General features: G+C 44.3%; 2 protein-coding genes across 2 annotated transcripts; both read right to left on the bottom strand.

Annotated features, from left to right (window-relative positions):
* Positions 1–25,183: 25,183 nt before the first annotated feature.
* Positions 25,184–35,792, bottom strand: LOC147016361 (sarcolipin-like). Its single transcript, XM_085844975.1, has 3 exons — positions 35,639–35,792; positions 34,383–34,489; positions 25,184–27,149 (listed from the first exon to the last, which is right to left on the bottom strand). Exon 3 carries the CDS (start codon positions 27,129–27,131, stop codon positions 27,036–27,038), a length of 96 nt encoding a protein of 31 aa, XP_085701101.1. The 5' UTR covers positions 27,132–27,149; positions 34,383–34,489; positions 35,639–35,792; the 3' UTR covers positions 25,184–27,035.
* Positions 35,793–39,986: 4,194 nt separating this feature from the next.
* Positions 39,987–55,561, bottom strand: PPIH (peptidylprolyl isomerase H). Its single transcript, XM_085844974.1, has 8 exons — positions 55,424–55,561; positions 51,496–51,560; positions 51,302–51,325; positions 43,370–43,414; positions 43,218–43,260; positions 42,894–42,986; positions 40,635–40,722; positions 39,987–40,302 (listed from the first exon to the last, which is right to left on the bottom strand). The coding sequence occupies exons 1-8, from the start codon at positions 55,484–55,486 to the stop codon at positions 40,193–40,195; spliced, it is 531 nt and encodes a 176-aa protein (XP_085701100.1). The 5' UTR covers positions 55,487–55,561; the 3' UTR covers positions 39,987–40,192.
* Positions 55,562–72,089: the final 16,528 nt, after the last annotated feature.

Raw genomic sequence — 72,089 nt, 5'->3', positions numbered from 1 at the left:
GAGCACTCCGGTCGACCCTGCAGTCTGGATCATCCTCCAGCGACCGTCAATGAGGACATGGTCAATCTCCTTTCCCGCACCGCCAGCGTTGGAATACCAAGTCCAGCGATGAGCTTGTGGGCGCTGAAACCATGAACCAGCCACCCTAAGTCCATGACTTCTTGCAAAGTCAAGGAACTTAGTGCTATTCCTGTTCATAGTTCCTGAGCCATGGGGACCAACACACATCTCATAACCATCCCTATCAATTCCAGACGATGCATTGAAATCCCCCAAGACTAGAAGTGTATCTCGTCTGGGGCACTGATCAACCACAGACTCGAGTGTGGCGTAGAATGCATCCTTCACGGTGAGATCACTCGCCTCAGTCGGAGCATAAACAGAGACCAGGGAAATGACACCTAAGGAGTGACAAATCCTTAATCTCATAATACGCTCGTTGACCGGTGTTACCTCAATTATCATTGGGGTCAGCTTATTGGACACAGCTACAGCAACTCCTTGGGTATGGTAACCATCAGAGCGACCAGACCAATAGTAGGTGTAACCACCCACCATTATCTCGCCGCAATCCGGTCTCCGAACCTCAGAGAGAGCTGCAATCCCGATGTCCAAACGCTTGAGCTCAGATGATAACAGAGACAGGTGATCATCCTCTCTTAGGGATAGGACATTCCAAGCACCCATTATATCACAACTTATCCATTATAATAATCAGGACAAAAGGGGAAAACGTGAAAATCAAATGAAACTTTGCTGGAATATTACGAAAACCCCCTTCTCCCAATTCAAATATCCCATGCCTTGCAGCTGTCATTGTCCTGACTGGAGGCACTGTGAGTGTGAAATCGTCCAATCTGAAGAGACTTGTCCACAACTGATAACATTAACTGCGACGGATTATGCTGCTTGACATACAAGGCTGGAATTCATATCATTCCTCAATCGATGGGACATTTGAAAAAACTATATTCATGATTAAATTGGTTTAAAGCGGAAAAAAGTGTTTGTGCATGACCTGCTGCAACAGAGATGACAATGCAGTGGATTTCTCAGCATGAAGAAGCAGGCTGAGATGTGTCCAGTTCTTTGTGAAGCTGGCTGGTTTACACTTCAAGGGGACTTGGATTTGGAGAAAAGTGACGATAATAGGGGGAATAAGAAAAGGAGCGACAGAAGTTTAGATAAATAACGTGACTTTGAAAAGTGATTCAAATGAAAATAATAAAATAAAAATAAAGATCATAATATTAATACAAAAACAAAATCGTATATAAATATATATATATATATATATATATATATATATATATATATATATATATATATATATATATATATTGTTGCGAATTTGCGCCCGCCGGCGTGCGGACGGCCACGTAACTCGGATCGTGGCACGTCGCCCACCGGACGGACAATTCAGTCGTGACCCTCCGGGAACTATCGCCCAGAGCCAGTCACGGGTGGGCCTTTCATCCTCACCAGAATCATGCCAATCGGCCACCCGCGTCGGATACGGTTGTTCGCCAAACTCGACCTACCTAAGTACCCACGCGGATGGTAAACCGGGCGATCGTACCTCGCCACAGGTCGACTCCGGACACGAGCCGCTTGGGCGGCCCGTTTCCGTACTATCGGGATAACCGAGCAGTGTTATCGTCGACCTCGACGGTTCAGATTATTTCCCGGGCGTTTTGCACCCACTAGGAACCCTTTACGTGAAGCAGGATGGAGAGTCAATTAAAAGGAAGGAGACGAAGCGAAACGGGAAAACAGTTCACACAATGCACATTTATTTCCCGGCACACGGACAGCACGTATATACAGCCATACAGTCAAAATGCACAAAAAGCAACCAAAACAATAAAAGCAACAACGCCACAGAGTTAATACCGACTACGCGTACACATGGCAACACTTATACAGTTTTACTTTACAGACGGCGCCAACACACATTTACACAAAAGCAAAGGAAAGAAGCCACCCTCATAGACAAGGAGGCAGACAGGCCTGTGGGCGAAATGTGTGCGGGACCTCGAGGAGTGGCCAGGTCCGCGAGACCGGGGGGCTCCTACCCGCGTCATCGTGACGCGTTGGCGGGTGAGCCGCAAATGTGGCCCCGCAGATGTGCCCCAACTCCGTTCTCCTTGGCGGGTTTCGTTGGCACGACGTTTTTGGGGTGGGGTGGGAACAGTGCCCCCTTTTGCACTCTCAGTGCGGGGGAAAGGGAGAATTGTTGATGCCCTGGGGGAGGAGAATGGCTGGCTGGCTGGCTTGGGTCCTGCGACGAGACGAGCGATCCCCCACACCGTAACCTCGTCGCCGACCGCCGTCCTTCTCACATCGGACCCGAGCTCGCTTGCCTGCAGTTCCACCGCGCGCACTCGCCTCAACTTCACCAATGCAACGCAACGCGTCCCCAACAGCCACTTCTCGACGACCCTCTTCAGGCAACTCCAGAACTCAACTCTTCCTGCAACTCTTCTCAGTTCCACACTTTCCTCACCCGACCGACCCGACTCTGCCCCTCTTTTTGCCTTGCCCTCGCCTTTTTATAGGCGGGCAGGAGAAGCCAGTATGCAAATATTCGGATCAGAATGACCTCGGGGGCGGAGCTACGCTCGCCCATTGGTCGGAGGAAATGAGGGCGTGAACCTCCCCTGATCCTAGAATTTGCAGAAATCGACTTCACACACACGCGCCTGGAGGCGGGGCCAAGCCGCCCCACGCTCGCTAATTGGACGGAGGGAAAGTGGGCGTGTTGCGTTTTTGATCCGAATTTGCGCTCGCGGCTCGGTGCGCTCGGCATCAAACGCCGAACGGGCCTGAGACAGCCCGACGTGCAGTGTTCACAGGTGGTGCGGGAATGGCTGTAGAAGGAGAGAGGTGAAGGGGGTGGAGGGTTTTCGGTGGTGGTTTGATGGCGATGGTGCGATGATGTGGGAGCGTAGATGGTGGCGAAGGTGTGGTTGTTGTGTGATGGCGGTTGAGACGTGGTTGGTTCAAAATAAAAATAGAACAGAAAAAATGGCTAACTCAAAGCGTCGCAGCCCAGATGAATCACATAAATTCCCTGTATACAACGGGTTTGGGCTAACTACACATATACTTCGAGATATCTCACCTCTGGGCCCTTTATGGTGGTTTGCAAATTTCCACAGCCGCAACACTATATATATATATATATATATATATATATATATATATATATATATATATATATATATATATATATATATATATATATATATATATATACAATATAGTTGCGAAGACCAGGAGGGTGAACTACCTCGGGTTCCCACCAGACTTTTCAGATAGTCTGAGTGTTGGCCAGAAAAGCGTGCATCAGGCTCCGCACAATGTTTTTCTGCATTTTTGTGATCACCAGACCATCTGAATAAATATTTCAATCGATGCCACTCTGGCACCCTTGAGCATTTTTGCAGAAACCCAAAAAATGCAAATAAGCGGTGGCCATTGTCGAAATTACTATTTTTCTTCATATCTCCAAAAGTAAACATCCAAATAGCCTGGTTGTGGTCTCTTCACCCATGTCTTTCGGGTCACTGGTCATGACAAACCTACTTAAAATTTGATAACATTTAAATTTAGCTCATTAATATGCAAATTAGCAGTCACCATTATCAAAATAACAATTTTTCTTCATATCTCCAGAAGTAAGCATCCAAACAGCCTGGATGAGGTGTCCAAACCCATGTTTTTAGGGTCACTGTAATGATAAACCCACTTACAATTTGATAACATTGAAATTTCGCAAATTCATATGCAAATTATCATAACCCTACTCCCTGAAGTTGTTCGCGCCGATCGGCGTTTTTGCAGTACAGTTATACAACAACAACAAAACTGTTTGAAAATAACTTTCGCAGAGCCGTTTATCCCCAGTGCAGTTGTGAAGAAATGACTGACCACAGAAGATCAACAGCATGAACTGTTTCTGACCAAGTATGTTGAGGCTTGTAATGTAATGAAAGAAACATGGAGAACTGAGTTTTATGTAAGAGTAATGTCTTCTGATACAGTAGAATGATCGATATTATTTGCAAGCAAGTTTTTTTTTTTTTATATTATTATTATTATTTAACATGATCTGTCTGAAAGTAACTGTGTATTTTATTGATTTTTAAAGGTACACAGGGTGGAACCTGTTTCCTGAGAATTTTAAAAAATATGAACAAAGAAATTAAATGTTTACTGATGTTTATAATTCCATCTATTGTTTCCAGGTTGAGGCTCCATCACCATGGGAGACTGTTTCTTCAGTCCCTGCGATGCAACTAAAGCTGGAAAACCTCTGGTAACTCTTGGTCCAGACAGAGTGTGAAGTATCATCCGGTCAAGTAAAGCAAGACAAGATGGTATACATGAAGAGCTTGAACAGAGATTACAGGCAGACGAATCTATCGAGCTCAAATGACAGAGAGACTGTGTCAACGTACACATCACGCTCACACATAGAACGACACTTGAAACGAATGAGTAATGTCTGTTTGGAAGATGCTTCAACAAGCAAAAGAAGCCGCTGTTCAAAGACGACAGTATTTGACGTCAAAGAACATTCCATTTTTTTGCGGAGAAAAGTGCATCATGGACTTTGATAAGAAGAATCCTAATCGTTGGCGGCGAGTTCTCCTTTGTAGGACTGCAGATCGTGTTGATCGGACAACTTTCAAACAAACGATTCCAGATGTTATCGATTCCCGCCAGGATGAAGAAAGACGCCAGGTCAAGATACCATTAATGGGCACAATCAGCGATCTTCACGCTGCTGATGCGAGATATCACGATGACTGCAGAAAGTCCTTCATGGGACCCCATTCTGTTGCAGCAGCAGCACACAGTGGCAGAGAAACTCAGGACATTGAGCCAGTTGTCAGTTCTCCCATCCTATCGATGAAAAACGACGTGTTGCGTGTCTGGAATTCAGTCGAAGTCGACAAAATGTACAAGGATGATGGAGGAAAGCTATACTCTCAACAAACATTGTTATCCAAATTGTTGGATATACTTGGCTCTGAGCTTCTGGCATGTCCTGTTAACCCACATGAAGGGAGGACTAACTACATGAATACTAATGAAATAACTGCCTGGGGATCACTGTATGTTGGGTGCCATTGCCTTGGAGGCATCTGGTTTTGTCTAACCGCAACAATATTATATATGTATATATATATTTATATGTTTCTGCATACATATATATGTATTATATCGAACCATAATTGGGGTTGTGTACTTTTGTTTGTAAATAAAATGTACACATCGTGTTTTTTTTGTTTTTGTTTTTAATTAATCATCTATCTCTAATTCCAGCTGTGTGTGTGTGTGTGTGTGTGTGTGTGTGTGTGTGTGTGTGTGTGTGTGTGTGTGTGTGTGTGTGTGTGTGTGTGTGTGTGTGTGTGTGTGTGTGTGTGTGTGTGTGTGTGTGTGTGTGTGTGTGTGTGTGTGTGACCGCTGTTTCTCGACAACCTCTGGTCTGATCTAAGTGAAACTTGCCAGGTATATTGCTGGGGACCTGAGGATGTGCCTTTTCAAGGTTTGATATTAATCGGACAAGTGCTTCCCAAGTTATGGCCATTTATTTACCAAACCAATGACAAGACACGTTGTTGCGTGGGCGTGGCCGATGGGGAAGGGAAGCACAGCCGCGTTCCCCATTACGGGTTACAACGTACGGGCTTCCGGAGAGTGATGACTTCGTGTATTCTAATAATTTCTCGATTTGTTATGCGCATTTATAGATAAACACAATGGCCCAAGTTATGATCGTTTTCATATTAGACGGTGTATAAATTTCGGTAACATCAGAGTGCTGGTATGCTCCGAACCAGGAAGTAAATTTTTTCTCTCTCTTCTCTTCTCTTTTTGTTTTTCCTTGCCACGACATTGCGAAAAGTAAAGGTAAAATATGTTGGCGCTAATTGAATAATTGGGTATTAAAAATAAATTGCGAATAATCGACACTGCGAATAATATCGAACTTCCGGGTCACGCACGTCCGGGCACGTGAGAGCGAAGAAACGGCCTGCGTGGTTTATTTATTTGTTATTATGATATATATATATATTTTTTTTTAACGGGCACGTATGAGTGAATATAATTTAAGAAGTGTTTGTATTTGACTTCTGTGCACTCCTGAACCACTGGATCAAATGAGTTGAAAATTGTTGGTTGTACTCGTGGGATGCTTGGTAAGGTTATGGCGGGAGGGGGAGGGGGGTGGTGGGTAAAAAAAAAGGTAATCGCCCCTCAGGATTTGGGAAAGGGGGTGGGGGAGGTATGGGTATGCAATTTTTCGATGTAAATGTGTGTGGTGATTATTCCTTTTCGTGTGCTGGTTATGAAGATGGCTTTGAAACCAGAACAAGAGAAATTTCAACTCCCATTCAAAATATATTGACTTGTTAATGAAGCCTGGTTGATAATTAATCCTCCGTTCTCTCTCCAGCGGTTGGTGACGTTCTCCAACCTCCCTGGACGTGGCTGCAAGAGAAAACTTGATCGAAGATTGCAGCGAAGGATTGTTCGTGTGGTGGAGAAAGCACCTCGTTCAACTGCCAAACATATTCAAGCTGACCTTCAGACACAAGGTACGACAGCTTCGACTCGCACCATCCGTCACCAACTCAATGAAAGGGGATTCTGTGGTAGGATACCCAAGAGGACCCCACAGACACAGAGAGAGAGCGAGAGAGCGAGAGAGAGAGAGAGAGAGAGAGAGCGAGAGAGCGAGCGAGAGAGCGAGAGAGCGAGAGAGAGAGAGAGAGAGAGAGAGCGAGAGAGCGAGAGAGCGAGAGAGCGAGAGAGCGAGAGAGAGCGAGAGAGAGCGAGAGAGAGCGAGAGAGCGAGAGAGCGAGAGAGCGAGAGAGCGAGAGAGCGAGAGAGCGAGAGAGCGAGAGACGCAGACACGCAGACACACAGGGACATAAGAAAGTTCAACTGGAGTTTACCAAAATGCACCTCAACAAACCAAAATCATTACGGGAGAATGTTCTGTGGACAGATGAGACCAATTTAGAGCTTTTTGGAAAAGCACATCATCTCCATGTTTACAGATAACAAATTGAAGCCTTCAAAGAAAAGAACACCTTCCCTACAGTCAAACATGGAGGAGGTTCAGTGATGTTTTAGGGTTGCTGTGCTGCCTCTGGCACTGAGTTCCTTGAGTGTGTGCACGGCATCATGAAATCAGTAGATTACAAAGGAGTTTTGGAGCGCATTGTTCAACCCAGTGTCAGAAAGCTGGGTCTCCGTCAAAGGTCATGGGTCTTTCAGCAGGACAATGACCCCAAACCCACTTCAAAAAGCACCCATGAATGGTTCAAGATAAAATGCTGGACTGTTCTGAAGTGGCCAGCAATGAGTCCAGATCTCAATCCCATTGAACACCTGTGGGGAGATTTGAAAACAGCAGTTGGGAGAAGGCACCCTTCAAATCTGGGAGAACTGGAGCAGTTTGTACAAGAAGAGTGGGACAAACTACCATTAGAGAGGTGGAGGAAGCTCATTCATGGATATAGGAAATGCTTGAATGCAGTTATTTTGTCCAAAGGCTGTGATTCCAAATATTAAGTTGAGGGTGTCAATAATTTTGTCAATGCCATTTCTCTTTATTTTCTAATTTAAAAGGATATATTCAGTTCTGAATCAAAAACAAAGGTTCTGTAATATTAACCGTGAAATAAAGAATTGTGGAGACAAAATACTTTTGTTAATTTCAACTTACTTTTCGAGAAAATTGCAAAAATGCAAAGAAATACAAGTCTGAAGACGACAATGGTTCACGAGCGGTATTTGATGATGTAGATTGTTTCAGAAGTCAAGGATGAGACAATGTGATCATTTTTGACCAAGTTATAAAAATGATCAACATGATGTGGTGCGTGTGACAGGTGATTTGCTGCAAAATGTCGAAAACCCGGTTTCGTTCAACAACTTTCAAAATTTGACCTTTGCATAACCTTTAAAGGTCACAAAACAAGGTTGTGGACATTAAAATAAGGAAACAGGATATGTGCTCTAGCTTATTGGAGTTAGTTAATTGAAGAAGGTCGAAAACCCGGTTCGATTCCCACAACTTTGAAAATTTGACCTTTGTGGCCTTTAAAGGTCAAAGGTCAAGGATTATGACCTTTGGTGCAAAACTTCCTCTGGAACAATGCAGGAACAAAATAACGTCATTTCAGCTAGATGGCATTTCACACTCCTCGGATTATCCATATTTTGATGAAATCAGCATAAAAACAAACTTGAAGGGGGCGCCACGGGCAAGGTGTTCGAGATGGAGCAAAATGGTTTCAAGACTTTAGGTGGGGAAATGACCTCAAGATTATGCATAAAAAATATTGTCATCCGAGCTCTCAAAGTTTGGGCAGTCGTATGATTTTTATGTCAGAATTCGCAATTTTCGAAGTTTTTGACCTTGTGACCTTGACCTTGGGACGAAAATGAAAAATCGGATAATGACAAGTTTTAGATAATTCATTTTGCTATTCAAATACCGAAGAACCCATTCCATTCAGTCAATTCCCTTGGAGAAGATAGATTTTTAAATCCGACTACCCCCTAAAAATGGCTTTTTTGGGCGTGGCTCCGCCCACATTGGGCGGAGCACGCCCTCATCCAGGAAACCACAACTAGACATTGATATCGAACACAAAACCAAGTTTCATCAAGATCGGATCAAAGTCCACGGAGTTATGCTCTGGACAGACACACAGACATATCAAATATGGTGGTCACTATGTCTGGCGCTCATGAACCAATTAATGAATCATGACATGAGCTCCCGCCTCGATTGATGTTCAAAGAGAGATGATCGATAAATAATGATGGAAATGTGAGATCTAATTTCATTCCGCACAAATCTCTTGGGAAAATGGACATGTCTGCCGGAACTAGTTTTCCGCTCGTCTGATGTAGTTGGCAGTGGCAAAGAGGTTGATAGAGAAGTCGATGGGGCTGAACTCGGTGCTTGTGTGTGTGGGCTTACAGGAACAGTAGGAGTCGACGTAGCTGGATTTTTTTTTTCTGCCACAACAGTAGGATGAGTTGTTTCAGACTCTTTTTATTCCATCTGGACAGTCTGGAGTCTGTCTAAACTGACCGTTTCAGACTTCCCATTAAAATTAAAGATGTCCTTCCTCGTAATGACTTGGAAGGAACCCTGGTAGGGAGGTTGCAGAGAAACTCTGACGGTGTCTTTGTGCACAAAAACGTAGGAACAAGCCAAAATACGAGCGGATGTGTGGAACTCTGGTGGGGATGTGATGTAATTCGCTCATTTTCCTTTTTCGTCTGTCCACATAATTGCTCAGGTCCAAGCTGGTGTGAATGTTAATCAGAGCAACAAATTCCCCAGGAAGGCGAAGTGTTGATCCAAACACTAATTCGCCTGCACTGCAACCCAGATCAGCTTTTCCTGTGGCACGAATTCCCAAAAGCACGACTGGTAGGTTTTCGATCCAGTGATGTGGTTGTCCTTGTGCTCTGAGTGAAGACTTGAGCTGTCGATGGAACTGTTCGACAAGCCCGTTTTCCGCATTATGGGAAGAAGTAGTTCTGTAACTTTTACTTTCAAGTAACTCGGTCAGCGTTTTGAAAAGTGTGGACTCAAACTGTCTTCTGTCAGTGGTGATAATAGATGGGACACCAAACACTGCAACTCATCTGGCAACAAAAACTTTGGCTGCCGTCTCGGTCGTAATGTCTGGCATTAGAATAGCTTCCGGCCACCTCGTAAAAGGGTCAACACTCGTCAGCAGATGTGCTACCGCCAAATGGTGGTAGAGGACCGATTAAATCAATGTGCACGTAACCAAAACGGACATCAGGAGATGCAAAGGTACCTCATGGTGTTAACATGTGATGATGATGATATAGATATATATATGAGGCCCCGCAAGGAGGAGTGATGTAAGCGACATTTTTTTAATGATATGATGATGATAGGGGAAGGGCTAAAATAGTGCGATATGGCATTAACTCCAAAATGGCTGATGTGTCCCTTCCATCACTTCTCCTCGTGGTGCGTCATATATATATATATATATATATATATATATATATATATATATATATATATATATATATATATATATATATATATATATATATATATATATATATATATATACTCATTGAAACCGTAAACAGGCTCTGGACCAGTTTCATAACTATGTACTGTCACGAACACCCCACAATGAAAGTAAAAGACTCGCGAAAACTATATCGTGTGAAATCAAACGAAATCACGTGATAACAATTCATGCAGCACAATATTGAAAGAGCAACTGTGAGGTGAGACAAAGATGTGGGTTATGTATTCCTCCGTGCCAGGCCGCCCGCGATCGGCACATTTTACCACAACAATTCAACTGCGACCGAGTGAAACCTGCGTTTGGGGAGGACCTGCTGCATCTCAATCTCATGATGTAAAATATCTCTATCGAATGATGGAAAAATCATTTACAATAACCTTTCTCCAGATTAATACAACTCAAAGTATTCTCAAACAAATCATTTCAAATAATATTCTCCGATACAAATATTGTGAATATTACTCCTTGTGATGTCTGTAATCATGACTACAAATACTCCAATACACACCTCTCTTCTCGCGAAAACACAATCCATGTCGGAGAAACACAAACCCTCTAAAAAACTTGTACACCGAGATATTTTCCAAACTTTAACAAACACCGAAGAACTCGCAAACATAAAATAAGCAAAGGAGATTTCCAATGTACCCACAAAACAACATACTGTCAGACCATGACATTCGTGGAGGTGGCATTCACTCTGAGAGCAGGGGCGTCCAAGCAGGGGGACATGTGGTGAAGTTTTAATTTCCTCCGTTGAATGGTTTTTTATGTACACTCTAAAAACAAGAACTGCCACTTTATAACTGCTGGCAGTGATGGCCGGGTACCAAGAAACCCGCTTTGATGGAACCTGCTTTGATCAGACGCCTGACTCATTTTGTCCTCTTTATTTAACGGAATTCAGAATGGGATTTAAAATAATTCTATTTAAATCAAATGGAAGACCAAATAAAATAGGTTCTGCATTGGAGTCATCAGAAGGAACGCGAACAAGCAAAAATCAAAGATGAAGCAAAGTAATCGATAAACCGCTGATGTCCGACTTGCCAAAAAAATTATTACATCAATAAGTTTTAATGTGAATAAAAATAACATGAAGAATACTTGGCGTGAAGTTAATAAAATTCTTGGCAAAGGTAATAAAGCGGATATTCTGGAAAATTGCTCCGATTGGCAGGAGGTTTACTCCATTCATCGAGATATTGATAATTCTTTCATCATCTTTATCATCATTCATTCTATAATTCACCGATTTTTGTCTGCTATAGACTCCGAAACGGCTGAACGGATTGTCACCACTTTCGGCGTGCGGTTGCTCTGTGGTCTAATGTACATCATAGGCTATGTGAGATCGCGCCAGACGGACATGTTTGGGAATTTTTGGCGATTTTCTAATTTTTACATTCGTTTGCAAGGCGACGTGTGACGTCACCGCTGAGGCGTAATGACGTCATGACATCGGTCATTCGCTAACGTCATTACGTCTGTCGTCGACAGACCGTCACCGCTGAGAGGTGTAATGCCACTCCGAGAAAACATCGTCTGCAATGTATAACCCTCTTCTGCACATGCTGAACGACCTCAGAAGGTACATTTGACACAAAAAATGTAACAAGAAACATTGTATCATCATCGTCATCGTCATCGTCATCATCCCTGTGAAAGACTCTGAAACGGCTGAACGGGTCAACACGGTGTTGATGTACAGCTATTCTTACACCACCTGTGCATATTCTAGGCCTATTATGAAACCTCATTGTGGCTGTCGTCTTCTTCTTATATCCCATTTATACGTGTTTTATTATTGACCAAAAATAAATAAATCCGCCATTTAATTTTTTATTATTGAACCAATCACAGCTCTCGCTTTATATTATTATATATTATGCCGGAAGTTGTTGAAACTTTACTTCCGTTTCTATTCGGGGAGAGGTCAAAGAAAAAGGTGACATTTTCGTGTAAAATCGCCCGTGTATCAACTTCAAATGAAATACAAATTGTCTTTGGCTGAGAATGGTGGAAGGACACGAGCTCAGGAAGGGATTTAACAATGTGTAATCTTTGTGAGAATTGAACAATGCCGCCCAAGAAAATATGTCTTCCAACTGCCACTCCAGACAGCAAGCGAAAAAGAACGTCACGACCAGCTGGATGTAACGTCAAAACAAAAAACAATCAACCCAAGAAAAGAAGGTGCAGCAACAGACACCCAATTGTTGAACGAGTCATTGTCTGTGAAGAAACAACACATTCTTCCAGAGCGAGAGTTTTTCACCTGAAACTGAAGGACTTGATTAACGACCTGAAAAGTGGAATACGAGGAAGAATTCAGGTTATTTCGGTATGAAGGAGGATCAGAATCGTGGTCTCCCCACTGCCATATCCTGGCGATACTCGCGGATGAAGACGAACCACGTGAACCAGATGACATTGATAAGATTGTTTGTGCAGAAATTCTGGATCCTCAAACCAACCCAATACTAGATGATATAATCACCCGTAATAATATCCACGGTCCATGCGGGGAACTAAACCAATCTTCTCCGTGCATGGTGGGTCAAGGAGACCATCGACATTGCAAAAAAGACTTCCCAAAGCGGTTTGTGGACCGTACTGCATTGTCAGAATCTCCCTTACCCCACGTATCAACGGCGATCGCCTGATGACGGTGGTCGGACGCGTACGAAGAAAATAAGAGGTCAAGACATCATCGTTGACAAAAGCTGGGTAGTCCCTTTCAACCCGTTTCTGTCTCTCTAATACTCTGCTCCCATAAATGTAGAAATCGTCAATTCCGTCTCCAGTGTAAAGTACATCTACAAATATGTAACAAAAAGAAATTATCACGTGACTATCAGATTGGCCAATGGACAGGAGAAGGACATAACCAATGATGAAATTGAACGTTTTGTGGATGCTCGGTACATCAGTGCATCTGAATCCTACTGGAGACTGTACGAGTTTCCCATTCAACAAATGCCACCATCTCTACAAAAACTACCGATACATCTGGAGAAAGGAACAGACCGTACTATTCTAGCCTGGTGAAGAAAACACTTCTATCCAATGGCCCACCAAAGACCAAGTTGATAGAGTTTTTCAAACTAAATCTAAATAGTGAACTGAACATTACATATCCAAACGTTTTCAAGTACTTTCCATGGTCTGGAAATACCTAGAAGAGGCGGGCTCATGTGACGAGACTGATCCGTGATGAAGAGTCTGAGATGAATGATCATCAAAAGGTTTACTCGGACACGATTGGTCGCATTCCGGTTATCAACCTCTCTTCCGAACAGAGCGAGTTGTTCTATTTGTGGATGTTATTACACATAGTTGCTCGACCCACATCTTATGAAAACCTTCGTACTCACAACGGTGTAGTTTATCCGACCGAGCAACTTACCTGCCTTGCCTTGGGGTAATTAGGTGATGACTCAGAAGTGGACAAGGCAATGGAGGAAGCTGCCTCTGTACGGTTCGGTTCAACTGTTCACGAGGTGTTCGCTAATATACTCATCTTTGTCCGACCATCAAATCCAAATGAATTTTGGAATAAACACAAGATTCTTCTCATGGAAGACCTTCCTCATAAATATGGTGTAAATGAACCAACAGAGCCGATGATCCACACAACACTGTTGATGATACAGATGATTTCAGTTCGGCATGGATTAGATATTGAAAAAGACTTCCACTTACACATTCAACAGCCTGATCCAGTAATAGTGGAGCAATTGGAACCGGTCCAAGTTGTGAGTGAGGAAACGAACTATGATGTTCACGAACAAAACGACTCTGTCTCTGCGAACATGCCGCTACTGAATAACGAACAACGAATCGTCTTCAGCGCTGTTATGGACTCTGTGGATTATAACCAGGGTCGGCTATTCAGTGTTGATGCCCCAGGTGGTACTGGGAAAACCTTCTCGCGGACGTTACTCTTAGCTCGAGTCAGATCTGAAGGTAAGGTTGCTCTCGCCACGGCGATGAGCGGAATAGCGGCGACACTGCTCTCTCATGGCCGTATTCTTCATTCGCGGTGTAAGGTGCCATTATCAATCAAGGAAAATTCCGTATGTAGCATCACTAAAAGGGACAGTACTGGTATACTCATTCGGAAATGTCATGTCTTACTTATTGATGAGGTTTCTATGTGTGATAGACGTATCATCGAAGCAGCTGACAGAACATTCCGAGATGTGCGAGGGGTCGATAAGCCATTCGGCGGTTTAACCATTATCTTCTCTGGAGACCGGCGGCAGATACTTCCAGTGATCAGACGCGGCGGACGGGCACACACTATTCGAGCCACGATGAAGCGATCTGTACTTTGGAAACGCGTCCATGTTTATCGTTTTACGGTCAATATGCGAGTTCTAAACGCCGGCTTCGACAATGAATTCGCGAATACTCTCCTTCAGATTGGCGAGCGTCGACTCTCTATCCTCTCACATGTCGGCGAATTCAAAGTGCAAATCGAGGAAAAGTACTTCCTGCAAAATATAAAATCTCACATCAATTTAATTTTCGATGACCTCGCTCATCGCTATCGAGATCCTGCATGGCTGTGTAGCAGGACTATACTGTGCCCAACCAATGATGCCGTCACAGAAATAAATACAATCATACTTCGTGAATTTTCAGGCGAGGAAAAAATTTATTTGAGTCGTGACAAAATCATTGATGTTGAGAACGCGCATCAATATCCATGTGAGTTTCTGAACTCTATCTCTGCATCTGGAATGCCGCCTCATAAATTACGGTTGAAAATTGGGGCACAATTATGTTACTGCGGAACTTTGCCCCAAAAAACGGACATTGTCATGGAAGCCGATATATCGTACAGAACCTACTTCCAAGCATCATAGATGCACGACTATCTTCCAGACCCCATACTGGGAAGAGACTTCATCCCTCGGACACCAAAAGTTCCATCTGAGAACCAATTTCCATTCCAAATGCAAAGAAAACAATTTCCTGTCCGTCTGTGTTTTAGGATGACCGCGAATTAGGCCCAGGGACAAACATTGAAAAAAGTTGGACTATATTTGAAAAGTGACTTTTTCAGCCATGGCCAGCTCTATGTCGTCATGAGTAGAGTGGGAAATAGTGGCGATATCAAAATTCATGCAAATCCGAGGGCGTCAGGAAATACTCTTATTAACAATGTAGTATACCCTGAAGTCTTGTGAATGATCAATCCTAAGAATAAGTGAAACAACAATAGGAGACAACACGAAATTGTTTGCATTGTGCATTTTTTGTGCTTTTCATTTCATGTGTCATCATGACTGCCTGGAGGGTGGGTACTCTGCTCGTTATGTTAATTTCACAACATCCTGTGTTCAACTTAATTTAAATTATCAACCACAAAACATCGTTCCCTTACCTAAAGTAAGAACATTTACCTGTTCCCAATTGAATAGTTTCCCGACCGCACGGATCATCAGCTGGGAACCGTTCTTCCTCAAGATTTCGACCCTTTCAGCCCAGGACCTCTCCAAACAGCAGATCCACAACCTTGAGCACGGATCCACATCGGTAGATTACCCACATCAGTTGATTAACTACATCAGAAGATCCACAACCTCAGTTGCGTCCATGCAGTCAGTCGACCCATCAATACAACATCACGAATCAGATTTTACTCTTGAGAAGATTTAATGTATTATCACGTATTTACAACTCCTATCACACATTATATTATATGATTCTATATTAAATCGTACACATCTTACCCTAAATACAACATGCCCACCAACCAGCATGACCACCTCACTCATCTCTGCATCAAACTGTTGTTCAAATATTCAAACGGTTATTTATGAACGGTTTTTCACTTGTTTCCTTGTCTCCTAGCAACCACTGAAATCGGTTGAAAATCTTGTGTCCTAGCAACCATTCAAATTGGTGTGTGTGTGTATTTCTTCAATTTATTAATATATTTATATAAATATCTCGTTAATAATAATTTTAGGATTTGTTGTTTTATGATTTTAAAGAAAACTTATTTTAATCTGCGAACTGTAGCTCCCTGTGTTCGGAAATGTCTCGGTTAACATAATTATTTTAATCTATTGATACGTTTAGTGCTCTCTTAGTAAAAGTCTGATTAGTTGTTTTAATCTATTGACAAGTTCAGTGCTGTGTGCTCGCTCTCACCGTCCAAATTATTACCTTCGCCACTGAAGGAGGAAGGAGGTTATGTTTTCACACCTGTCTGTCTGTCAATCGCCTACAGGTCACAATTTTAAACCAATCTTCACGAGACGTAGTTTATCACAAGGAAGAAACCAATTGTTTTTAAGGTCAAAAGGTAAAACATCAGCCAAAGGTCAACAACTGAGGTGGTATTTCTAAAATCCTCAATTTTCATCCGATTAACTTGAAATTTGAAGAGTATTTATACTTCAGGTCACTGAATTCAACCACCAAATATTTTTGAGGTCAAATTTGTTTTATGGACTTTGCAAGTTTCGTTCGTGCTCTGAAAGACGTCTTTTTACCTGGAATTTTTTTTTGCGAAATATGGTGATCTGTAGTGTTTTTTTTAATAATAGCCACACAAGTTTGGGCGCGTGAGGGGCCTTGGGTTCGGACGAGGAGGGGCCGTGGGTTCGGACGAGGAGGGGCCGTGGGTTCGGATGAGGAAGGGCCGTGGGTTCGGGCGAGGAAGGGTTGTGGGTTCAGACAAGGAGGGGCCGTGGGTTCGGATGAGGAGGGGCCATGGGTCCGGGTGAGGAGGGGCCGTAGGTTCAGACGAGGAGGGGCCATGGGTTCGGGCGAGGAGGGGCCATGGGTCCGGGTGAGGAGGGGCCGTGGGTTCAGACGAGGAGGGGCCATGTGTTCGGGCGAGGAGGGGCCGTGGGTTCGGACCAGGAGGGGCCGTGGGTTCGGACCAGGAGGGGCCGTGGGTTCGGACCAGGAGGGGCCGTGGGTTCGGACCAGGAGGGGCCGTAGGTTCAGACGAGGAGGGGCCATGGGTTCGGACCAGGAGGGCCGTGGGTTCGGACCAGGAGGGGCCGTAGGTTCAGACGAGGAGGGGCCATGGGTTCGGACCAGGAGGGGCCGTGGGTTCGGACCAGGAGGGGCCGTGGGTTCAGACCAGGAGGGGCCGTGGGTTCAGACGAGGGGCCGTGGGTTCGGACCAGGAGGGGCCGTGGGTTCGGACCAGGAGGGCCGTGGGTTCGGACCAGGAGGGGCCGTGGGTTCGGACCAGGAGGGGCCGTGTGTTCGGACGAGGAGGGGCCGTGTGTTCGGACGAGGAGGGGCCATGGGTTCGGACGAGGAGGGGCCATGGGTTCGGGCGAGGAGCGTTCTCACAGTTTTTAAATGGTGTTGGATGGGTTGTGGTCTGGTCTGGTCATGCTGAGTCTCCAGCGAGTTTGAGTCCAGTATGTAGTGGGATTGAGTGTGGTGTGGTGTGGTGTGGTGTGGTCATGGTTTAACCCAAGAAAGCTTGTGGAATGAGTTTATTGATGATATGTTTTCGGGTGCAGAGTTTCATAGATTATTCCGCAGAATGTACATTGATATGTGAGGTTGCTATTAAAATATAAATTATTAACTTAACAAAACAAATAGCTTATTAAACCGGATGTATGAACTGTAGTTGCAGGAGATAATTTGGAGATAGTCGTCTGTGGAATGCCATAACAAAATGGCATTGTTTGAATTACCACAAGTGTTTCCTTGTATAATGAAAGTTTGCTGGCATCGTCTGATGAGCGCTGGACAATCGTGATATAAAATATCCATTTTCGTGGCATTTTTGCTGTTACCAGATATTCCTCGCTGGAATTCCATGCCAAAGTCCTCAACTTAAAAAATAGCAACTGAATTAGAATAACCAGATATTAGTTACTAATGATAAGAAACATTTTATTTGAATGATTAATTTACAATTTTGTCACAGTTTTTGGCTGTTATATATAATTTTCTATGATTTTTCATATTTTGGCGGCCATTTTGGACGCCATCTTGGATTTTTTTTAAAGTGGCAACAAAATCCAATCATCGGAAATTAGTTACTAATGACCAGGAACCAAATCCCAATGATTGTTTTTCCAATTTGTCACATTTTTGAAATGTTATATACCATATTCTATGATTTTACCAATTTTTGATGCCATCTTGAATATCGCCAGAGTGCTGGGAATTTTTATTTGATAACATCTCAAATGTGTAATTGGACCATAAAATGAAGCTTTGGTTCCAAAAAATTGGTTTGGAGTCCTGGGGGGGGGGAGGTGCACGGATACCCTCCGTAGATACTTAACTAAGGACCGTTGTGCTATATTTCAGCCAGGTCGGACCAACGGTTTGGCTGGAGAAGTCAAAATAGGAGACTGACAGACAGACGGACGCATGCTGCGTGATGACAATACGTCATGTGGAATTTCAATACCAGATAAGCTAAAAACCTAAAGGTGGAACTCCATCAGCTGCATAACCGCATTCTCACCCAATAATGTTACCCCACAGTCTTGTGCTTCATGTGAAAGGAGAAGAAGAAAAATATATGTCGAGGCCACACATCTGGCCCCTCTCCCCCTCCCCACTCATCCCCACCTGTAAACCCTCAGTCAGCATTCTCATGGGATATGTTTCCCTGAAGCGGTTTCGAGACTATTCTAAAGCCCATGTCTGTCTGTCTATCTTTGATTGTGTTTGTACCATATCCTGAAGCTGTGTGGACTGTGCTTCCCCGTTGATGGTCCTCTGGTAGCTTGTACATGTTGCTGTGTTTGATCCTGGGGAGTAACTGATGAAATCTATCTTTCTGGGTTCTTCCCGGCATCGTTGTTCCTTTCACACTTCTTTCTATTTTTTTACATTTGTCCTTGTTCATTCTAAATTCTTGCTTTTTAAAATGTATTTCTCTTTCTTTGTCTGTCTGAAGAGAAGTGAATTATTGTGTAAAGTTTTCTGTAGGGCTGGCTTGGCTGCACCTGGATGGGTTTAAGGGTTGTGGGTCCAGGTTCCTCCTGATGACTCCATCTCTGCTCTTTACTTCTTCCAGACGAGTCCAATTTTCAGAAAATCAGACACCTCCATGCAGGAATTTTTGAGAAAAAGCTGTGACATATGTTATCCTCAAAGTTTTGGGTGTGTTGAATCCATATCTGCTGTGTGTGCCAAGCTGTATCTGTTGAGCTCACACTCCCAGCAGGCCCAATCCAAGATGGCCACCACAGATTTTAAAAATACATGTTTTCATAGTTTCAACCAGAAGGTACTGTGATGGTTTTAGTTTGGTATGTAAGGGATATAATCACGATTCAAATTTTAAAAAAACATGTATATAATGTTTTTCTGCTTTCGGTGTGACTAACACATTGTAAAGGTAAAAATCCAAGATGGCCACCGTCAATTAATTATCTGTTATCCACATCTTTGCTTCCAGGGACCATAGAATTGACAATCACTGTGTCTGGAGGCTTATTACACATTGCTGGCAGCGTGTTAAAAACAAAATCAGACTCTCATTGTTATTTTGAATCGCTAACTGAAGGTTAAAATCAAGTATGTAATTCCTTAACGCGTTGCTGCAGGTGTTATTGGAGGCTGTGCATTTGGACGCTGCTGTACAAAGCAGTCGAGATTTCTTGCACTTGTAACGTGGACTCGTGCACTTTATAGTGCAATTTTAAATGGTCATTTCAAGGCTATATTCTGGGATTCGTGGTCGGGACATTAGAATGGGCACCGGTGATGTGCCGTCTATTCTCCATCCCATGGTCTCAGGAGGAGGACGTTTGGGGGTACTGCTTGTGTGATCGTCACCGCACTGCTGCTTGTTAATATTCCCGTTTGGTGTGTAAAGACACGGCATCGCTTGTCATCGGGAGGTTTTCCGGTGCATGTGACCCAATAGAGTGTGTCTTGTTCACAGTGTTGATTTTTGGAACATTATAGACTTCACTTTGATTCTGCATTCTGGGCTGTGGTGTCATCGAGTTCATTTTGGCCTCGATGTTCGAGCAGGTGATAGAAGACGTTCCTGGAAGACTTTCCAACATAACTTTTTACCATGTCTGGATATGCATGAAGTGGTGTCACTACCAGTGACAACATGGAAGGCAGGCAATATTTCCAACACGTTTTCATCAAAATGATTTTGCTCCACAATAGTATGTGTCAGGACGTACTTCCTCTTCTTAGCTGTCCCTGCTTTAAGCCAAACTTTGGAACTGGCAATCTTGTGGAAATGTGCCAGGAGCAGTTCTCAGACATCGGTATCCCATGCAGTTATTACGATACATGTTGCTTGATTCTACACAGTGGAGGATGATTCTCGTGTCAGCCTCCTCATGGTGGGCTTCTTGTTTCTATGTGTCAACCTCTGGATCAGATGTGTCCACTTCCTCTTCATCAACAAAACCTCCAGCAGCTTCGACTATCTTGTTGATTGGAGATTGCAGCATCATTTTCTGTGAGAGGAATCTTCATAAATCTGCCTTGTTTTCTGCGTGTACCATGAAATTATCCCACTTGGAGGGCAATGGAACATCTCTACTCCTGATCAACCGCTGGATCACTGCTGATCCCTGACCACATCTCTTCCTTGTTCCACATTTGACCTCTCATCGTACCTGTCGAATATGACATCAATTTGTCTGAACACTGAACCTCCTTGAAGAACTGCTCCAACGAACATGTCAGCGAAGTCTCCAAACGTCGATGCTTTCTGGGGTTTACCAATAGTGAACATCAGTGCCTGACCATCGATGATCAGTAAGGCTTCTTCACCGAGATCTGTGCCATCAAGGCTTAATATTCCTGCAGTAAGTACTTGAGACAAGTCTGCTTTCGATCCGGAGCGAAGGCTTCCATTGGTCTATGTTAGAAATTGTGGGACTGGCAAGAGTTCATGTGACAATATATCTGACCGATCAATGTTATGTCCAGCTTCGTAGGCAGTAATGAGGCATTGAATACTTTTTTCTGTCTGCTTTGATCGACCTCATGACACCACTATGGAAATCCTTCTGTTTGACCTCAAACAAGGAAGAAAGTGTCATTGGCTTGTTTTGGGGCAGAGGATCTCTGAACTTCACCTTTCCCTCTCTCCAAAAGGCATGGCTCTCTCCTCAATGAATGTGTTTAGCTGCTCCTGGCTTTTTGCCTGTGCACCCAACAGATGATCTTCAATTTCCTTTGTTGCAAGATCTTTAGTTGCAATGTTCAGCAAGTCTTCAGGCACCTCCTCTGAGGACAGGTTGAAGGACTTCAATGCTGTTCGAAAGCCATCTTCGCCTTCATTGTCTTGTTTTTGCCTTTCTTTCAGAAATTAATTCTCATCACCGAATTCGAGACCATAGAAATCTTTTGTTTCAGGAGCGAGATGTGTCCGCAGGTTGTATCAGAGTGCCCATCTGCTTAGAGCAGAGGATGTCTTCGTTATGCCAATCATGCCACCTCTCTTCTTTCCACCTGAAAATGCCCATTCTGCCATTCTTGACTCTGGTCAGGGTCGACTTGACTGAATGTTTTGACACCACGCTTCACAACAAAATTGTCCTTGTCAAATTCTTCTCTAACTTCTGGAGGAAGGAAATGCATCTCATTCACGTAGATCGTTACCCAGCAGGCATAGTTTGTGTGATCATACCGAGCATGAAGAAAGGAACCATGCACTGGACTACGTGCAGATCGAGTTCCCGATTGCCATGTCTCTCGGCAAAAGTGAAGAGGAGAAGTATCTCAACCATTTGCACGTACCCCCACCAGAATTCGAAGTTGACATTTTCATTTGATGGCACGGAGGTTTCCATGAGATCTCGGAATTCGGTGGCAGCAAGCAAGGAAAGAAGTTCTTCCAAGTCATCACCGTGTGATTTGTCTTCAATCTCCTCCTTCAAGTTTTGCTTCTCGGTCTCCATGTGGTTGATGATTTCAGGAACTGTGGTCTAATATATCCAACATGTCCAGGAAACGTTTTTCTCCTTCCTAAATTGTTTTTCTGAACTCAGGAAAGGATTTGTTGACCTCAAAAACCCATGAAGACACCAAGAACAGCTTTCTCGGGTTCCGAGAAGCAGACGAGATAACAGAAAATGTTTGTTTGTCTGTCTGTCTGTCTGTGTTTGTTTGTCTGTCTTTGTCCACACAGAACTTTTATGTTTTTCTCTGCAATCGCTTGTCGGATTGAGACGACATTTTCACCATCGGTGCAACGACTCATGCAGAATGGTTTAATGATAATTATGATGTCATAGGTGGTGTGGCAGCCATGTTGGAAAAATGGAAAAACTTTGGACCTACATCTCTGAAACCGCACCAAGGAAAAATTGAAATTTGGCAATTAGCAAGTACTCCTCATGGGGAACGAGTGAGTTTTTTCATGATGTCAGAGGTGCCTTTGTTGTGACGTCATAATTGCAGATGAAGAATGCTACATATGATCAGTATGAAAATTTGAGGGTCATCAAGGGATAAAATGGTCCACAGAAAAAAAATTGATGACATCATCAGTCACGTGATTCACCAGCCATATTGTTTTTTGAAAAAAAATCCTGCAAAAATCTTCTTCTCTGAAGTGGCTGAACAGACCGAGGTGAAACTTCACAAGCATCACCGCCGATCCATGAGGAACAAAAGTTTCACAAATAAGATGTCATAGGTCATATGGTTTGGGAGCTATAATGGATTTACCCTAAAACCTGCAACAAATTGTCTTCTCCAGAACGTGTGGACAGATCGAGGGGAAACTTCACAGAAATGTTCCCCAAGCCTTGGGTGTACAAGTTTGTTTAGGAATAATTGATAGGTCACATGGTTTGGCAGCCATATTGGATTGAAGAAAAATATTAAATAATGTTTTCTCTGGAACTGCTTAATCAATCGATGTAAAACTGCATAATTATGACCTAGTCCTGATGGGGAATATGTTTTAAATTTCAAATCTCTTTGACATACTCAAAGGAGGCCACCACAGATTAAAACAAGAAAAAGAGCAATCAGAGATGGCAGACCCAAAGTTAGCCTCCATGTGCATATCCTCTGTCTTCACCCCCACCCACACAACTCTTTCCCATTCCTCTGACCCTGTATTAAATTAATTGGTCTGGTATTGATGTGGAGCAGGCACGATGGACCGAATGGCCTCCTCCTGCGTCTAGATTCCTTGTGATCTTGGATTTGGTCCACTGGCAACGACAGCTTAAGAGATTCAGCTTGGGAAACAGCAGGAATTGATTTGATACACCCAAACCTTCAGAATAACATATTTGCCAACTTTTACTCAAAAATGCCTGAAGCTTTTTAATTTTATACAACCATAATTCCAGGTTAATACTGTTACGGATCTGGAAACCAGATGCATACAACATACAGGTGTCCCAAAAGTCAGTTATCCAGTTAAGTACATGTGAGACAGGTCCCTTCCTTTTGTCTCGTAGGAGAATCAAAGGTGTGCGTTGCGACGATTTAGGTAGGTTATATCTTCAAACCACAAATCTTCCAACGCCACATCCAGCGGACCATCCAGCCTGCTACTGAGCGAGCGCTTGGCTCGTCCAACCCGAAACCCTGCCCAGGAAGGGCGTGCTGTGGACCCCTGTCCAATCGAGGCGGACTGTGACGTGTGCTTCACCGAAACCCCGCCCAGGAAGGGCATGCCATGGAACCCTGTCTAATCAAGGCGGACAGTGGCGTGTGCTTCACGGAGCTCCGCCCCGTACGAAGGCTCTTTTGTTGCCTTTGGTTGGCATTTAAGAGAGGGGCACGTCTGAAAAATGAGGAGAAGTGCGAGAGCTGTGTGGATCCAACGAGAGTGAGAGGCGACTTCGTCACCCGTCCGACATCACTGCCACCGCCAGGAATACAAGTCAGTTGCACGCCGTCTCCCTGGCAATCCACGGGGAGAAGTGGGTCCCGTCCGCGACCCTGATCTCTGCCCGGGGACTCAGTCTGCTCCACGCGGGTTCCTCCACGGGCACGAGCCCCTGAGCCGGACCACCATTGACAGGTGCCGCACCGTGGCGCACCCCCTACCTCCAGCGTGTGGGTACCCCGCCAAACTGCGACCCCCAGCTCGTCTCCCCTTCTCCGGCTGCGGGGGTCTTCAATAAGGCATCTGAGTGTGTTGGGCCTGTCTTTAAGTAGAATTGTATGTGTTTTTATTTGATCATCATCTATATATTAATGCTTAAGGATCAATTTTGTGCTCCTCCTAGCGGTCGCGTCACGTTTTTCTCGGTACTGTGACCTGAGAAGTTTTGACACGGTGTTTGTACGTCAAAGTAGACACGTGCACAAATCAGGGGACTTCTTCACAAGGAGTAGTGTACATCAAAAATGTTGTGTACAAGGACGTTTTGTGGGCCTCATTAGGTATGGCCATGGAGTACATCGACTGGGATATGGCTCTTACAAGAGCCGCCACTGGTTGTCATATTGGGCTCATGAAACGGAATCCGTCTGTGACGGGGTTTCGGCGAGTTGTAAATATTTCTTGTATATTCGCGATAAATCTTTCCTGTGTCTTTCTGTTTACTGTAAATAAATCATGTTAGAAATGTTCCCAGTCCGTTTCCGTCCCTTCTTGCATTGGTCCAGCATGGTTCGGATCTGAGTTTAGGCGGGGTTTTATACCCGATAATCCGTTCATTCCAGCCGGCACGGCTTTGGTAGTTTCTGCTCGGCTGCACCCGAACCGGAGTTGGTGGTCGGTAGTTGGAACGTAGGGTGACCCGGTTCGAGCAAGACGTGCCGAGGGCGTGGTTTCTCCGGTAGTCGAAATCGCGTAGTTAATTAGGTAAATTGGTTCTAGACAAATAGACCCTTCGGTACGTGGTTGAGTTATTGGCGTCCACGGTCGGTTAAGCGACCTGCCACGTCTCGGAATTATCCAGAGCAACGGCCTACAATTCCGGGGAGTCTGGTGGGAGACGACGAACCCTCCCCCACTTAGTGGTCGTTCTTGCCACCGACCCCTGGCCCTCAACAATACTAATCTATTCAGGTTCCTTCTGATGAAGGAATTTAAATTTTCGTCTTTAAAGATGTTATTCTCTGCAACCACTTGTCCAATCAATGCAAAACTTTAAACATTGGAGGGACTCCCCATGGAGAATATTTTATTGATAACTCTGATGTCATTGGTCACATGCTCTGGCAGCCATATTCGATTAAAAGAAGAAAAAAAAAATTGAAACTTGGCATATGTCATCAACTCCCCATGGAGGATATCGGGTGATAATGATGACGTCATCAGTGAAGTGGGGTTCCAGCCATAATTGGTTGAATCAAAATCCTTTTCCGAAAAATCTGAAACTTCAAATATCTGATCTGTGACCCGATGTGATTGAAGAATTAATCTGATGATGTCATCGGTCATCTGGATTGGCAGCCATATTGGGTTGAAAACTAAAACGTAAAAAAAAAACTTCTCCTCCAGAACCGCCTGACAGATTGATGCAAAACTTCGTTACATACGATTGACTATCCATGAGGAATATAGTTTCAATTTTTTTTTTCCACGTTCATCTTCATTAACAAATTTAGCCTCCATGTACACACAAGTGATTTTTTTTAATATCCTAATAATCAATAAAGCTGCAGATAATGACAATGTATGTGACATAATAGGGTGCATGGATGATTATGAGTACATGGGCCATAAGAGTAGGGTGTTCGGTTAACGATGGAATTTTTGTTCAAAATGAGCACGAGGCGAGACTATGCGCTCAAGATTGCTGGTCTCGGTTCACCACGAGTTATTACCTCCGCCACCGAAGGCGGACAGAGGTTATGTTTTCACCCTTCTCTATCTGTCTGTTTGTTATTTGTGAAATGGGATATTGGCTGATCTGGTCTGTTATGGTGTCTGTCTGTCTGTATGTCAATCGTCTACAAGTCATTTCCTCCACGAGTTATCCCACCATGATTAATTTCACTATTCCACAACACTCAAAAGGAAGCACATCAGAACCCCAGCCAATATCCCACCTTCTTATGGGGTTGGCCGTACGAGGTTCCCCCCCCCCTTTGCACCCTTCTATGCCAAGCATCCTCTCTCTTTTCCCCCACCCCCACAACTCTTTCCCGTCCCTCTCCACCACCATATACATGTTACAGAATTGCATGGGGATCGGAAGGTGAGTGGAAGAAAAGGCTGATTTTGAAATCAGAATTACTACATCTGATCCTGAATGAATTTTAAACTTCAAATGATAATAAATTCATTATTAAACCAACAAACGCCGCCTCGGTGTTTCCGGGTAGTTTGTGGAAAGGCACCCAGAGTTCTCGATTGGTTGTGAAACGAAGACATAAGTCGCGTGTTTGTGGGTCCACCCGTCCCGGCCCATGAAGTTCTATTTATCAAAACAATAATGAACAGTTGAGATATTTTTGATCACGATCAAGTCTCGTAAATCTGGTGTGCTTTTTTTTCATTCGACTGTTGTCTAATTTCTGACGACTCTCAAACGAATGAAGTACGAATTTTGTTCTACATTTCATTCACCGATTTAGGCACAGTGCTTTCTCCGTAGTTTATTGGCCGTTAATCCATCACATGGTTGACTTTCACATTCCGGTGAGATGTGGTGATGAGTTTGCTTTGGTGACATTCGCGTCTACATACATGTACGTGATGCTGTTTGTGTGTCTACCGCCACATATTTGCTCAATGTTTTGTATGTGTTGTATGTCTGTTTTGAAGAAGAAGAAGAAAAAACAACAACAAAGCATCCTCTGAGAAAAATGAGAAAGTATCGTTGGGTAGGGTCCAGCATTAGGTGTTTGGGGGTTGAGGGGGTTGGGGGGGGAGGGGAGAGCCTCTGTGGGATCAAGAGGAGACAGCAGGAAATGTGTAGAAATTATTTCTTCCTTGGTCACTCTCTTCATCCTAACAGGTGACCCACTCCCTCCCCCAACTGCAAGGTCTCCAGTCTTCCTTCATTCTTGGTAGGACTTGACGAGTAGCCACAGAATCATGATTGTAATCATCACAATCATGAAATTCAGGAAGAGTTCTTGCGTGCCTCTTTCCATGTCTGATTCCTGGGGAGGCTGAGCAGGGAATACAATGTTTGAGAGTCACAATACAGGGGAGTAATGGGTGGAAGAAAGAAGGACGTTCAAGGACTCAGGATACGAACATTCCATTTTCATTTCACGCAACACAAACAAAAATACAAGTCTGTGACGCGTAGCATCAAATTTGTTACATTTTAGAAAACCTGCAAACATTTATAGAAACCTGACGACATGGCATGTATGATGCAACGGCTTATGTTGTAAATATTTCCAAGTGTTTGGGTGTGCGTTATTCTTTCACAGCCAAACCCTAGTACCTCGAGGCCCCAAATTTGGGTTGTATGTAAGGTACTTCATAATCTGAGCAAGGTTTTAAACTTCCACCCGTCGTTAGACTTGACATACATTTTGAGGCCACCAAAAGCCACTATAAATTGTGTATTGGGATGTGGGGTCAGGTCGTGCTGCTGTTGGCCCGCAGGCAAAAGGTAACCACCATCAGGCCGATAACTCCAACATGTCCCGAAATTACCGCCAGGAAAGGCCAGGTAGCTCCGAATAGCCCCTGCTGGTGAAGGATAAATCAAGATCCTTCGGACAAGACGTATTGTGTGATCGGCTGGAGGGTTTACAAACGAAAGGTTTGTTAAATTGTGTCTTCAAAGACAATACTGTCAAAGTAAGATGGCCATTGTACTGCATTTGAAAATGGAGACAGATATTGCATTATAATTCGAGGTGACAAAGTTATGAATGATCAATGTTGAAACAACACCGGGACAGGTGACGCGGTGTCAGACATACGGCAACGCAGGGTGGCCAACAAGACGAAACGTTTACGATTACAAGGAAAATGGTTCCACGTGAAGAAACAGATAAGTCTATTCATAAAATGTGTGACTCGTAAATTTCTTGTCGCAAACAAAATATTCAATACATGACTGTAAAAATGTCGTTTTGAAGCATGGAAAGATACTGATCCGGCTGAAATAACCGTCCCTTCTATAAATATAGATACCTGGTGTTGGCTTAATGGTTAGGGTGGTGTGCTTGGGATCCTAGGATCCTGAGTTCAAATCCCTCTCAGTACCAGGTGGGGTTGAATTAATACCAGGTGGGGTTGACTGCCTGTCATCCTTCTGAGGTCAGCAAAATGAGTACCAGCATGCTGGTATCCTGTGTCGGAGTGGCGACCCGTCCAGGATTGTGCCCGATAGTCAAGGAAACTGTCTAGGCAGCAACAACGATCTGCACAAAGTATGGTCCCAATGGATGGATGGATGGATGGATAAATATGGGACCAGTAAGAACACGCACCAAGGGATTTTTTTTTTTCCCCACAAGGTTCCCTCGATTATAATGCGATGTTGGTGCTAAATGTTATCGCTTACAGATGTGCAAAGACAAGAAAAACTATCATCATTTGGTGGACCACCCTGTAGAACTGCAAGATGAGGAGTGTCAGTGAAAGTCGTGGTACCATTGTATAGAAATCTGATCAGGAAGCATCTGCATTATTGTGTACAGTGTCACTCAGGAAAATACAGAAAGGATGTAGCTGCATTAGATTAAGGGTTCAGTGAAGAGGAACAGGAACCAGTGCTGATAGGTGTAAGTGACAAGGAAAGGTAAGAAAGAAAAGCAAGGCCACATACAAGATGTTCAACAAAAGTATGTTGAATAGGAGTGTGTGTGTGTGTGTGTGTGTGTGTGTGTGTGTGTGTGTGTGTGTGTGTGTGTGTGTGTGTGTGTGTGTGTGTGTGTGTGTGTGTGTGTGTGTGTGTGTGTGTGTGTGTGTGTGTGTGTGTGTCCTCTGGTTCATGCTAAGCGACAATGTATTCACAAGTAATAAAAACTTTTTTTTAAATGCAAAAGGATGTATCGGGGGATGTTCCTCCAAAAAGTATGCAAACAAGGTCGGGATGGTCACAAGAAATGATCATGTGAAACCATCCCTACATCTTTCTTTGAATGATTGTCCTGAGAAAAGACAAAATGATGTAAAAAAAACAAAGTTTTGTGACCGGTCATAGTACTCGGACACAAAAAAGGAAAGTAAGACTGTTTATTGAGGTTTCAGTACCCAGTGATTTTAGTCGAAATAACACAGAAATCAGGAAAATAACCAAATATCAAAACCTCAAAAATGAAATACAACCAAAAAAACTCCTCATTGGGAATAAGGGTGATTTTTTTTTTATGACGTTATAGGTGCCCTCGTTATGACGTCACCATTGCATACATAAAGCACTACATCTGATCAGTATGAAAAATTTTGAATATCATCTCGGGATAAATTGGTCCATCGAAAAAAAAAAAAATTGATGACGTCGTCGTTCAGGTGGTTTGACAGCCATATATTTTTTTGAAAAAAATAATAATAATAAATCCTTAAAAAAAAAAAATTCCTCTCCGATACGGCTGAACATATCGAGATGAAACTTGAAACGTATGACCGCCTATCCATGAGGAACAAAAGGTTCACACATATGATGTCATAGGTCACCTGATTTGGCAGCCATATTGGATTTACCAGAAAACCTCTCCCTTCCACAGATCTCCTAATGTCTGTTCCCCACTGTTTTGTCCTTTCCTCTCCCGCCCCTCTTGTCTCATGCCCTCCTTGCTGTGCATTGTGTGTTAGCTCTCATACGAGCCTCGACAAGGTATACAAAAATAATAATAATAATTTCTCCAGAATGGCTGGACAGGTCGAGGGGAACTTCACACAAATGTTCCCCAAGCCTTGGGGATACCAGGGTATTCACGAATAATTGATAGGTCACATGGTCTGGCAGCCGTATTAGATTGAGCGAAAAATCTTTGAAAAAAGAAATTCTCTTGAACCGCTTCATCAATCGACGTGAAACGTCACAGTTATGATCAAGTGGTGATTGGGAATACATGTTTTAAATTTCTACCAGATCGGATGTATAGTTTGGCAACCAGAGTTATTTGATTTTTATGCCTCCGCACCAAAGGTGCCGGATGCATTATGTTTCTGGTTTGTCCGTCCGTTCGTCCAGATTTTCGTTTACGCGATAACTCAAGAAGTAAATTGTAGAATTTCATCAAACTTGGTAAAAAGGTAAAGTAAGACAGGGCAATTAAGTGATTAGATTTTTGGCCAGATGTTATAAAGGTCAAGGGTCAAAGGTCAAGGTCAAACTCTGAAATTTTACTGTTTACACCCAAACTCAAGAAATATTGGACAGAATTTCATCAAACTTGGTACAAAGCTAAAGTAAGACAGGTCAATTAAGTGATTAGATTTTGGGCCAGATGTGATAAAGGTCAAGGATCAAATATGTCAATACTCAAGTGTTTGTGCGGGAGAGTGGAGGCATACCCGTCGACTGCGCGCAGTCGAATTACTCTAGTTTGAATCTGCATTCTTTTAAAAAAAAAAATTGAATAAAGCTCACTTGGTATGGCTGTGCCTCTGTGTGGCACATGGATGGATGGATGGATTTTGTGGGGAGAGTGTGCTACCCTGTTTGAGGGTAGAGGAGTAGCAGCTGAAATGGGAATCCTATCCAGGTTCCTCCTGATGACTTCATCTTTGGTTTTCGCTTGTTCGGGTTCCTTCTGATTACTGCAATGCAGGACCGTACCTGCTTGGTCTTCCTTTAGATTTGAATTGAATTTCTTGTAATCTCATCCTGAATTAAACCGAATAATAATAAACGTCATGGGTCAAGGTCAGGCGTCCCATCAAAGTGGGACGTCTTGGTATCCAGTCATTACTGCCAGCAGATATAAAATGGTAGTTCTAGCTATGTCTCTAATTAATTATGTAACACACCAGTACACAAACACCACACAAAACTACACAAACCACACGAAACAAGTCCCAGCGAGGGTCTGCAATCTCCGATTAAAATTAAAATTAAATTTCTTGTTTAAAATGTTTATTACTTGTTTCTTTCCCTTTTTTTGAAAATGCATCTAGATGTTTGACTACTGATTTACAAATGTTGGACTACATACTTTTGACATGCTCACACTCCAATGGTCCTGTACATACTTTATAGATGATCTAACATTTCTAATCGTAAGTACTTTATAGAAATATGTGTAGGTTGTTGCTGTCACCGACTTCCTGATAACATTTCACTGTTAACTACACCCTTGTAGGTCTGATTGGACCTCGGGGAAAATGTGCCGAGCGCCCCCTGCCCCATCAGGCTGATTGACAGTCGTGGTCCCACCCACCTCTCTGATCCCTTCTTATTCCTTTACCAAGGAATGGAGTTTTGCATACTTTGTGGAATTCTTTCAAGCTATTAAAATTTAGATAAAGGATGCTGCACCAAGTAAAACTCTGTTGGATCCGTCGAATGATCCATTGCCAAGTAGTACCAGAATCATTGCCATTGAGAGAGAGAGAGAGGCAGCTCGGAAAGATGCCGTCTGAAGATGATGATGATGGATGTTTATTATTATGATGATGAACGAGAAGATTTGCCGGTTTTGACTGATCTTGGTTTTCTGCTTTAAAAAAAAAAATCTTTTAATTTTGCCTTTGCTATAGTCTGGAGAACTGAAAAGTGATCCCTGCCAAGATGATCAGCTTAATAGACCAGGTAAACTTTCATATGTATCCAAAGCAACTTTAGAGAAGATACTCCAACTTTAGATTTATGTATATAGTGGGTGGGACAGAATTTTTTTTTTTCCGCGCCATCCCTACATAGACAGTACTCATGCACTCTCCGACTACATAGCAAGTATGAAGGGATTGTCCGACATATCCCCCTTTCCAAACGCGCCATGCTTGTATGGGGCCAAACCTGGTTCTACAGGTGGATGTACAAGTAGGAGGAGCATGAACTCAGTGGGGACAGCCAAGAAGAGGAATGGAGAATGCAACAAAATGATTCACATTTAATGAGTGTTAAAATGACCCTCCAATTTGAGGTTAAAAAAAAATGGGTGGGTAGAGAAAAAAAAAACTGGAAATAAACGTTTCTCCACAAATAAAAATTGATGAACTGTGAAAACATTCCACTTTATTTAGAAAAGAAATGAAAAATAAAATAGAAGTAAACAGTTAAGGATGATATTTTATGGGAGGTTTGTAAAAGAAAGGAACATTAAAGGACTTTCAAACAGAACATGAACACAAACAAACGTATAAAAGGGATTGGGAGCACAAACAAACACAACAAAGAGATTGGGAGCACAAACAAACGTAAAGGGATTGGGAACACAAACACAACAAAGGGATTGGGAGCTCAAACAAACACAACAAAGGGATTGGGAACACAAACAAACACAACAAAGATATTAGGAACACAAACAAACACAACAAAGGGATTGGGAACACAAACAAACACAACAAAGATATTAGGAACACAAACAAACACAACAAAGATATTAGGAACACAAACAAACACAACAAAGGGATTGGGAACACAAACATAAGCAGCATTTGACTGACTGAATAAACTTTGTACCTTCACATACCCCTCAAAGTTTACACCAGCACTAGTCCCTGTGGTCCATGTACAAAGACCGGATCCCATGAGATACTGGGATGTTGAAAAAGTACACGATCAGTGGAACACGCAACCGCCCAAAGGTAGTACTTTGACAACAAATAAACCACATTGTGGTGTTTTTGTGCAATTTTACTCCATGAAGTAAGGTGTGTGTGTGTGTGTGTGTGTGTGTGTGTGTGTGTGTGTGTGTGTGTGTGTGTGTGTGTGTGTGTGTGTGTGTGTGTGTGTGTGTGTGTGTGTGTGTGTGTGTGTGTGTGTGTGTGTGTGTGTGTAAAATCATAAACAACAACAAAAAAAACACGGCTGGGTAATCTCCACCAAATTTTGCAGATGAACTGGGTGTACTCAGGGTTAGGTCACGGGCACAAAAAAAATTCCCCCCAACCCCCCCCCCCCCCCCGATGACAGGAGACGACTTAGGTGCACACACAAAAATCGTGTCACAATGTAAGTGGTTTAGTGTCCCCTGCTGGAGACAGGGGGAGGGGGGTTACTGGGCACGACTAAATAGATTTGCCCCACCTCCCTCACCAATCCCAGCCTGTTCCCGAAGGGAGTAGGTGTTTCCAGTGCAGATAAAAAGATAATTTTATTACTCGTCACTGAAGGTGAAGGAGGTTATGTTTTCACCCCTTTCTGTCTGTCTGTCTGTCTGTCTGTGTGTGTTTGTGTGCACGATATCTCAAAAAGTTGTAGACGGATTCGGATGAAACTTGGTGGACACATTGGGTATGTGACGAGGACAAATTTATTTGATTTTGGTGAAGAACCGGATCCGGATCCGGATATGAGAATTATTTAATTTTTTTAAGTGATTCTTCACCACTGAGAAATTGGGCCAAAAACGATATCGTTCTGTATATCATGATATTTCAAACATGTAACTGGCCCGATATGTTCTCGTGGATCAGGTATTACGTGGCGGAGGGATGCGCTCCACCGAGTGCCCTCCTAGTTTATGTTTACGATACCACGGACAGGTGAATGGCACCTGTAACAGTCGATCTACCTCGGTGATAACGAGTGACCTTCCAATTGATCACGACTCGTGGCAGGTATCGATTATAAACCCGCTGAAAACAAAGAAAAAACAACTAGTTAATGAACGAGATGTGACGTACACGTTTCCTACTCCTCCTACCCCCCCCCCCAACCATGGGGTCATTCCCTCTCCTACCCATGTGGGGTTTATCCCTCTCCATCCTCCATTTGGGTACCATTTAATTATATCAGCAACAAGGGCACCTCCTACTGTCCTACACCTAGACAGCTTGATAATTATTAGGAACACAATCAAGTAATCTAGGAACCGAATGCATGGGGATGCATTTGATAATCAGAGGGTCGAGGCCCATAAAAAAAACGTATTCAATCAGAATAAGTTTTCATTCTGTTAATCAAGGATGAAAAAAAAAAACTCCATTCATTGATTACTGGATTTCGATCCCACCAATGGATTAAAATCGTTTCGTTGGTTCAAGCACTGTGATGTAGAAGTGGAACTAAAAATAAACGATGGGAATTATATAAATGAATTAAATTAAATAAAGGAGATTTGTTGGAAGTAAGTCTGTGTTTTCCTTAATCTTCTTCTCCTCCTTCTTCCCCCAATCCGTTCCACTAGAAAAACCTCACCACTTGGCAGGTCATTGGTGAGGTCAACCTCTCCGTGGAAAACCACCACCTGCAGTGACCGCAGTACCTTCGAGTGAAGTGGGGGTCAACCTTTAACCCAGGTATGGTTAACCTTTACACAACTCACGTTTTAATGATGTTTGAGTGTGGCGTAGTTCAGTTCACTTGGCAGCGCACTCCCGTCAACTCGGCGTGCACTCACAGCAAGCTGTACCTCCTGCTGGAAGGACGAACCTGGGGGGGGGGGGGATCGATGAACAGTGCAACAAGGTAACAATGTCACGACGCAGGTGTACACACAGGATTCACAGATCGCGAGCCGAGAAATGTGGAGCGCGGGAATTGCAAGACGAAGCGACCCGAGCACGAGGAGAAACCCAATAGGTGGTGGTGCCACCATGACCGAGGGTGGGAGTTTAATTATAACGCAAGGCGCACACATGTTTGGTGGAAGGCAAGGTAGGATTTCAGTAACTCCAGCTCTCGAGCATACCCGCGAACACCATCAATTATGGGCTCCGAGACACGTCTGCCTGGCCATCTTTATAAGGACCGTTCCATCCCCACCCTGAGCCGTGAAACCAAATGGTCTCGGTCACCTGGTAGGGTCAGCAATCTCAGGAACGCACAACCTTGCGACCTGTTAACCTGACAAACTAATAATTGGACCAAAGACCTCGGGGTAAGAGAAAAATCCCCACCGAGCACCACCATCGTTCTGCTGCTCCGAGACACGGCGTCCGCCCATCAGTAGAAACGAGAGACCATGGTTGGAGAGTTTTGCAAAAGCACGACTTACAAACAGCAGGTGTATCGAACCAGAGATATCGACAATGGCAGGCTTACCGGATAAAGAACTTCGTGACGCACGAATGACAATGTACGTATGCACTGATCATGTGGAAGCACAAACACCTGGTCTTTAACCTCTTTACACAACCCCAGCTATCCAAACCACTCCACGTGGAACCGCGTACGAGGAATGCAGCACCTTGTGCAAGTGCGGACAAGGGCCGTGACTCGGACAATGTACATCTGGTGTGTTCCTTATAAAAGAACCAGGGATTTCAGAACCCAAGAACCTACAAACACTTTGTTTCAGGATTGCGAGCCCTAAAGCACCCCAGATCCCTAAAACGACCCCAAATCACAATTACCGTCCCATTAAGTGATGGAAGGGGGCACGGGGAGAATCGTTGTAGATTTTAGTTTCGTAGATCTATGGGGTGGTTACCTGCACATCTATGGTAATTACCTTCAAACATGAATAAAGGGATTGCACAATAAAACGAGGAGTTTACTTGAGCAACAAAAAACATCAAGTTTACTCAAAAATGGGACACAGATTTCACCATTTCGTGAACGATTCCCAGTTCTCCTTACCTCTTCCCGACGTCGAGGAGCTGAGACAAGTGGAACTCTGAGACTGTTATAGATGGTGTCTCCTTACCCCATTCTCACCATTACACCCCCCCCCCCACCTTACCCCAACCACCCCCATTGCCTGCTCTCCCCAAACCCTCTTGGCTGCGACTGTGCTGCGTTAGCAAAAGTGTAGCTGTCGGCATCAGTCTCCTCCATCCAAACCAAACCTCCTTTATCCAATCATCCTCTATCCAAACCAAACCTCCTTTATCCAATCCTTCTCCATCCAAACCAAACCTCCTTTATCCATTCCTCCTCCATCCAAACCAAATCTCCTTTATCCAATCCTCCTCCATCCAAACCAAACCTCCTTTAGCCAATCCTCCTCCATCCAAACCAAACCTCCTTTATCCAATCCTCCTTCATCCAAACCAAACCAAACTTGACTTCTGGTTCTGGGTTTGGAGCGTTGGCAGGTCTCTTTCAGGACTCTCTGCCAACGATCTCAAAGTTAAGTTTCCGGTCGTTATCTGTCCCGTTTTAACTGTTTATTTTCTCACCTACATGTTACTGTGTTCCGAGTTCGGTTTTATTTCAAAAATCGTGCTATTTTGTGAGTTTTTGTCGACGTTGACTTACCCGGTGCTTGAGGCCAACCCATTGTTCTCCTCGGTGTACGATCGTGTTTATTTGTATTTTTTCCCCATTACCTTCAATTTCTATCTTCCCCACTTTCCCAACGTCCCCCATCCCTCCCAACTAAACACTCCCACCCTTGGTTCACTGAAGCGTGTGGCGAGGCAGTTGTCCTGAAACAACTTGCCTTTGCCTCATGGAAAGCAAACCCAACTGTGGGTAATCTCAGTTCCTTCCATAAAGCTCGGAACAAGTGTGTATCTACCCTCAGGAGAGCCAGAAAACAATATCTTTCTAAACTCGAGTCTGAACTTTCAAACCTCTCTCCCTCCTCAAAATCCTGGTGGTGTCAAATCAAATCTGTTTCTGGTGTATGTTGCCCCTCCATCCCCACCCTTACCTAAAATGGCCGCACTGCTGATTCCGCACGTGAAAAGGCTGAATGCCTAAACTCGGTGTTTTCATCGAAATCTTGTGTCCAAAACCCATCGCTTTCTCTACCCACCTTACCCAGTCGCACCCAACTGTCCCTGGACTCTGTGTCCTTTTCTCCTGACAAGATGGAGGGTTTGCTGTCAAACCTCGACTCAGATTCTGCAACCGGTCCAGATGGCATCAGCCCACGTGTTCGCAAAACCTGCTCCTCTGCTCTTGCTCACCCTCTCTCTGTTCTATTCACCCTCTCATTTTCTCAAGGTCATCTGCCATCTGCTTGGAAATCAGCAAACATTACTGCCGTGAAAAAAAAAGATCTCTGCAACGACAGACCAATCAGCCTTCTCCCAATCAACAGCAAGGTTATGGAATCCATCATCGCTTCGGACATTAAATCCTTCCTCTTCTCCAATCATCAATTTGGTTTCAGACCAGGTCACTCTACACCGGATATACTGCTTCTGCTCTCCCAACAATGGATGGAGGTCCTCAATGCCGGACATTAAATCAGAACATATCCCTAGACGTATAACGTGCTTTTGACACAGTCTGGCACCCTGCCCTACTCACCAAACTCTCTTCCTATGGTATCCAAGGCCATCTCCACTCATGGCTCGTAGACTTCCTCTCCTGTCGCAGTCAACGTGTGGCCCTAAATTGAGTTCTTTCATCCCCTCTTCCTGTCCAGGCTGGAGTTCCTCAAGGTAGCGTTCTGAGCCCTGTTCTTTTTCTGGTTTTCATCAATGATCTCTTCGACTCTCTGGAAAATCTTCTTTATCTTTTTGCTGATGACTCCACCCTCTGCCGTACCATCTGTCATCCCTCAGACCGGCAAGCAGCAGCTTCTTTGCTCACTGCAGATCTGGATAAAATCACAAACTGGTCCAACACGTGGAACATGTCTTTCAATCCGGACAAATCTCACACTCTCACTATGTCTCTCCGAAAGGACCGTTTAGAACCCCCCCCCATCCACTTTCTCAACAATTCTCTGGAAGAAGTCCTTTCTTTCAAGCTTCTGGGTCTCACGATCTGCCTTTGACCTTTCCTGGGAAAGTCACATTTCAAACCTCACCTCCAAAGCCAGTTGTCGACTGAGAATCCTCCGTCGTGCAAAGTCCTTCCTCGGCCCTCTTGAGCTCCTGACCACATACAAAGCTTTCGTCCGCAGCCTGATGGAGTACTGCTCTCCCCTCTGGGCTGGTGTTCCTGCCTCCCACCTTTCTCGGCTTCACGCTGTGGAAACCAAGGCATTTCAGATCAACTGGCATCTCCCGCAATGAGGCTGAGTCTTGGGCCTCTCACTCTCTCACCGCAGGCTGGTCGGTGGCCTTTGTCTTCAACCGTCTCCTCTTCAGCATCGCCACCCCCCCCTAACTCTGTCTGCGATTTGTCCCTACCACATTTCCGCAGGGCGCTCAAGGTCCACCAACAACCCCCTTCTGGTAAAACTACCAAAATCACGAATCACTGATCACCTTCACTCTTTCATTCCTCTTTTTTTTCCCACCTTTGGAATAAACTCCCTCACTCTATTCAATCCCACTCTCCCCTCCAGGCCTTCAAAACAGATGTTCACCACCACCTATCACCCCCCATCCAAATCCTCGATCTTTTCTACCCCCGATAATCCACCCAAGCCTACCTCCTTCAAATTCCCTGCTTTCCTTCCTGAAAGTCCCTGTCCATCTTGTATTCCCCATGTTCCCCACCCCATCCCTTCCACAGATCTCCTAATGTCTCCGTTCCCCACTGTTTTGTCCTTCCCACTCCCACCCCTCTTGTCTCATGCCCCCTTGATGTGTGTTGTGTGTTAGCACTCATGCGAGCCTCGACAAGGTGTACAAAAAAAAAACCTTATCCAATCATCCTCCATCCAAACCAAACCTCCTTTATCCAATCATCCTCCATCCAAACCAAACCTCCTTTATCCAATCATCCTCCATCCAAACCAAACCTCCTTTATCCAATCCTCGTCCATCCAAACCAAACCTCCTTTATCCAATCCTCGTCCATCCAAACCAAACCTCCTTTATCCAATGATCCTCCATCCAAACAAACCTCCTTTATCCAATGATCCTCCATCCAAACCAAACCTCCTTTATCCAATCCTCCTCCATCCAAACCAAACCTCCTTTATCCAATGATCCTCCATCCAAACAAACCTCCTTTATCCAATGATCCTCCATCCAAACCAAACCTCCTTTATCCAATCCTCACCTTCTTCATTCAAACCAAACTTATTTCATCAAAACCTCCCTCATTCAAACCAAACCTCCTTCATCCAGTCCTCACCTCCTTCATCCAATCAAAACTTTCACCCTTCATCCAGTCCTCACCTGCTTTATCCAAACCAAACCTCCTTCATCCAATCAAAACTTTCACCCTTCATTCAAGCTTCTGGGTCTCACGATCTGACATGATCTTTCCTGGGAAAGCCACATTTCCAACCTGGCCTCCAAAGCCAGTCACCGACTGGGAATCCTCCGTCGTGCAAAGTCCTTTCTCGGCCCACCTGAGCTCCTGACCACATACAAAGCTTTCGGCCGCAGCCCCATGGAGTACTGCTCTCCCCTCTGGGCTGGTGCTCCTGCCTCCCAACTTTCTTGGCTTCACGCTGTGGAAACCAAGGCATTTCGGATCATTGGTATCTCCCACAATGAGGCTGAGTCTTTGGGCCTCTCACTCTCTCACTGCAGGCAGGTCGGTGGTCTGTCTGTCTTCTACAGGCTCCTCCCCAGCCTCACACCCCCCCCCCCGCTCTGTCTGAGATATGTCCCCACCCATATTTCCGCAGGGCGCTCAAGGTTGGCCAGCAACCCTTCTGGTAAAACTACCAAAATCAAGAATCACTGCTCACCTTCACTCTTTCATTCCTCTTTTTCCCCAACTATGGAATAAACTCCCACTCTTCAATCCCACTCTTCCCTCCAGGTCTTCAAAACAGCCGTTCACCATCTCTTATCGTCTCCCATCCAAAATCACGATCTTTTCTACCCGCATTAATTCACCCCAAACCCACCTTATTCAAATTCCCTGCCTGAAAGTCCCTGTAGTGTCCATCTTGTTTTCCCCATGTTCCCCCCCCCTCCCCCAATCGCTCTCTCTTCCACAGATCTCCTCATGTCTCTGTTCCCCACTGTTTTGTCCTTCCTTCTCCCCCCGCCCCCTGTGTGTTAAGCTCTCATACGAGCCTCAACATTGTGTACAAAAAAAAAAAAGTCTCCTTAACCAATCCTCCTTTATCAGATCCACCCTCTCGAACAAACTCGGATTCCACATTCCAGGCTCAAAATGAAAATACAAACCTATAAACAGGTTTATTCAAATAGTTATCCACCAATCAAACAAGTCAAAGTTGGACAAAGTGAGGGTTTACATAATTATCATCATTACAAAATGGTACAATAAAGGCAATCTTCGTCCAAGCCTCGTTTTCCAGGCCACGTTCAGGTACAGCCTTCGATCACCAGGACAAATATGTGGGTCTAAGATGGAGCTTCACATCTCCCCACACTGTGTCACTATGACAGGCAGTTTGGGACGATTGTTGGGACCCGTGGGGACATTTTCGATTTTCCGCAGTATGAGCAGGCCATCCACCACCCTGCCTGCAACAACAATTATAAACGCACCAACTGTGAGAAGTGAGAAATTAAGGCATCATCAAATCATGTGGAATGCATAAGAGCATTGCATTGAGAAGGGGGCGGGAGAGGTTGCAATGACTCTGCCTTTGATTGCTGAGTCTGAAGTCTCTGAAGGTCGGTCCTTAATCTGACCTACAGACAGCCCATGCTGTCCGTTAATATGGAATAGGTCAAACAAGATTTATAACCCCAAGCCTTCCCATTCAACCCCCCACAAAAAGCATACTGCAACCATGACTACAAGTGTTGCCTTCACCGTATTAGGTAGGGGTTGACGTGAGAGAGCATCGTACCAAACACAACGTGTTTCCCATCCAGGAAGTCACACTTCGCGCAAGTGAGGAAGAATTGGCAACCATTGGTATTTTGGCCGCTGTTTGCCTGCAGGAAGAGATAAACAGAATGGATAATTACAAAGAACAAAAACACTTATGATTATTGTGATGAAGAGAAACTCTGAATAATCATCACAATTGACATCTCAATCGTTTGTACATAAAACAAATCCAGTCCAATCACAGTTACTATTTGAACCGTAATGGACAACACAGCCACCTTCGAGGAGGAAGAAAAAGCTCACTGATGCTCTGATCCGAGGACAGAAAACAAGACAACCCGAGATCCCAATGGCCAATTTGATCCGATGCATTTGCAGATGTTAACCTATTGGCTCATATCAGTGGAGGACGTGTGCATCTGCTTTAGCATGAGGACCAGGGATTGTGGTTGCCATAGTATATGCAAAAACTTTTAAAAAGAAGGGATGTTTATACTGTACTGAGCTATCAACTTCATCCACATTGGAAGGTTTGTGAAATTTGAGCTTTGAGGGGCCATCGATACCTTACACAAGCAGAAATGGTTGAATGTTAAATGTTAGACACCCTTCCCCCGAAACACCCCCACCCCCACCCGGCTCTTTAACGCCAATCTCCTTCACATCACCTTGTCATGTCCCTTCCCTTCCACAATGACCTTTTCTATCCTCTTCTCAATTCTCATTTTAATTCACCTCTATTTCATTGCTCCCAAAACTTCGACCCTGCTTATGTAATATGTAGATGACCTCTGACAGCAATTTCATGAAAACCAAATGAACGAAGGAGGAGAATCGCCAAGTGATTCTGTACTCTGGACTCTGTGTCTGTCTGTCTGTTACTGTCTCTCTCACTTAAAATGTTAATTAAATGGATTAATTACAACACAAATACAAAGGAGTCACTAATTAGTGGCTTCCAAGGTAATTGCATTCACAATAAATAAAACTAGATATCTGTAATCACAAAGGAATTGCCATGGGTAAGAAAAAAGAAATCCTCTTGAAATTTCAAGTCGATCAAATGCAAATTGAGGATTTTAGAAATCTCACCTAAGTTGTTGACCTTTGGCCTATGTTGACCTCAAAAAGAATGGGTGGTTGAATTCAGTAAGCCGATATGAAAATCCTGTTCAAATTTCTAGTCAATCGGATGAAAATTGAGGCTTTTAGGAATTTGACAAAGTTGTTGACCTTTGGCCAATGTTGACCATTTGACCTCAAAAATAATAGGCTTCTTGCTTATGAAACTCTACCATGTGGTGAAGTTTCGTGAAGAACGGTTTAAAATTGTGACCTGTCGACGATAAACATTAAAAATAAATCCAAACAAGAAGACGACCTTATGCAGAGCACGATACTTGCAAGATCCACCCCCCCCCCTTCAAAGGTTGCCATGGATACATCAAATTGTCCATTTCATTGATTAAAATTGACAATCTTAATCAAAGCTCAGGTCAATCGGATGAAAATAGATTTATTTTTTCTCAGATTGAAACAGATTTTAGAAGTTTGACCTTTTGACCTCAAATAGCTGGTTTCCCAATTCAGTGACGCAATATGCAAATCCTGTTCAGACTTCAAGTCAATCGGATAAAAAAATGACGATTTCAGAAATTTGACCTCAGGATAACCTTTGACCTCAAAATTAATCGGCTTCTCAGCTGAGACTACCTCCACAGCTTGGTGAAGTTTCATGACGATCTGTTGAGAATTGTGACCTGTAGGTGATTGACAGACAGAATAACAAAATCGACCGACCAAGAGACTTGAAAAATCTTCGATTTTCACAAGTAATAAATAAAATAAAATAAAATAAAAAAATATATATAATAAAAACGTTAAATAAAAACAAAAATCCTTAGTCGCGATTTGATGAAAAAAAAATGTTAAAATGTCTATAACTGGGTCATGACCTTAAAAATTAGGTCAAGATCAAAAAACATCAACCCCACATACTTTGCATTCCCATTAATTATTGATGCTAAATCTCATTCCAAAAGTCATTGGACATTGGCAGAAAAGAATTGGAGAAAAACCTAAATGGTGGTTAAATACTCCTTGTGGTAGAAGAAACGCTGGGGTACCATGAACGACTGGGGGAAGCAATTGTAGAAACAAATTCTACAACAGATATAGGCCTTCCCTTATGCTACAGGGGGAGACTTACATAAACACGGTTTACACGAGTAAAAAAAATAATGAAGTAACAAACAAGAGCAATGACTACCATTACCATAGACAGAAGGCCCGGGGACGTGTGCTTCATTTTGAAATTCTCGTCCATGAATGGACCGCGATAGATGCTTGTGAGGCCTGTACCATCGCCCTGTGGTTTGGAGCAAAGAGCAGAGTTCAGCGAACATTAATGTAGAAGCAACATCATTTGTGTTTATGGGTGAAGAAGGTCTGTGTAGAGGTCCAGGTGGATGCGATGAGGTGGGAGGTGACAAGGTAAGAGCTAATCCATGGGGATGGTAAGGGGAGAGAGACGAGATCAAAATACGACAAGAATGATAACGTTGGTGATTTAAAGAGAAGATTTCTGACAAAAACTCACATTCACAAAATCCCCTCCTTGAATCATGAAGTCCTTGATAACTCTGCGGGAATGGAACAGAAACAAGAAATGAGGAAGTTCGAAGTCAAGTCAGAGTGCACTCGCTGGGACCATTCAGCATTAGGGCTTCTAACAGTGTACTCGTCACTCACCTGTGAAATGATGCTCCTTTATACCCAATCGGAACTCCATCTTTCCTGTAGGAATAAAGAAAATATATACATGTGGTATTATTGGGACCATTATCGTTGAACACAACATCGATCAAACAAAACACAACTTGCTGAAATTGCAAGATCAACACGACGGCCTGAAGCCAGCCCGGCTTCAAACAATGCCGTTGTCGTTTTGTGCAAAATCAATAGCATTTGAAACGAGCAGAGCATGTATTTTTGTCTGAATGAATAAATAATGGAGTACTGCTCTCTCCTATGGGCTGGAGCCCCAGCATCACATCCATCTCTCCTGGATTCTGTGTAATCTAAAGCCGGTCACACCTTGACGTTTTAGCCAGCGTATGGCAACGTATCAAAATGTATGTAAAACGCTGGCGTACGCTGAACTATTGATGTTTTTTTCAGTTTTTGGCGTATTCATGAGTTGGACGTATGTATAACGTATTAGTAACGTACACAGAACGTTTCCATAACATATAGATAACTTATACCAACGAACGCTTAGCGTGTTGTCGGCGTTCACAACCTATGCCCAACGATAGTCTAACGTATGCATAGCATGCGGCAGCGTATCGCCGACGATCACGTGGCGTAGCCTATTAAAAGTCTGCCGCTCGACGATTCAAATCATAACCGCACTAGACATCGAAGTGTCAAGGCCCTGTCACACCTTGACGATTTAGCCAGCGTATGCCGACGTATGAAAAATTTGCCAAATACGCTGGCACACGTCGAATACGTTATGGGTAAGTTTTGTATACGTTAAGAGCACGCTGAAGCACCCTGGCATATGCCATAGTACGCCAAGCATGTCGACAAATTTTAAGCATGCTCAAAATTTTTCGACGTATGCCAGCGTATGACGCACACGTTCTGCATACGCTGGCCATAAGTTGTAGGCACGTTATGCGATCGTTGACGCACGTTACTTGTAAGTTACTCATAAGTCGAAACATGTCAAAGTAATGTTTAGCGTACCCAAAACTTATTTCTAACCTATGAGTAACGTGCTTTGAACCTATGTGTAATGTATCTCCAACGCATATTGACATATGTAGACGTATTTGACGTCTTCCAGACGATCACAGAACTTGCTGAACGTGTTGCTAACTTACAGCTACCGTATAATGGCGTATTGGCAGCGTTTAGAGGAATTGGTATATAAAAATGGGGTTCACACAGACGAACCCGTCAGAGTCCCAGACTCCATGGTTTTTTTTTTCTTCGGCATGACGGTGATGTTGACACTTCGAGTTCTAGTGCTGTTATGATTTAAATCGTTGGCGGCAGCCTATTAATTACATTATAACCGCACTAGAACTCGAAGTGTCAACCTCACCGTCATGCCGAAGAAAAAAAATAATAATAATAATAAAAAAACATGGAGTCTGGAACACTGACGCTAAACATTACCGACGCGTTTCGACTTACGAGTAACTTACAAGTTACGCGTGTCGACGATCGCATTACGTGCCTACAACTTATGGCCAGCGTATGCGGAACGTGTGAGTCATACGCTGGCATACGTCGAAAAATTTTGAGCATGTTAAAATTTGTCGACAAGCTCGGCGTACTACGACGTATGCCAGCGTGCTTCAGCGTGCTCTTAACGTATACAAAACTTACCCATAACGTATTTGACGTGTGTCAGCGTTTTAGACAAATTTTGCATACGTCAACATACGCTGGCTAAATCGTCAAGGTGTGACAGCGGCTTAAAGCTCTGAACATTATTGGAATCTTCCGTGATGAGGTCGAAGGACAAGGCCTGAAGCTCTCGCATGGCTGGTAGGTCAGTCGGTTTCTCTCTCTCTCCCCCCCCCCACTCCACCCCTATCTCTATCTGTGTGTCTGTGTCCCTCTCTCACTGTCCTCAGCTCCTCCAGGTTACAATCGTTATTCCAGTATCCTTCTCCAGGTTAAAGTCCTGCTTGTGGAACCACATTCCTGAGAATGTTCAACCACACTCTTCCCCCTCGAGCAGTGGTTCCCAAACTCTTTTTTTGTCCATGACCTAAAATTTGAAATTGCATTCGCCTCGTGACCCAAATGGTACCGGTACCTACGAAAAAATTGTCGGAGAAAACACTTTCAACGTGAAAATCCTCCTCAAAAAGTGGGATTTCGAGGGTTTTTTTTTTTTCAAGTTTGCGTTGTGGGTTTTGGAATCCCTGCCCAAGAGCTTCAAGGAGGTGGTATACCACCATCTCAGGTCACCACCACCACCCCCCCATCTCTACCCACAATTTCCCCCCCCCATGAACCCTAACCCAAAGCAATCCAACCCTCTTAATTGCAGGTTATTGCGTTTCCTCCTGTCCTCTTATCTTTTCCTGTTCATTCATTACCTGCTTGTCGTGACCACCGGTAACCCCACGGTCGTTTCTTTTTTACCATTACCTCACTCTTGCATAAAAGGTAATGAATAACAGAAGGATAAATGGTAGTTCTTGAGGAGAAGTTGAATTAAAGGACCATAAATAAATAAATATTTTGAGGGTAGCAAGGAGGTGAAAAGGTAAATAATTTGATATGAACCTTGTAACTACACTGTATTCATAATAATAAAAACTTCTGCATGGGTGCAAGTGCTGAATGGCATCACCACCAGAGAGAGCCCTTGTTAAGGTATTTCTCCAAAATAAGATCAGAGTAGGTCCCAGTGTTCGGTCGTTCGTCTGTCCATACGTATGTACACTAACATTTGACTGAAACATCTTCTCCTCCAAACTACCCGACCGATATGGATCAGATTTGGTACTATGCATCAGGACAGCAAGGTCTCATGGGGTTGTGCTCCCCATCTGGATGCGCCCCTACAAAGGGGTTTAAAAGGGGGTTTTGCCCCAAATATTGGTATTTTATTCAAAAATCTTCTTCTCAGAGACTATCAGACAGATCCAGACCAAACTCGTCACGAGGCATCGGGACCATGCCCTAACCAGAAGTTGTGCTCCTCAAACCCTTAACTCCCCCAGAAAGGGGGCCACGGGCCACTCCCCAAATCCCTAATTTTCAGTAAAACTTCTCCACAACTACCTGAACGCTGCAGACAATTTAGTACAATGAATCAGGACAGTAATGTCTCATGGGGTTGTGTTCCAGATCTGGATCCACACATTTAAATGCGGTGAAAGGGGTTTTGCCCCAAATATTGGTGTTTCATTCAAAAATCCTCTTCTCAGAAACCGACAACCGGATCCAGACCATACCAGACATCGTGACCATGCCCTAACCTTAAGTTGTCACTGCGTCCACTTTACGCCGGTACTCCAGGAGCCTACGTCTGGCCACCCCCAGGTAAATGCTTGGCTAATCCCCATCTCCTTGAGATGCCAATCAACCTGCTGCAAAGACGAGGCACGTGGTCGGCCCAATGGCCTCCTGCACTCACGTGGCTCCCTCGCTGAGAGAATCTGGTAAGCAGGATCAGCATCAGGAAAACGAGCCACATGTCCATACAGCTGCAACTGACGCTCACAGACTATGCAGGTAACAAATGTCAGATGACTCTCTCAGCAACCGCTCATTGGACACAAAAGTCTGACCAGCGATAACCAAGGATTCTCCGAAGAGACCTGGTACCAAAGGAATGAAGTCTCCGTCTCAGATCCCTTGTCAGAGTCCAAGTCTCACATCCATAGAGCAAGACTGGAAGCACCAAGGACCTGAAGACTCGGACTTTCGTCCTCCCGCACAAGTACCGACAGCACCACACCCCATGATTCACTGAATCCATGACTCCCCAGGCCCAACCCAGTCGTCCATTGACCTCTGGCTCACAGCCAGCGGAGACATAAATATCACTGCCAAGGTAAGTGAATCTCTCCGTGACCTCAACATCCTCGCCACAAACAAGTACAGACAGGATAGCAGCATCCATGATGTCATTGAAAGCCTGGATCTTAGTTTTGACCCAGGAAACCCGTATTCCCAGCGGCTCAGACTCCTCATTCAGCACCTTGAGGGCCCCCAAAAGGATATCTTGAGTCTCCGCAAAGATGACTGCATAATCTGCAAAATCAAGGTCAGAGATCTTGACATTCCCAAATGATGCACTGCAGCTTGATCCCTCTGACATTCTCCCCAGAATCCAACCCGTACAAGTGCTGAAAAGTGTGGGGGCCAGTGCACACCCCTGACAAACTCCAGTAACAACTGGAAATAAGACAGAGATGGTGCCACCACATCTCTCAATACCAGAGTTGAGTTCAGACATCAGATCGATCAGTTTTGGTGGCACCACACAAAGACCAAGAATCCTCCAGAGGGCATCCCGATTCACTGAATCAAACGCTTTACAGAGATCAACATAGGCTGCAAGCAGCCCCTGCCGAAACTCTCATCTGCGTTTGATGAGGACCCAAAGAGCAAGGATATGGTCAATCGTTGACCTCTTTGGTGTAAAACCTGACTGGTCTTGGCGCTGGTGCTCAAGGAGATGGTGGCGAACCCTATCAAGACCTATTATCCGAGAAAAGACCTTGCCCGGCCCTGAGAGCAGCATCACCCCTCGGTCATTGTTGCAGTCCTGGCGATCCTTCCCTTTCCTTGTCATGCCATTGCAGTTCTTCCCTTTCCAGAGAGGGACAACATTGCCTCTCTTCCAGTCAGTTGGGATGATGCCTGTTCTTGAGGCAGAGCACAGAACTGCATGCAATGACATTTCCACCAGCCTTGAGAAGTTCAGCATGGATGCCACAGATCCCAGGAGCTTTACCATATTTCAACCGGTTCACCACAGCCTGTATTTCCACAAACGAAGGTGGATCACAGTCGATTGGAGGGTCAGCAATAGGGATAGCAACACCCCTGACATCAAAACTCAACAGCTAATGGATCAGCCTGGTACAGCCGCTAAAAGTAATCGGCCCAGCGGGCCTTCACTTCGGACTCTTCTGTCAAAAGCCCACCAACCTCCTCTCTAACTGCAGTACACCAAACAATGGGCTTGGAGGGACACAATGCACAAATTTCCCTGTAAGCACGACCACAATCACTTGACCACAGGTGATGCTCTACCCCCTCAGATTCCTCAAACATCGCCCTCCTTGTACACCCTCAGCGCACATACAGTTTTACGCCTCAACTCTATGAACAGCTCAGCTCTGCCATTAAGCCTGGCCCTGTGACTGGTCAATGGTATCCAGTGGCCATTGAGAGACAAAATTTTTCTTTGCCCTACGATGAGTTCTAAGACATCCACTGGCAACATCAAGGACGGTGGTCTTGAAGGCACTCGACAACTCTTCAAGATTCCCCAAAGCACCCAGACCCCAAAATCCCCACTCAGCCTGTTAGCAAACTCCTCAGCTACCCTCTCATCCTTGAGCTTTCCAACATCCAGCCTCGGCTGGGATGACACCATTCTTCTAGATTTAAGCTGCAACTTCAGAGTTGCTACAACAAGCCTATGGTCGGTATTAAGGAACAGAGCACTCCGGTAGACCCTGCAGCTCTGGATCATCCTCCAGTGACCATCAACAAGCACATGGTCAATCACCTTTGCTACACCACCATCGTTGGAATACCAAGTCAAGCATTGAGCCTGTGGGTGCCGAAACCATAAATCAGTCACTCTAAGTCCACGACTTCTTGCAAAGTCAAGGAACTTAGTGGTATTCTGGTTCACAGTTCCAGACCCATTGGGACCAACACGTATCATATCCATCCCTCCCAGAGACAGTTGATGCATTGAAATCACCCAAGACGAGAAGAGTATCTCACCTGGGGCACTGATCAACCACAGACTCGAGTGTGGCATAGAATGCGTCCTTCACGGTGAGATCACTCGCCTCAGTCGGAGCATATACAGAGACCAAGGAAACGACACCCAAGAAGTGACGAATCCTTCGCTTGTTCGCTTCTCACAATTTGCTTCTTGATTGGTGTTACCTCAGTTATCTTTAGAGTCAGCTTAATGAACACAGCTGCAGCAACTCCTTGAGTATGGTAACCATCAGAGCGACCAGACCAATCGTAGGTGTACCCGCCCGCCATGATTTCGCCACTATCTGGTCTCCCAACCTCAGAGAGTGCTGCAATACCGATGTCAAACACTTCAGCTCAGATGATAATGGACAGGTGATCATCGTCTCTTAGGGATAGGACATTCGAAGCACCCACCCGAAGGGACCGCCTCAGGTTAACCCAAGGAGATTGCCTTCTGGTGGACGACACCTCAGCATCACTCCGCCACACACCACCGCAATCTGACACAGGAAGTTTACCACGTGCTTTTCCACCGATCATCAAGGAATGGGGGTCCCCAAGGGTTTGCCCCAATCCCATCATCTTTCGAAGGGCAGCAGCACAGGAGGTACTCCCACGGCATGGGTTTTCAGTTTTCTTTGTGTTTGTGGGTTTTGCGGAATGAAGTATTTTACGGTGGCCAGAGTGCAAATCCTACCACGAAGCTCCTAAAAAAAAAAAAAGTGACCCAACTGCAGGACAACGTCCACAGACACAGTTGGGCACCAGATATGGATGACTATTGGCTCACAACGAGCTCCTCCACCCTTTGACAGGTTTTGTTTTTAATCCTGCTGGGTGTCCATATCCATACACCCTCGTCACCAGGAAACTTGGTGGGGGAGACGGTTTAGTCGCCGACAACCCGACTCTGAAACAGGTTAGTACAGGTTTACATGGTACCTGTAGCAAGTCACAGATCTAATCTGGCCTGACCTGACAATAAGCCTCTATAAGAGGCTGGAAAGGGGGGTTTCACCTCAAATTCAGTTAATTTAAAAACCTTCTTTGAAACCGACAGCCAGATGAAGACCCAACTGTTCATGAAACATAAGGATCATGCCGTTAACTTAAGTTGTGCTCCCCATGACCGGACCACTTCAGGAAGGGGCCGATTCCCCCTAATCCCTCATTTTCACCCTGCCAGTTGGGGAAATAATCATCAGTCCTCTATTTTTAGCTCACCGAGAACGTAGTTCCGGGAAGCTTACAGGATGGCGCGTCGTCCATAAATACTTTCAACTTCCTCTCCGAAATTACATATACAATTTTGATGAAGCTTTATGACAACATTCGTCACCATGTATGTACCAAAGTCTGTTCATGGCATTAAAAAAAACATAATCAGGCCCTAAAGGGGTCTACGGGGGTTGCCCCCCCAAAATGGTATTTCCTTTCTTCTCAGAAACTGCACAGGCAATTCTGACGAAACTTTACCACAACCTTCATCACCCGTGATTTACCAAAGTTTGTTCATGGCATTAAAAAAAAAAAAAAATCAAAAAATTCAGGGTCTGAGGGGCTCTACGGAGGGATGTTATGGGGGGAGTTTACGGGGGGGAGTGGGAGTTTACGGGAGAAGTGGGAGCCCCCCCCCCCATCCCCCAAGGAGGTATTTCCGTTCTCCAAAACGACAAACAATTCCGATGAAACTTGACCACAACCTTTATCACCCGTGATACACCAAAGTTTGTTCACGGCATTAAAAAAGTGGGGTCCAAGGGGTTCTAACGGGGGGGGGGGAGTAAATATGTATTTTCTTTCTTTTCTGAAACCACACGCACAATTTCGATGAAACTTGTACATAACCTTTATCACGTGTGATGTACCAAGGTTTGTTTATGGCATTAAAAAAAAAAAATCCATCGGTATTTACTTTCTTCTCCGTGAAATATTTTGTGGGTCATCAATGCCTTCCAGTGGTTCCCTGGTTATCTTATCCAGCCGTTACCAGGTGAGCGCCCAGGGGTATTGCCCCTATGTTTTTTTTTTGTTTTTTTAAATGATGCTGTGATAACAGGTTTATTCAAATCGTCACATCGTATCGTGTCCTGAAGCCATCATACAATACAACTACTGTACATGCATCATACAAGCTCTTCCATCAGCCTCAATGATGACACAAATGTCCATTTATGTGGAGGGTTGTTGTGTTACCTGAACTCTCCTGTGCAGAACTGCCTGCAAAGGTAGAAGGAATGGGGAGAGAATTGGGGGGGGGGGAGCAAGGATGGAGACATTTACTTAGCTTTTCTTTGAACAATCTTTGAACAACCCTTCCCAACCCAACAAGCATGTGGTGTCCTTGACCTGCATTCCCATATCCTGGATCCCACTCTCACATTCACAACCTGAAATTCTCTGCAGTTTTTGGAACCACGTCGGCAAACAGCTCGATCTTCATCCTCCCGATATCCTGTGGAACAGCATTGTTTACTCATACATGATCAATTTCATGCTGCAGGCAATGGATGGTACACAAACAGCAAGGTAAAGCAATTGTCTGGCTGAGAAGAGTGAAACCTAAAGGAAGGAAGACAGCATATTGAGGGGTTGGGGAAAGGGGCTATCTAAAATGGCAACACCTCTGCATCCATACTAATAAAAGGCACTGCGTGCATGTGCGTACACATATGTGGGTTTCAGAATGTGCAATGGAGTCCTCCCAGGGCAGGTTCAAAGTATCCACCTTAATTTCAGTAAGGGGTCACGATTCATGGACCAAGCTGTAAAGTTTTCTGTTTTTAAAGTTTTGTGCCGAGGGCTCTCTTCAGAATCGTTACTGAGCCCAGGACGGCTTCCCACTGGAGTTCGATTGTAGTGACATTCCCAGGGATGGTTTTTAATATCTCTGTGAGGTTCTTCATCATCAGTCCCATGAGGTTCATCATCATCACTGGTACAACTTTGGCATTCTTCAGCTTCCAGGATCTTTTCACTTCATGCTTGAGGTCTTGGTATTTGGTAATTTTCTTGATTTCTGCATTGTTTGTCCAAAATCACCGGTATCAACCCCTGAATTAGCACTGCCTTATTCTCTTTTTTTTTGTCCCTAAGCATGATATCTGGTTGCAATGCTTTGTTTTCGATGTTCACACTCGATGGGATCATTAGCTCGTACATGAGCGATACTTCAATGTTTTCAGTGATTGCTTTTGGTTCATTTTCCCACAAAAATTCTGGAACTGGGATATCAAAGATTTTGCAGATGTGTCAGCGGATTACTTTACAAACTCTATTGTGTCGTTGTGTGTACAGCTGTTCTGACTTGTTTTTTTTCGTGTTCGGTCATTAAGCGTCACATATCATTCACTTTGCTAACCCCACCTCTACCCCTCACCTGTCTCCCCGCCCCCCCCGCCCGCCCCACCCTTCTTTCTCACCCTCTGTCCCCTCCTTAAAAATGCAGCACTCTCCTCCCACACGTGTGTGTGTGTCTCCTGCACCCCTCCCTTCCACAGTGAATTGTAATGTTTGGTGAGGTGTCACTCTCCCCATCTCCCCCTTTTCTCGCTCTCCCTCCCCCTTCTTCATCCTCTCTGCCTCCCCTCTTCTCTCTTTCTCCCTCTTTCTGCCCCCCCCAACCCCCTCATTGTCCCCATCAGCAAAGCGACGGGTTGTATTTGCTTGGACATAATAAATACATTCCCAAGTCCCTTCACTGTGCTGTCCTCTCCCTTTGCTCGTTATATAGAACTAGTACGTGCCTGTAAAAAAAAAATATATATAATAATTTAATACATAAATATTCAGACCACGAGCAAGAAACAACAACCACACAGGCTGTTTCTTCGCTCTCGCGTGCCCGTACGTGCGTTGCCCGGAAGTTCGCATATCGCAGTTAAGATTATTCCCAATTTAGTTTTAATGGCCAATTATTCAATTAGCGCCAACGTATTTTGCCTTTTTGCAACTTCGTCGCAAGGAAAAACAAAAAGAGAAGAGGAGAGGAACAAAAAAAATTTACTTCCTGGTTCGGAGCACACCAGCTCACTCTGATGTTACCGAAATTTATGCACCGTCTAATATGAAAACGATCATAATTTGGGGCATTGTGTTTATCTATAAATGCGCATAATAAATCGAGAAATTATTAGAATACACGAAGTCATCACTCTCCGGAAGCCCGTACGTTGTAACCTGTAATGGCGAACGCGGCTGAGCTTCCCTTCTCCCATCGGCCATGCCCACGCAACGTGTCTTGTCATTGGTTTGGTAAATAAATGGCCATAACTTGGGAACCACTTGTCCGATTAATATCAAACCTTGAAAAGGCACATCCTCAGGTCCCCAGCAATATACCTGGCAAGTTTCAATCAGATCGGACCAGTGGTTGTCGAGAAACAGCGGTCACAGACACACGCGCACACGCACATGCACACGCAGAGATTGCTGGAATTATAGATAGATTAATGAATACTAGTAGATACCCATCTACGATGGCTATGGGGGACAGGATGGATCACAATACTCGGTTACGGTAGTTTCTTTGGATGTTTTGTGCCGCATTCAACAGCTCAGTTCATATTGGTGGCGTGTCTGGGTGCCCATGGTAGCCTTTGAGACCGGTCGCATTAGATTGTTGGCCTTGACACATAGTGCCGGTTGAGTAACACGAACGGTTTGACATATTCATCGTTTCTATATTACCAACGTGGCAGGATAAAAGCCATAAATGCCGAGTTGAACAAACATCCTGAACTCATGGACTTAGTTAAGTAAAGCACGTCGTCTGGGACCCGGCCAGCAGTTTGCCGCCGAACGCTGCCGATTGTGACCATCGATTTCCTTTGAAAATTCTATCGATATTCGATTTTTTTAATCCGCTATCACCTGCGTAAATACATGGAACACATCATGTGAAGATTTCGGAAGTATGAACAGAATGTGTGGAGAAAAGCGTGTTCGAAGTTCCAGGCTTACGCCCATTATATTATGATGATTGGGTGAAACAGGCTCGTATTCGAGCACGTGACTCGCGGAACTGGGAAAGCAGGTTCGAATCCCACACCTTGTTTCGATTTGTCCATCGTTTACAGTTTTTGGAATTCATGACACACACACATACACACACACACACACACACACACACACACACACACACACACACACACACACACACACACACACACACACACACACACACACACACACACACACACACACACACACACACACACACACACACACACACACACACACTTTTAAAATAATAACACGAGTTCCCTTGTCAGTAACTTTGAGGCAGGACGAGGCCATTAATCCCATCAAAGCCTGTGTGATGGATGCCAACCTGTGGTTGTTTGTCCGTGCTCCATCCTTTCTAAATGCTAAACGTCAGGGGTCGAGCAAGGCAGCAGCAAGTACCATTTGAAAAGTCTTTGGTCCGAGTCGGTCGGACTCGGCCGAGGTTCGAACCACCGAGCTCCGAGGCTCAGAGTGTACCCTCGAGCCGATCGATACACCACCGGGGATGGTTCATCGCATCTCTGTCGAGTGTGATGAACATTCTCCATTTACAATTCCCCGCTACTCCAAACAGCCAAGGAATCCCATGGCAAGGATGTCACAGATTTTTAGATCCTCGTGGAGGATCTATCTCGAAGTCGAGCTCACGTTGTTGTTCTTGTGGACTTTTTTTGTTTCACAGCCTACAGTTTTCATCGAAACTTCCTGAAACTTGGCGTATATATGTAAAAATTCCCCGCGCAGACAGTCACCATCTCCGATTTTGAAAATTCCTCCGAGAAAAAAAAAGTTGTGACGTCAAAATATCTCCGCAAATGGAAATCGCCTTAAAAAATTATCTCCGAAACCAGGCAAGCTTTTTGAATTCTGTTTGCGGGAATCGAACAGGGCATTAGCAGAGATTAATTGACGCACATATTATACATCACTATGACGTCATATAAATTTTTATGACGTCATCATTAAGAGGACGAGGTTCTTTGGTCATTTGAGCTTGTTCATGCGTTTCCTGGGGATCACGTGAGTTCCATTACCCAATCGGCTTAACCACCGAGGCAAGCGCTCCAACAAAACGGTTGATAAGGAACGGCTGGCTTGGCAAGCAGCTTGTCATAACGGACTAAATGGATGGCGTGACGGACACACGTGTTCAATACCACACACGGTCTCCAGACTCCAACACGAAACACACACCACCACAACGGGATCCGTACACCACACGACACACAGTACGAGCTCCGCCAAGAGCCTGAGGAAGTATAAAAAGGTACAACATGTCGACGCTCTCACGGACTCCACGTCTGTGCCCACCTGTCCCCCCACACTGATGTCCATAAACACGTTCGGGTTTGTCACCGCCGTTTGCACCGCCATGATGACGTCACCGTCCCGTCCCGCCCAGCTCGATGCTCTCTTTCTCCACTTCCTCTTCTCCGCCGTTTATTATCAGCGTTTTTAAATTGTTCAAATACCTTCCGTTTGGCAAAACTTATTACTCAAACCGAATGAACTTTTACTATTTGAGTAAATAACTTGACAGATTTCGGAGTCGTCTATGAAACAGTCGCTTATTGTACTATCATGGCCGATAAACAGCGCACGTAAGAGCTTCTCGAATTAATTCGACGAATATGGACACAAGGAAAGGGGGGCGGGCATTTAGCCCACAATGCCTGTTCTTTGTCGACACACCCCCAATTCATTTAATTATTGTCATCTATCAGTTCATTTACTTCATTTCACTCTTGGAGTGGGACAGAATCAGCGATGAACACACATCCACAGAAGAATGAATGAATCATCATCATCATCCCCATCATCATCATCATCTTAAACATCATCCCCATCATCATCATCATCATCTTCAACATCATCCCCATCATCATCGTCATCATCAACATCATCCCCATCATCATCGTCATCATCAACATCATCCCCATCATCATCCCCATCATCATCGTCATCATCAACATCATCCCCATCATCATCAACATCATCCCCAACATCATCCCCATCATCATCATCATCATCATCCCCATCATCATCATCATCCCCATCATCATCAACATCATCCCCATCATCATCATCATCATCCCCATCATCAACATCATCCTCATCATTGAAATGAGAGCGAGAGATGAACCTTCAGAGTTTAGGCTTTATTCCATTTGATTGGAGCCGCTTCTGTGGGCACACCGGGGAATACAGGTTCAGCTAGGAGTACATAAGCAGTAACGTACACATGTGCAGTTAACCATTGCAGACAATCCGCGTAAGCACGGAGTTCGATATAATCTCCATTCTCACCAGTCAATGAGCACCTTCAGTTAACGAGCATCAAGTGAACAGCCGATGTCAATAGCAATGCCCCGGGGACAATCCCTCGTGCCGCAGAGACATCCCCTTATACGCGAGACGCACAACATGTGATCCCGCGTCATGTCCCTCAATTCACGACAATTCACCACATTCTCCCCACCTTTAAAATGTAACTAGGGGCCCATCTTACACACCATGATTGCTTTAGCACTATAGGAGTATACATTTCAAGCAACGCGGACTAATAGATCTACAGAAGCATACATGCCAAGCAGTGATTATTTTGAGTTGTAGGAGCATGGAAATGAGCATCGATATATGATATAATGGGCATATAGGAGCATGAGCAGCGAGAATGCCGATAATCCCCTTTACAGATTGAGTCGTCGAGGGGGCCTTATTCGTCGACCTCTCCGGGAGTAAATGGCAGTTTCACTTGAGGGAGACTCCCGATCCTCTTGGTGAGCCTCGACTTGTGCCGGGGATGACTCCTCGATCGCTCTCGGGTGGAACGCGGCAGCCCCGTCGCCCGGTGGAGTTCCTGGGGGGGAAATGTCAGAAGGAGGTGTGCCAGGAGGTGGTGTACCGGCGGGAGGAGTACCTGAGGGAGCCAGATGGCGAACCGACACAGTGGTCTCCCTGCCATCCGGGAGCCTGACATGAGCATACTCTGGATTAGTGTCAATGAGTTCGACCCCCTCCACCAGCGGTTCATACTTGCTTTGTCGTACCGGGCGTTTCATGAACACTGTACCGGGGTGGGTCAGCCAGTTGGGCACCATTTGACTGTCAACATAACGTCGTTGGTGAGTAAACATACGTTCGTGAGGAGTGGCATTTGTGGACGTGCAGAGCAAAGAGCGTATGGAATTCAGAGCGTCGGGAAGAGTAACCTCCCATCGCTCGGGGCCCAGACCTCTCGATTTCAGCGCCAGAGTTACGGCTTTCCAAATAACTCCATTATACCGTTCCACCTGCCCGTTTCCCTGTGGGTTGTAACCCGTCGTTCGACTAGTTGCTATGCCGAGCTCTAGTAGGAATTGTTTTAGCCCGGCCGACATGAAACACGGCCCTCTGTCTGAATGTATGTACGAAGGTCTCCCAAACATAGCGAAGAGGTCAGAGAGACATCTCACGACAGTGCCAGAGGTCATATCCGAGCACGGAAACGCGAAAGGGAACCTTGAATATTCATCAACAACGGTGAATATGTATCTGTTGTCTGTTTCGGTCGGCAGGGGCCCTTTGAAGTCGATGTTTAGTCTCTCGAAGGGGGAAGTGGCCTTGATCAGTCTGCCAGAAGCCGCGCCATAGAATCTGGGTTTTAGTTCAGCACAAACAGGGCATGAAGCATTCATTTGTTTAATATCTTCAATAGAATAGGGAAGATTTTGTCTGCGTACGAAATGTGCCATCCTGGTTACCCCTGGGTGGCACAGAGACACATGGAGGTCTTGCAAAGCCTGACTGATTGTTGCCGAACTGTAGACCCGGGAGAAGGTATCTGCAGCAGGGTTTTCTTTCCCGGGCCGGTAAACAATGTCGTATCTGTAGCAAGCTAGGTCTATCCGCCATCTCATAATTTTTTCATTCTTAATTTTCCCGTTATTTTTCCCATCAAACATGAATGCCACGGATCGTTGGTCCGTAACGAGCGTGAAGTGGTTTCCCAGTAAATAATGTCTCCATTTCCGCAGCGCTTCAACGATGGCGTACGCTTCCTTCTCTATCGCTGAGTGTCTCTGCTCGCTTCTAGAGAGAGTTCTCGAGAAGAACGCGACCGGCCGCCCAGACTGATTAAGTGTAGCAGCTATGGCGTGATTTGAAGCGTCGGTCTCCACCACAAAGGGCACCGAGCTGTCGATCGATAAAACCACGGACTTACTGATATCATCCTTGAGGTTGTGGAAAGCTCTTACAACAGCGGCATCTGGTGGAAAGTTTTTGCAATGCACTAAGGGATGTATTTTCTCGGAGTATTGCGAAATCCATCTCGCATAGTAAGCGAACATCCCGATCACCCGGCGCATTGTTTGCAAGTCCTGAGGTGGTGGAAGCTCACGGAGCGGGCGCAATCGCTCAGGATCAGGCTTAATTGTGCCGTCGGCTATTGTGTAGCCGAGAAGGTCAATTGACCTTGCCGAGAATACGCATTTCTCGTAGTTGAGAGTCAGATTATATTTTCTAGCAATGCTCAAGAATCTGTCCAGATTCCTATCATGTTCCCTCTGATCCCTACCGCACACTGTGACATTATCCACGTAAACAAAAGTGTCTTCGAGGTTTTCATCTGAGATGATGTCGTCCATAACCCGTTGGAAGCAAGCTACTCCATTCGTGACACCGAATGGTATCCTTCTGAACTGGTAGAGGCGCCGCCCTGCCTGGAATGCAGTGTAAGGTTTGTCTTCCTCTCGGATGGGAATTTAATGATAGGCGCTTCGTAAGTCGATGGTACTGAATACCTTATAATTGGCCACGCGTTCGACCATCTCATCTATGCGCGGCAGGGGGTAGGCGTCGAGTTGGGTGAAGCGATTGACCGTTTGGGAATAATCGACAACCATTCGTTTCTTATGGTTCTGACTGCTGGTTACTAACACCTGTGCGCGCCATGGCGAATCGCTCGGTTCTATAATTCCCTCCTCCAGTAATCGCTTGGTTTCCGAAGTGATGAAATTCATGTCAGCAGTGGTATATCGCCGCGATTTGATCGCTATCGGTTTGCAGACCGGCGACAAGTTAGCGAACAGCTGGGGGACGTCACCTCCGCGGTGGTCAACGCATTTAAAATTAGACGAGGCTTGCTTCCTCCAAAGGGTATTTCGACGCTCGTGTGCTGCTTGAGGACATTATGACCCAGAATTACGTCTGCGCACAAATCACGAAGCACCAGTACCTTTACATCCCGATGCGTGTACCCTTTTACGTCCAATTCAACATTGCAGTACCCTCGTACGCGGGATTGTAGTGAGGTGGCGGCCATGCATACCGTATTGTCAGTCGGGTGGATTACCCATTTCCTGCCCTTCACTAGCGAGCTGTTGACGAAACTTTCAGAGCTACCGGTATCAATCAGTGCCTCAGCCATATGCCCGTTAATTCGTACGTTGATGATAGCCTTGGATAGATTCCCCGGGGAGGCTGCAGTCAATTTATTTTGCGAGTAGAGAGCCGCAGAAGTGGGTTTATTTCTCCTTAGAGTAGATTTACATACCCTGGCATAATGCCCTTTCTTGTCGCAATTCATGCATGTGGCATCTCTGGCGGGACATTTTTGACGAGGATGCCTTTTGTACCCACAAAAGAAGCATTTACCAACCGGAGCAGTTGCTGAGGAGTTTGACGAGGTCTGGGTATCCGGCTCCTCGGGTGTTTCTCCATCCCCTATGTCTGGCTGTGTCTGTGCCAGTGGGGTTCCTTGGGTTCCCATCGTAGCAGCGTTCATGAGCAGCATCGGTGTCCCAAATGACTCAGATTGCTGCTGAGCCGTATCCATCGCTCGAGCCTGATCGACTACCTTGTCAAGAGTGGGTTGCGCTTTCTCTAGTAAGCGTTGCCGTATGTGGGCTGATCTGAGTCCTTGGATGAATGCCTCCCGGGTCGCTTCCTTTCGGTGTTCCTCGGCGCTTACCGCCCGGAAGCTGCCGTCTTTTCCCAGCTGATTCAGAGCTTGCAGGAACTGATCGATTGTCTCCCCGGCTGCTTGCTTGCGTGTGTTGAGAAGATGTCGTATGTATACCTCGTTCTTGGGCTTCACGTAGAGCGCTTGCAGCACCTCGACCGCTGCTTCGTAAGTGTCGCACCCCGAGAAGAGCCTGTACACGCTGGGCGAGACATGATTCACGAGAGCGGCAAATTTGTCAGCTCCCTCCGCGATGATGGTCAGATAGTGTGAGAAGGAACAGAACCAATGTGACCATTTCATTTCTGCGTCAGTCGCGTTCGGGTCTGCGTCGAACCCTCTGGTTTGTAAATCTTGTCCATGAAGTGGGTGATTTTCTCGGCTCTCTCAACCAAAAATGGAATAAATTGAAATGAGAGCGAGAGATGAACCTTCAGAGTTTAGGCTTTATTCCATTTGATTGGAGCCGCTTCTGTGGGCACACCGGGGAATACAGGTTCAGCGAGGAGTACATAAGCAGTAACGTATACATGTGCAGTTAATCATTGCAGACAATCCGCGTAAGCACGGAGTTCGATATAATCTCCATTCTCACCAGTCAATGAGCACCTTCAGTTAACGAGCATCAAGTGAACAGCCGATGTCAATAGCAATGCCCCGGGGACAATCCCTCGTGCCGCAGAGACCTCCCCTTATACGCGAGACGCACAACATGTGATCCCGCGTCATGTCCCTCAATTCACGACAATTCACCACAATCATCATCATCATCAACATCATCATCCCCATCATCAACATCATCCCATCATCATACTCATTATACAGAAGTAAATCGAAAAGATAGTTCTGTTAAAACAATTCCCATCATTCCATCAATAAGGTTGGTATATTTCACAAGTCACAACTACTTGAACATGACTATTTTGTCATGTACCAAGGATTATGAGAGTATTTTGGACTGTACTACTACATGTGGGAACACCATTGGAATATTGGAGGCTTTGTTCAAAAAGCTGACAGATGATATTTTCGCCCGCCATCTCCTCGCCAACAAGCTGGCGAATCCTCGGACGAACATTTTCAGGCTTTAAAGGCTTTAAGTAAAGACTGCAACTTCAAAGCCATGACCGCCGGACTCAAGACCAAAAATAAACAGCTTGGCTCTTTTAAGCTGGACTAGCAAGCCCACCATCATTGACCTTGTGCCACACGACCATATAAATAGCCAACGAACCGAGTATCAAAAATTAGGAGTAGGACACGATGAGACCAGTGTGAGGAGGACCAGCCCGTGACCGCCGCACTCAAGACCAAAAAGAAACAGCTTGCCTCTTTTAAGCTGGACTAGCAAGTCCACCATCATTGACCTTGTGCCACACGACCATATAAATAGCCAACGAACCGAGTATCAAAAATTAGGAGGAGGACACGATGTGACCAGTGTGAGGACGACCAGCCTGCGGCACGTCCTGTAGCTGATTTCATTTTAAAACCGGAGCTCAAAGAGCAATGAGGGTATTCAGATTGCTACATGCTAATGATGACTGGTTTAGCAACTCCAAAAGCCCTGACTCAAGAACCAGCTGCACCCCTGCTGTCAGTTAAAAGCTAGATGTTGTGCGATTCGTAAGCATAAGTTAATGCACTTCAATGAACGATTAAAATTGATGCTGATATGTTGTCAGTTTCGTGTAGCATGGGTCTGTAAATTGTCATTTCAACTGCTTGATGTAATGTGATAATTTTGACTGTAGATGGTGGTGTTGTACTGTAAACTGCCTGGTAAGATTCGTGAAATACATCCAGTGGAATCCTGACTGGCCGTGATTTGCAGTATATACAATGTTTTATTGCAATTTCTGTAACTCGTATGTGTACTGATCTCAAAACAAGATGGTGCCACTTTTTGGCACCTTTGGGGAATTTTTTTATTGCCATTTGGAAAAGGGAATGTTTTCGAGCGATTAATCGACATTTTGTCGACTCGTCTAAAATATATTTTATATGAATTAGTAGTACCTATGTCCAAATTAGTTGGACTATTTACAGCCTGTTACCATATATTACATAGAAATTTATGATAAAATCATCCAGGGGCAGAATAATGCACTTTATATCACATTTTGTTGTGAATAGCAAATAATATCGGTTTAACCTAGAATATGCACTAGTTGATAAACAACTTACATATATATTTACTTTCCATATATATTTCAGATGCTTAAAATTCATGGTACACCCATGATGACAATTGGTGAAAATACATAGATTACAGACACATTGAAATAAACATGAATGTAGACTCCTGTAACATAAAATGCATGAGTTAACCTCCGCCATCTTCGAAGATGGATGGAGGTTACTGTTTTCACCCCTTTCTGTTTGTTTGTTTGTTTGTTTGTGAACAGTATTACGGAAAAACTCCTCGACGGATTTCAACGAAACTTGGTGGGGGGGTTAGGTATGGTCCAAGGATCATGGTCCATTAAATTTTGGACTTGGTCCCCCTCCCCCAAAAAAAAAATTGTTAGAGAATTTTTTTTTTTGCATTTCTGCATGTTTTAAGTGATTTCCAACCCCCCCCCCCCACCCTCAAAAAAAAATTGTTACCCCCACCCCAAAAAATAGATAATTTTTTTGCATTTCTACATGTTTTAAGTGATTTCCAACCCCCCCAAAAATTGTTACCCCCCCAAAGAATTTAGAGAAAATTTTTTTTTTTTTTGCATTTCTACATGTTTTAAGTGATTTCCAACCCCCCAAAAAATTGTTACCCCCCCCCAAAAAAATTTAGAGAATTTTTTTTTTTTTTGCATTTCTACATGTTTTAAGTGATTTTCAACCCCACCCCAAAATTGTTAGAGAAAAATTATTTTTTTTTGCATTTCCACATGTTTTAAGTGATTTCCAACCCCCCCCCCCCCAAAAAAAAATGTTGGAGAAAAGAACTATAACTCTGTCAGCACTGTTGACATCATATTTAATGAATAAGAGATAAGGTTCACTTGAGTGACCCAGCAGTATTGGCGGCGGAGGTTTTGCACTCTCCCGAGTGCTCCCCCTCGAGTTTATATAGGTGATAATTTTGAACCATTTGTTGTTTTGACCATATCATATATTTATTCTTCCGTCTCTTTTTTATTCCAGACTGACTTGAAACATGGCATCCAATGAGGCAGAGGGGTGTCTCTTCAACTGTGGAAAATCAAAAGAAAATCTTATCTCTGCCAAGCCCCAGCGCCTGCGTACTATCATAGACGGCAGCAAAATCCGTGGTGATGGGTTGCATGTAGAACTAGAGCATAGACTAGCTGATGATCCCAACACTGCACTCTCATGTGACAAAAGTTTTGTTTCGACATATACGTCAAAGACCCACATCAAAAGATTTGTGGAGGCAAATAGCAACGAAAGCAGTGGAACACCCCCTCCAAAAAGAACACGTCGATCAGAAATTGCCCAGTTTGATTTCTTGACACACTGCTTATTTTGTGGTGATGTGTGTGAACCAGCCCCCCGACCCACGTCATCCTCATTGATGGAAAAGAGTAGTCCGTTGCAGAACTGCTGAAAGGCTTGTCGCTGATGACGGAACAGGGAGGTCAGGATGCTGTGACGAGCCACAAAGAAGAGAATCCAGGCAGAATAGCCAAAGATGCCCAGGACAGATGTAAAATCCAAACCAAGTTGAGCATTTCAATTGATCCACTGAAACCTGAGAGCCATCCTGATTGTCTTGTCAATATCGTGGCATGACAGTTCGCCTCCAATAAGGTGAATGTAGCAGAATCACTTGTCATTGGCAACAAACAGATGCAGGAATTTGAATCTACTTGGCCAGAAGGGTTCCACGGTGTTATTCCGAACAAAGTTGTTACGATGGCTGTGAGCAAGAAGCACATATAAGTGGATGGTTTGCCTGTCTATGACACTGAGCTCATATACACAAGGGTGAAGTGCCTCCAACAGTCCAGGGAAATAGACGTGAAGAATGTACTGTCGTACGAACTGTCACCAGTCCCTCAATGTTTGAAGATAATGGTGACATGAGGATCACGACAACAAAATCCACACTCAAGAAAAAAAACTACAACTTCAACGATCGAGTAGACTAGTATGTAGTCCACAGGTAACAATCATTGATGGTTGTGCACTACTATTGGTTGTACAGTGGCCAGCCAGCGGAACAGTACAAGACTTTGCCAACAACTTCTCCAAGAACATTATCAACCGACTGCTGATGACTGAAGTCCATCTGATTTTTGACCGGTACTATGACGAAAGTGTCAAAAACGTGGCAAGGCTAAGTCATGCTGGCAAGGATGCAAGTAGGCAGCACCGGCTTTCACCAGAAGCACCACTGCCACCACAGAAAGTGATGCTAACAGTAACAGCAAACAAGGTCCAGCTCATTGACATCTTGTGTGAAGACTTGCCGAAGAAGGTCACAGAACTACCAAGGAACACACCGAAACTCGTCATCACTGCCAAAGACCCAGTCCCCATAGAAGTAAGCAGCGGTACTAAGAGGATGAGAAAGGAGCTCAGAACAACACATGAGGAAGCTGATGTCATGATAACTCAGCGGATGATACAGTTGGTGTCAACTAGGATGAAAAGCATATCAGTTGTGTGTGACGACACTGACGTCTTCGTGTTGCTCGTTCATTTCTACCATCAACACAAACTCACATGTGAAGTAATGATGGTGAGTCCCATTGCTGGTCGACAAATTTTGGACATCAAGGCGACATCACAGCAACAGGGAGGAAATTCAGAGCAACTCCTTGCAATACATGCGATGACCGGCTGTGACACGGTTTCATATATGTGGGGCATAGGTAAAGCAACAGCGCTGAAACAGATGCGACTCGGTCATCTGTTACCAAGCCTTGGAGATCCTGAAGCAGAGATGAATGAAGTTGTTTCTGAGGTCACAAGGTTCATTGGTGCTTGTTATGGATCCAAACAGACAAGCAATATGTCAGCCATTTGTTATGATGTACGGTCCTCCAAGATGTCAAACAAGAAGATTACAGCTGCACCGAAAGTGAAGACGCTTCCTCCCACAACTGAGTCGTTCCTTCAGCATGTACACCGGGCACGTTAGCAGACTATCATCTGGAAGTCTGCTTTGTCCCCTGACCCACCCAGTCTGGATCCTGTTCGGTCTGGCTGGTCGAAGGATGAATCTGGTCAGGGGTTTGGTTCCAGTGACAGTGGCAGACAAGGTGCCACCTGTTCCTGTTGAAGTTCTGCAAATCATCAAATGTGGATGTTCGTCAAACACGCCATGCTCAACAGCCAGATGTGGATGTGTTGTGGCCCAACTCACCTGCTCCGTGTTCTGCAGCTGCAACGGGAGTGACGACTGCTGCAATGAGCGAACAAAAAGCGGCAACTCCCACGCTGATGACGAGCTCGATAACGAGTCTGATGACACGTAAGTTTAATGACTATCTGTTGGTATTAGCTTTCAGCCATCGCATATTTCAATTTTGTATCAAATATTACGAAAAATGTATATTGTGTTCGAAAGAAGGGTATATTGGTTCAAAGATTCATGAAAATAACACAATATGATATAGTATAGGTCAAATAAACGTGTTGTGTGCACAGTACTTGTGTGTGTTCAATATTGGAGGATTTAATACTGTCTGAAAAGTAGGCATATTTTGATTAACGATTCATTTTTTTAAATATGTGTATAAAAAATTCGCCCCAAGGGTGCGACTTTGGCACCCTCTTGATTTATTATCAGTAGATATCAAACACCTATAAGCAACAATAAAACATTGTATATACCAAAAAACACACTTCAGCCCAATATCATACTTTTTCCACTGGACTAAAAGCACTGGAACGTTCTCAGATGAAACTTCCAGTGTGGGCTTGAATCACATTTGCTGGAAGGCACGAGATTGTTCTGTGATACTATATAAAACCGCGAGAGCGACGTGCAGAGAGACGGGTGAGACGTGATGACCTGTTTGTTTCCATCGTCCCCGTGCTTGATTTAACTCTGAGTGAATGAGGTGTCAATGCCCTGGGTGGTTGTTAATGTGGGGAGCTGATAATCAGGTTGATTAAAACTCATTAACAATGTGTATCCAATCATTACCCTATTCATCCATCACCCCACTCAATCATTACCCAATTCATCCATTACCCTATTTAATCATTACCCTATTAAATCATTACCATATTGAATCATCACTCTACTCAATCATCACCCAATTGAATCCATTACCCTATTCAATCCATTACCCTATTCAATCATTACTCTATTGAATCATCACCTTATTGAATCCATTACCCTATTCAATCCATCACCCTACTCAATCATCACCCAATTCGATCATCACCCTATTCAATCCATTACCCTATTCAATCCATCACCCTATTGAATCCATTACCCTATTCAATCATTACCCTATTGAATCATCACCCTATTGAATCCATTACCCTATTGAATCCATTACCCTATTCAATCCATCACCCTACTCAATCATCACCCTATTCAATCCATTACCCTATTCAATCCATTGCCCTATTCATCCATCACCCTATTCAATCCATTACTGTATTCAATCATCACCCTATTGAATCCATCACCCAATTCAATCCATTACCCAATTCATCCATCACCCTATTCAATCCATTACCCTATTCATCCATCACCCTATTCAATCCATCACCCTATTCAATCCATCACCCTACTCAATCATCACCCAATTCAATCATTACCCTATTGAATCATCACCCTATTGAATCCATTACCCTATTCAATCCATTACCCTATTCAATCCATCACCCTACTCAATCATCACCCAATGCAATCATCACCCTATTCAATCCATTACCCTATTCAATCCATCACCCAACTCAATCATCACCCAATTCAATCATCACCCTATTCAATCCATTACCCTATTCAATCCATTTCCCTATTCATCCATCACCCTATTCAATCATCACCCTATTGAATCCATCACCCAATTCAATCCATTACCCAATTCATCCATCACTCGATTCAATCCATTACCCTATTCATCCATCACCCTATTCAATCCATCACCCTATTCAATCCATCACCCTATTCAATCCATTACCCAATTCAATCCATTACCCTATTCAATCATTACCCTATTGAATCATCACCCAATTGAATCCATTACCCTATTGAATCCATTACCCTATTCAATCCATCACCCTACTCAATCCATTACCCTATTCAATCATTACCCTATTGAATCATCATCCTATTGAATCCATTCCCCAATTGAATCCATTACCTTATTCAATCCATCACCCTACTCAATCATCACCCAATTCAATTATCACCCGATTCAATCCATTACCCTATTCAATCAATTACGCTATTCATCCATCACCCTATTCAGTCCATTATCCTATTCAATCATCACCCTATTGAATCCATCACCCAATTCAATCCATTACCCAATTCATCCATCACCCTATTCAATCCATTACCCTATTTAATCCATTACCATATTCAATCCATCACCCTACTCAATCATCACCCAATTCAATTATCGCTCTATTCAATCCATTACCCTATTCAATCCATTACCCAATTCAATCATCACCCTATTGAATCCATCACCCAATTCAATCCATCACCCAATTCAATCCATCGCCCAATTCATCCATTACCCAATTCAATCCATTACCCTATTGAATCCATCACCCAATTCAATCCATCACCCAATGGAATCCATTACCCTATTCAATCCATTACCGAATTCATCCATTACCCGATTCAATCCAATACCCTATTCAACCCATTACCCTATTCAACCCATTACCCTATTGAAACCATTACCCTATTGAATCCATTACCCTATTGAACCCATTACCCTATTGAATCCATTACCCTATTGAACCCATTACCCTATTGAATCCATTACCCTATTGAACCCATTACCCTATTGAATCCATTACCCTATTAAACCCATTACCCTATTGAATCCATTACCCTATTAAACCCATTATCTTATTGAATCCATTACCCTATTCAACCCATTACCCTATTGAATCCATTACCCTATTAAACCCATTATCTTATTGAATCCATTACTCTATTGAACCCATTACCCTATTGAATCCATTACCCTATTGAACCCATTACCCTATTGAATCCATTACCCTATTGAACCCATTACCCTATTGAATCCATTACCCTATTAAACCCATTACCCTATTGAATCCATTACCCTATTAAACCCATTATCTTATTGAATCCATTACCCTATTCAACCCATTACCCTATTCAACCCATTACCCTATTCAACCCATTACCCTATTGAACCCATTACCCTATTCAACCCATTACTGATGTAGTGAGTCATTAATTTTTTTTCACATTTTGATAATCTATGTATAATTCCAGCAATGTGTGTGTATGTGTATGTGTGTGTGTGTGTTTGTGTGTGTGTGTGTGTGTGTATATGTATGTGTATGTGTTTGTGTGTGTGTGTGTGTTTGTGTGTGTGTGTTTGTGTGTGTGTGTGTGTGTGTGTATATGTGTGTGTATGTGTATGTGTGTGTGTGTGTTTGTGTGTGTGTGTGTGTGTGTGTATATGTATGTGTATGTGTTTGTGTATGTGTGTGTGTGTGTGTGTGTGTGTGTGTGTGTGTGTGTGTGTATGTGTATGTGTGTATATATGTGTGTGTGTGTGTATATGTGTATGTATGTGTGTGTATGTATGTGTGTGTATGTATATGTGTATGTATGTGTGTTTGTGTGTATATGTGTATGTATGTGTGTGTGTGTGTGTGTGTGTGTGTGTGTGTGTGTGTGTGTGTGTGTGTGTGTGTGTGTGTATATGTGTATGTATGTATGTGTATATGTGTATGTATGTTTGTGTGTATGCATGTATGTGTGTGTATATGTGTGTGTGTGTGTGTGTGTATATATGTGTGTGTGTGTGTGTGTGTGTGTGTGTGTGTGTGTGTGTGTGTGTGTGTGTGTGTGTGTGTGTGTGTGTGTGTGTGTGTGTGACCGCTGTTTCTCGACAACCTCTGGTCCGATCTAATTGAAACTTGCCAGGTATATTGCTGGGGACCTGAGTTTGTGCCTTTTCAAGGTTTGATATTAATCGGACAAGTGGTTCCCAAGTTATGGCCATTTATTTACCAACCAATGACAGGACACGTTGCTGCATAGGCGTGGCCGATGCGCCATTTAGTTACCAATCACAGGACATGTTCCGGCGGAGGCCGGTGCGCGGCCACCCGACGATGACGTCACGTGCCGTGCTGGTTACGATGGGGATCGGTGCCTTAGTTACCGTGGCGTAGGATTGGCAATGGTCAATGGCAGCGAATGTCATGGCAAGCAAAGACAGGGAGGTAAACTTGATTTTAATTTTGATTTTAATTAACTCTGTGTGTGAGTATCACAGCAGGTGTTACTTCAATGCAAGCGATAATTCGTGCAATGCATGTGAACATTCCGTACGGGCACGCACTACTTCCGGATAGTGATGACTTCGTGTATTCTAATAATTTCTCGATTTCTTATGCACATTTATAGATAAACACAATGCCCCAATCCAGTCGTCGTTTACGAGAGCGAAGGAACGGCCTGTGTGGTTGTTTCTGGCTCGCGGTTTGAACGTGTTTTTGGGGGGGGGTTGCACGTACGGACACGCGAGAGCGAGAGAACGGCCTGTGTGGTTGTTGCTTCTGGCTCGCGGTTTGAAAGTTTTTTTTTTTTTAATTTATTGCACTCTCCCTCCCTCTTTCTACCGCCCCCCCCCCCGCCCCACTTATTGTCCCCGTCAGTGAAGGGACAGATTGTATTTGCTTGTGTATAATAAAATAGTTCCATCATGGCTACTCTGTGTGTGTGTGTGTGTGTGTGTGTGTGTGTGTGTGTGTGTGTGTGTGTGTGTGTGTGTGTGTGTGTGTGTGTGTGTGTGTGTGTGTGTGTGTGTGTGTGTGTGTGTGTGTGTGTGAATCATTCCCGGTATTCGGCTACTGTCACATGGTGGCAGAAATGTGACTCATAGATTGTTAAATCAGGCGAATTGTAGTTAAGTCTGCAGTCAACCGTTTTGTAGATAGTTCTGGGCCATGGTGAAGTTTAACCCACCGGAAAACTTCGACTTTCCAAAGCCTGCTGGGTAGCTCTGCTGGAAACAGTGGTTCAATCGATACTCCAAAGCCACGAAGCTGACCGGAGAGACGGAGGAGGTCCAAGTGAGGACCCTTATTTATGCGATGGGTCCAGAGGCAGAAGACGTCGTGAGCACCTTCACTTGTACTCCTGCTGTTGATGGTGACCATCCTGGTGAAAACCGAGAATGACCTACAGACGATGGTGGCAAAATTTTATGCCGTTTCATTACCAAGTGTCATGTGCTTCATGGAAGGGCTGTTTTCCGGTCAATAACAGCAAGCCAACGAGTCTGTGGAAAAAAATTGTGAGGTGCTGAGTGGTTTCCATGACAACAATGAGGAAATCCAGGATCAACTCATGTTAGGACTTGCTGACAAGAAACTCTCTCTGGAATTATAAATGAGGGCAGATCTCAGTCTAGAAATGGCAATTCAGATGGCAAGAGAAAGAGAGCTCATTGAGAATCAGATGGGTCTTAAAGAGGACCGCTCAACCGCCATGGAAGAGGTGAGCAGATATAGCAAAAATCACACAAAACGTTTCAACCTCCTCCCAGGACCAAGTGTACTCGCTGTGGAGGTTTTGCACATCAGGACAGTCATACTTGTCCGGCTGCCAAGGCAAAGTGCTGTCGGTGTATGAAAATGGGGCACCATAGAAGATGTTGTCGTGTCAGGGCAGTTTTGTTTGTGACTGGTCCTAATGAGGAAGATAGCACGTTTCTGGGAGTTGTGAGTGTGCCGGGTTCCCGAGACCATCCGTGGTCTGTAATGGTTGACTTGAAAAACTGTTTGGTCCTTTTTAAAATAGACACTGGGGAAAATAGACAAACTTGCTCCAAAGTCGAAATTGGAACCTGCGAAATTAGTACTTCGAGGTGTCAGTGGGAAAATCCAGTGTGATAGTGTGTTCATGACTGATATTGTGCGCAAGCAGAAATCCTATCATGTGAAAATGGACGTGGTCAAGAACTGGACCAATAATTTGCTGAGTGAACCAACAGCAAATGCCATGGGACTGGTTGTGTATGCTGGTGAGGTACATGCCAGCAATTTTTGCAGACAAGGATTACCTGTGGTGCAGCCCAGTAAAAATTCAGCTCCAAGACAGTGCTCTACCTTTCAGCGTTTCTTCACCCAGGTGTGTCAGCTCCTCTTTTGCCCAAGGTAGAGGCTGAGCTTAAACGAATGGAAAACAAGGGTGTCATCTATCGAGTGACAGAGCCAACTCCATGGTGCGCCACCATGGTGCCGGTTCTCAAGGACAGTGTTGATATCTGAATTTGCGTTGACCTGAAACGACTGAACAAAACAGTTCGTTGAGAGAAGTTTGAAATGCCTACAATGGATGAGATGCTTCTCAAACTGGCTGGTGCTGCTGTTTTTTTTTCAAAACTAGATGCTTCGAGTGGGTTCTGGTCGGTTCCACTCCATCCTGATTCGTGCAACTACACGACGTTCATCACTCCTTTTGGCATGTATGCCTTTGATAGGTTACCTTTTGGCTTGTAGCATGGTATTGTGTACACTGTGGTCCTAAATGAGGAGAAAGCTTAGAAATTGAACCCAGTTTTAATAAGATAAACAATCTTAATGTTATATAATGCCCAAGTATCTGTGCTTTCAGAAAATGTATACTTTGCTATGGGTCCTATGGATATAGTTGCTTACAAAGCATGTTTTTTATCCAAACACAGGCTATTTTTCCCATTTTTATAGCTCATTTTATGGAAATGGGTTACATGTATGATTGTATATGTTGTCCAAAATGGTTGAAAATGCATTTTTTGTTTGATTGGATATATATATATATATATATATATATATATATATATATATATATATATATATATATATATATCATTATACATAAGAATAGAACAATTC

Source organism: Eptatretus burgeri, chromosome 11 (genome assembly GCF_056783735.1).
Source record: "Eptatretus burgeri isolate ZD-2024b chromosome 11, Ebu_testis_v1, whole genome shotgun sequence".
Taxonomy (NCBI): Eukaryota; Metazoa; Chordata; class Myxini; order Myxiniformes; family Myxinidae; genus Eptatretus; species Eptatretus burgeri.
This window is presented reverse-complemented; position numbering and strand designations above follow the sequence as displayed.

What these genes read in the sequence shown, in the direction of transcription:
- LOC147016361 (XM_085844975.1), bottom strand. Translation starts at nt 27,131, where the DNA reads ATGGAAAGAGGCACGCAAGAACTCTTCCTGAATTTCATGATTGTGATG.
- PPIH (XM_085844974.1), bottom strand. Translation starts at nt 55,486, where the DNA reads ATGGCGGTGCAAACGGCGGTGACAAACCCGAACGTGTTTATGGACATC. An exon ending in AAAACTGCAGAGAATTTCAG is followed by an intron (nt 51,326 to 51,495) that starts GTTGTGAATGTG and finishes CTACCTTTGCAG; the next exon opens with GCAGTTCTGCACAGGAGAGT. An exon ending in CCCCGGGCCTTCTGTCTATG is followed by an intron (nt 40,723 to 42,893) that starts GTAATGGTAGTC and finishes CTCTTCCTGCAG; the next exon opens with GCAAACAGCGGCCAAAATAC.